This window comes from Sarcophilus harrisii, chromosome 4 (assembly GCF_902635505.1).
Source record: "Sarcophilus harrisii chromosome 4, mSarHar1.11, whole genome shotgun sequence".
NCBI lineage: Eukaryota > Metazoa > Chordata > Mammalia > Dasyuromorphia > Dasyuridae > Sarcophilus > Sarcophilus harrisii.
In genome coordinates, this window is record NC_045429.1 from 285,741,683 (window position 1) to 285,803,426 (window position 61,744).

General features: G+C 40.8%; 3 protein-coding genes across 3 annotated transcripts; 1 reads left to right on the top strand and 2 right to left on the bottom strand.

Moving 5' to 3' along the window:
• Nucleotides 1–16,798: 16,798 nt before the first annotated feature.
• On the bottom strand, nucleotides 16,799–23,417 carry LOC111720611 (MDIS1-interacting receptor like kinase 2-like). The gene is given in 8 exon segments (XM_031968630.1): nucleotides 16,799–16,885; nucleotides 17,186–17,298; nucleotides 18,622–18,690; nucleotides 19,178–19,524; nucleotides 20,467–20,560; nucleotides 20,563–20,761; nucleotides 20,763–20,858; nucleotides 23,406–23,417. Coding segments are annotated over 8 exon segments (1,017 nt in total).
• On the top strand, nucleotides 23,288–24,407 carry LOC105750439 (surfactant-associated protein 2-like). Its single transcript, XM_012548872.3, has 3 exons — nucleotides 23,288–23,662; nucleotides 23,904–23,992; nucleotides 24,156–24,407. The coding sequence occupies exons 1-3, from the start codon at nucleotides 23,572–23,574 to the stop codon at nucleotides 24,234–24,236; spliced, it is 261 nt and encodes an 86-aa protein (XP_012404326.3). The 5' UTR covers nucleotides 23,288–23,571; the 3' UTR covers nucleotides 24,237–24,407.
• Nucleotides 24,408–34,779: 10,372 nt separating this feature from the next.
• On the bottom strand, nucleotides 34,780–56,635 carry VARS2 (valyl-tRNA synthetase 2, mitochondrial). Its single transcript, XM_012548889.3, is given in 44 exon segments — nucleotides 34,780–35,032; nucleotides 35,134–35,262; nucleotides 35,807–35,982; nucleotides 36,164–36,275; nucleotides 37,317–37,523; nucleotides 38,466–38,618; nucleotides 38,713–38,840; nucleotides 38,935–39,013; nucleotides 39,843–39,911; nucleotides 40,075–40,179; nucleotides 40,371–40,496; nucleotides 40,643–40,713; nucleotides 40,929–41,034; nucleotides 41,157–41,226; nucleotides 41,316–41,392; nucleotides 41,723–41,804; nucleotides 42,001–42,104; nucleotides 42,262–42,389; nucleotides 42,793–42,883; nucleotides 43,325–43,413; nucleotides 44,106–44,217; nucleotides 44,421–44,540; nucleotides 44,735–44,816; nucleotides 44,980–45,077; nucleotides 45,172–45,238; nucleotides 45,404–45,525; nucleotides 46,709–46,809; nucleotides 46,925–47,006; nucleotides 47,092–47,347; nucleotides 49,728–49,748; nucleotides 49,968–50,169; nucleotides 50,788–50,866; nucleotides 51,002–51,049; nucleotides 51,514–51,644; nucleotides 51,861–51,993; nucleotides 52,795–52,878; nucleotides 53,081–53,149; nucleotides 53,291–53,402; nucleotides 53,663–53,751; nucleotides 53,913–54,009; nucleotides 54,271–54,402; nucleotides 54,513–54,617; nucleotides 54,721–54,863; nucleotides 56,394–56,635. Coding segments are annotated over 43 exon segments (4,677 nt in total). The 5' UTR covers nucleotides 56,394–56,635; the 3' UTR covers nucleotides 34,780–34,942.
• Nucleotides 56,636–61,744: the final 5,109 nt, after the last annotated feature.

Genomic DNA, 61,744 nt, shown 5'->3' on the forward strand with positions numbered 1-61,744 from the left:
CATGGATAGTACTGCTTGCCATATGGGGGAGGGAGTGGAGGGAGGAAGGGGAAAAGTGGGAACAGAAGTGAGTGCAAGGGGATAATGTTGTAAAAAAAATTACCCAAGCATGGGCTCTGTCAATAAAAAGTTATAATTAATAAAAAAAAATCAAGGTTGTAAAGACTAACACGCTTATACCTACCCTCTTTAAGATTGTGCCTGTTGAATGTGAATTCTGAACTTAGATTAATCCTACACCACCTCTATCTGTCCCCCAAAGTTGTAGCTCTAGTCTTGACCTCTATGCTGATTTCAGACCCAAATCTCTACCTATATGTACTACCAGCATCTGAAACTTAACATATACAAAACTAAGCTTATTTTTTCCTCTAATTTCTCTTTTGAAGTTTTGGAGTAATTTTTTGAATTTTCCATCTTCTTTCCAATTAATCAAGTGGTATTAGTTTTACTGCCAAAATATCTCTAGTGTTTATATAAGCTCCCTGTCTACTGAATTACTGAAGTATGAATCCTCAGTCAACAATTACTGTGTTTACTATATATCAGGCATTGTGCTAAATTTTGAGGGTATAAAGAAAGACAAAAAGTAATCCCTAACCTCAAAAATAATACATTTTAATAGGAAAGACAACATATGAATTACTAGGTAATATAAGATATATATAGAATAGATGGAAAGTCATCTAAAAGGGAAATGCATTAGCTGGGATGGCATTAGTATTCCTTATCCATTAGGAGAGTCTCTCTCTATCATGCCTATCCCCCAAATACCCACTTCCATAATGATGTTGGTTACAAATGTGCCACACACTGGTAGGATCATAATGCCTGATTAATAAATTTTAATTCTCTATCCCATTCTCTCCCTCCTGGAGAAGTCTTCCGTAGAAGGTAGTCTTCCGTAGAAGGTAGATTTTGAGCTGAGACTTGAAGTAATAGAGGCACACTAAGAGCTCAAGGTGAGGAGGCAGAACATTAATGCTAGCTAGATAACCATTACACAGACAAAAAGATAAGAGATGGATCATCATGTTGAAAGAATGACAAGTGGTCCAGCATAGGTGGGTTATATAAGGGGTAAAGGATCAGAAGATTTGGAAAGGTAGGAAGGGGCCAGATTATGCAGAACTTTACCAGAGATTTTAAAATTAGACTCCAGAGGTAACAGAGAGTCAATCTGAGCTTATCTAGCTGAGGGTATGACCAGATCTATCTTTAGAAAAATAACCTTAGCAGCTGAATGAAGGATAAATTAGAGTGGAGAGAGACTAGTGAAAAAGCTATTGCAGAAGTCCAGGGAAGAGGTTATCAGGTGATGAACTTGAATTGTGACTCTCTGAGTAAAGAGCAGGAGATATAAAGAAGGTTTAAGGGAGAGATGAGTTTTGTTTGGGCATGCTGAGTTTGAGGTACTTATGGAACAATCAATTTAAGAAGTCCAAAAGGCAGTTAGTGACATGGACCTCAATAGAGATGAGGGCTAGATATATAAATGCATAGATCTGTATAGATGTATAGATCTGGGAATCCTCAGTATAGAAATGATAATTAAACCCTAGAGAAGCGATAAGATCACTAAGTGACAAAAAAAGGAGAAGAGGAGAGGGCCCAGAACAGAACCACCATCTACACTATTATAATAATAATCTCCAGTCTGGGAATTTTTATACAACTACCATTTCCATTGAATTTCCATTCAACTACCAAAATAATCTTAATGTCTCCCTATTGCCTTCTAAATAAAGTTCAAGTTCTTAACTTTGGCATTTAAAGCTTTTCATGAGAATCTGAAATCGTTTCCTACCTCCTTACATACGATTTCCTTCTAGAATATTAGTATTTACAACTTACTTTAAAGTCCTTTGTTCACCTAGCCCTTAGATTTGATATGCCTACCATCTCCACTTTTTCTTAAGTTTTTAAGTCCTAACCCATATACTACCTGCTCCAAGAAACCTCCTCAAGGCCCAGTCAGTGATGATCTTTTCTTTTGGATTTCATATAAACATTTTTGTACTTCACATATTTATTTTATTTTGCATTATAATGATTAGTATATTTTTCTTACTCCTCTCCTTCCCTTATTATACTATAAAGTCCAAGAGAGCAAGAACCAAGTATCATAGAAACTTTGTGCCCAGGATAACTCTGTATACAATAGGTATTTAGTAATACTTGCTGAATGAGAATGCAATCACTATCAAAATCATGAACATGCAATCAAAAAATCATAGAATCTAACTAGAAACAAATATCAAGAAATTATATGGTCTAGGCCCCCCACCTCCAGGCACAAGTAACTAAATCACTTAGCTTAGGTCTTATTTTTCTGCCTGAAGCTTTTTCTGATTCCCCCCTCACCCCAGTTGCCTTCCCCTCTCAAAATAGCTAATGACTCTTTTCTATATACCTATCTATCATACAATATCATGTTCCTCTCCTTGATAGAGGGTAAACTCCTCAAAGGCAAAGACTTTGACTTTTGTCTTTGTTTATCCAATTCAGGTGCAGTACATGGCATATAGTAGCTGCTTAATAAATGCTTGTAGATTTATTGATTCATTGATTGTTAAGAGAGGTGACCATCTATCCTCTTCATAAGATTTGCCATTAATGGTAATTTAATTTCCCCAGGAGTCAAATTGTGAAATATGAATGGTGTGAACAGTATTTACTAGGATAATGGCATGAGAATTTGATTAAATAAGTATTTATCAAATGCTTCCTATGTAAAAGGCAACATGTTAGAGTCAATCTCAGAGGGAAAATGACCTAAATTCAAGTCCTGTCTCAGATACATGTGGTGTCAACCAGGTGACTCAATAGATTAGGCACGTCCTAGCTGTGTGACCCTGGGCAAGTCATTTAGCCCCTCCCTGACTCAATTTCTTCATCTATAAAATGAGTTGATAATAGCATCTGCTTCATAAGATTGTTGTAACGATCAAATGAGAGAATATTTGTAAAGCATTCTAAGCCTTAAAGGACTATATTTGATGCTAGTTATGATGATAATGGTGATGAAAAGTTGATTCTAAAAAAGTAATTTACTTCAAAAGTGCTTAATTTAACAATATGCCCAGGCAATCTCCAAATCCCTAAATTGCAGAACAGACTAGCACTGGCTGAAAGAGTTCCTCAGAATTCCTTACATAAGGAAATCACAGCTCCCAACAAATGTGGGAATCACCTCTGATGAAATAAAAGTAGAATATGGTTCAACCAATTCTCAAGGATAAATGTAAATGTGATGACTGGAGGTGGAGGAGGATTGAGAAAGGAACAGGAAGATTAAATCTATAAAAGGATAGAGGAAAGTTAGTATTCTAGGCACCAGTTAGATATAGAATATATGTTTGTAGAATGTAAACTAATTATGAATCACCAATATCACTTAGATTTTTGAGTTTTCCATTTGCCTCATTTACTTGTTTAAAAAGGTTAACATTGCAACAGTAAAATCCCATGATCTTCTATAAATCATCTTTTGGTACCTCTGTCAAAGTCAGGATTAATATTCAATAGAATTTCTATTGTTTTTATGTACTTTATTTTATTTCTTTTCGTTTCCTCCCTCCTTTCCTCCCTTTTGCTTCCTTCCTCTCCCTTCTCTCCCTTTTCTTTTCTTCTTCCTTCCCTCCTTTCCTCCCTCTTTTCTTCCTTCCTCCCCCTGCTCTCTCTTTTCTTCTTCCTTCCTTTCTTCCCCTCTTTTCTTCTTTCCTTTCTTCCCTCTTTTCTTCTTTCCTTTCTTCCCTCTTTTCTTTTTTCCCCTCTCTCTTTTTCTTTTCCTTTTTCTTTCTCTCTTTTTTCTTTGATTTTTTTTTCAATCTAGGGAGATTCCAAATTAGGAAAATTTGCAATTTTTAGCCTCAAGTAACTATCTGGGATCTCTGAGAGAGTAAATAATTTGCCAAAAGTTCACACAGCCAATTTGTATCTAAAATAGGATTTGAACCTAAGTCACCCTGATTGTAAGGTAGGCTCTTTATTATGTACTTTTCAAATCAACAATTCTTATCTCAGTTCTCAGGAGTTCCCAGGCATTCAGTACAACAGACCTTGCCCTAGCCAGAACCCTCACTACTCCATCCCTACCAGCTCTAAACTCCCTTTTTGTCTATCCAGTTCTCTACATGCCTTCACTTCATTCTTGACCTCACTTCAATTTCCATTTCCCTTTGATATCCATGCATCCAAACCCCTAAATTTCACCTCACACTCTTCATTTACTTCCTTTAGGGATCAAAGCATTCAGGGCCATCCAGGCCTTTGCTCTTCTTCTCAACCCTTACCTTAATTCTTGTTTCCCAAAAGGATTCCAGCATCTATGTCTTCAGTCCTGGAATTTCTCTTTTCTTAATCCCAGTCTATTTTCTGTTCCCTGAACAACGCAATCATAAAGTTTCAAAGCCTTCCTTTCACTTCATTTCTTATCAATATTCTTTCCTGCTTCCCACTATTCCTAGTCCATTAGGAGAGTATTCCTCCCTTCCCTACCCCCAAACCACCATAATGATGTTGAAGCTATAATCCACAAATGGGCCACACACAGACTTCACCATAGATTCTGATCAATAAATTTTGATTCTCTACCCCATCCTCTTTTGCACTGTTCACCTGTGAGTGTGTGTATATATATTTGTATATGTGTGTGTCAGGAAGAGAGAAGATGGAGGAGAAATAGATATTAATTAACAAGCTTTTGAATATATATATATATAATAGATGGCATTAATTTGAGATAACTGAAGGTGTGTACAAAATAATTTACAGATGTTATCTTATTTGGTCCCCATAATAACTCTGTAAACTAGATGAGGAAATGGGGACTTGCACATCTAGGGTCAGATGTGGGATTCCATTTTAAGACTCTCAATTCCAATTTTGGTGTTCTTTTCGTCATACCACACTGCCTATCTACAACAAACATTACTCATTCTCTCTTCCCCCGCCTCCCCCACCTCCTCCTAGATACAGGTTTCTTATTCTTAGCCTTCCTAAGAGAAATTCACCAGTATGGCAGAATGTTAGACTGAGACAAGGAGCTAAAATTCCCTGTCTGTTAGAAAGTAAAAAAAGAAAAGTGAGCTACATATACAGAGAAACCGAATCTGAAAATGGCATCCTTCTTCTCATATATTATACTTTGAAGGATTTATGATCGCATTGATGACAAATCATAATCCATCCATTACCTGAGTTCAAATCCAGGCTCACACACTTTCTAGCAATGTGATCCTGAATATGTCCCTTAAACCTCGATCTACCTCGATTTCCTCAACTGTAAAATGAGTAATACCGACCTCCCAGGATTGTTATGAAGATCAAATGAGATAATATTTGTAAAGTGCCTGGCACATAGTAGGTTCTTAATAAATGCTTGTTTTCCTACCCCACCCCCATCTCTCTCTCTTTCTCTCTTTCTCTCTCTCTCACTGAGGCAATTGGGGTTAAGTGACTTGCCTGGAGTCACAGAGCTAGAAAATGTTGTGTCTGAGATCAGATTTGAACTCTGGTCCTCCTGACTTCAGGGCTGGTGCTCTATCTACTGTGCCACCTAGTTGCCCCTCTGATGACATTTTTTAAACACCTTTCTCACCACAATTCTTGTTTGTGTTGCAACTTACTCCTTTCCACCATATGCTCTCTATTATTCTTTTGGTGGCCCTCCACTTTAATTCCCTGAAGGTTTTAGTAATCCAAGAATTGAAACCATACAGGATCACTAAAAGAATATTATTGTTTTTTTTTTTTTTTTTTAAGATGGATGTTTGTCTTGGAAAGACACTCAGAGCCATTAAAAGAGATGCATAAATTTCTAAAGTTCTCATCTTGTTTCAGATCCAGTTTGCTGCCCATACACATTATTTCTCACACACACACACACACACACACACAATTAAAGAATTTCTATTTTCCAAGAAGAATTTTTGCAGTCAGAAGAAAATCTTTTTAGAAGAAGAAGAAGTCAACAACTCTATGGCCTGGCCATCCAACTATACAGAATCTTTTTGGAAAATTCTTTATCCATATAGTTTTGTGTACAATTAGATAAAACTCTTTTGATTATTTATGGATCTTATTGAAGGGGCTCTGCAAGGAATGAGATAAATAAACTATTGTCAACAGCATAAAGGAATTTCTTAAGGATCCCAACCTCTTCCCTTTTCTTTTTGGATCATGCCTTAACCCTTCATAATAGCAGCAAACACTATTTGCATACCTCCGAATCAAGTATAACTCTGTTTGCTCACTCTATAATTTTTATTAATCATTATTATTAATGATCAAAGGGTTATTAAAAATATTGTCTCATTTGCTACCTTTCTCAAAGGATCTTTTGAATGATTTCAGCATATTCATAATATATATCTTATTTAATCAAATACTTTTTTTTTTACTATAATCAAAAAGAATGAGTACTGTGGGAGTATTCTTGTATTCAGTTACTTATATGACTTCAATAACATGGTCTTCTATAGAATGTTTTTTTTTTTGATATATCATTTGTTTCTTAAACCTTCTTCAAAGATGCTCTTAATGCTAATACATGCAGGTTTTTATGATAAAAAATTTTTTTGAGATAGAAAAGTCTGTATTTTGTAGCTGTTAATTTGTATTTTAGCTATTAATATTCATTTGTAACTATTAATTTGTAATTTGTAGTTATTAATATTCACTTGCAGCTATTAATATCCATTAAGTCCCTTTTAAAAACACTAATAATAATCCCAGAGATTATTCTAATTAAAAGATGGATTAGTGCCTCTTCCTGATCTGAGAAGAAATGTCCCCATTGGTACCTTTCAGAGGCTAGTGATCATTTAAGCATCTGACAGGGTTGTGGATAGCAACATACATTTAAATTTCGAATGCTCACTACCTGTTCTGCATCAATAAAGTGGCACAGCTAGACAATATGCTCTCTAGGATCACTTCCAAATAATACTATGATTCTACAATGCAATAAATTAAATTAAATTAATGTTTCTTTAAAAATAACTTTGCAACATTATAAGGGGACACTAAGTTCTAGATGAATAATGTAAGGGGGCAACAGTAAGGTTCCAACAGACTTGTTTGTCAAGTTTTAATGATACTATAGGAAAATTATATTGACTAGATTCATTTTATGTAAGGTCAGCCTGGAAAAGCATAATTATTCCCATGGTTCATATGAAGAACCTGAGGCATATTAAGTGACTTGCCCAATGTTAAAGCTGGGTTCTATAACCTTCGAATTAGAAGGACCCAGGTCTTAAGGTCAGAAAGATGTGGGGTTTGCATCCCACCTCAGACACTTATGACCTGTGGGAACTTCTTTTCTTTTTTTTTTTTTTTTTACATTCTATTTTTTAAAAAATTTAATAGCCTTTTATTTACAGGTTATATGTATGGGTAACTTTACAGCATTAACAATTGCCAAACCTCTTGTTCCAATTTTTCACCTCTTACGCCCCACCCCCTCCCCCAGATGGCAGGATGACCAGTAGATGTTAAATATATTAAAATATAAATTAGATACACAATAAGTATACATGACCAAAACGTTATTTTGCTGTACAAAAAGAATCAGACTCTGAAATATTGTACAATTAGCTTGTGAAGGAAATCAAAAATGCAGGTGGGCAAAAATATAGGGATTGGGAGTTCAATGTAATGGTTTTTAGTCATCTCCCAAAATTCTTTCTCTGGGCATAGCTGGTTCAGTTCATTACTGCTCCATTGGAAATGATTTGGTTGATCTCATTGCTGAGGATGGCCAGGTCCATCAGAACTGGTCAGCATATAGTACCTGTGGGAACTTCTTGTGGGAACTGAAATTTCATATACAGTCCTGGTTCTCCTACTCTTCCTCTTCCTCACAATTCCTTCTTTTTATCTCCATGGTGGAAGACATCTTCCACTGGTCTATGCTATGCACCTCTTCCTTCCCAAATAAATTGAAATAATACTTTACATTCACAGGGGATTTCCTTCTTTCCAAAACTCTTCCATCCCATTATCTCATTTGAGCATTGCAATCACTCTTTGACAGAGACAGCATAGAGATTAACATCATTAGAGTCATATAGCAAACTGGTTTCTGAACTGGGATTAGCATGATTTGCAAGACTAATTTTCTGCCCCCAGTAAGTATGGAAGGGTTAATACCTGGATCCATAGGGAGAATAGAAATTTGAGGGGAAGAGAGGAAAGAAGATGGATTAGAAGTTGGTTGTCTGGGTCTCCTGAATGAAAAGAACTGGTGAGGAAGCAGAGAAAGTACGATATTCTAAGAAAGGATCACTACCCTCTATCATTAATTAGTCAATAATTTCTATTTTTGTTGAGACTCTAGGAAATGCTCACCTACTGGTCCCAGCTGAGTCCCCATGAGCAATTAAACTAAGGGTGTTTTCTTAATGATGTACATAACCCTCAGGGCCCATCCCTGCATCTTCTTAGAATTCCTTACCTACAATCCAAGAAGCCAGAAGGAGGAGGAGGCAGCTGAAGGCAAGGAAGAGTTGGTGGGCCATCTGGACCATGTTGAACTCAAGTTAATATGTGGGTCCCTAGGGCCAAGAGCTCTGCTCTTTATATAAGGCCTCTTTCAGGCCTAAAATCTTAAACAAACGCTCCTGCTCCACCTCCAAGAGGGAGCACAGAGAGGGAGGGGGCAACTGATAAGAGGAAACCACACCTGTAGTTACATCATGCAACCAGAAGAAATCTAGGTCCCTGGTGGTGTCTGCAGGGACAGAGCCTGGGCCTTGGAGGGTGCCATGAGTTAGGTAGGAGGGAGAATTAGGAGAACTGAGTAGTAAGAGAGAACAAAATGGAGAAACCGAATGTCTAGTTTCTGGATAGAGATTAATATTCTACTCCTTTTCCAATGACCATGTTCACCTACTTCCCCCCACTCTATTCCCACTCAGAACTGCTCCACACCCTTTGTTCATACATGGTCTTTATTTCTGTCCTGGGTGGAGTTGCTCAGATGTATCAGTGCTAGGAGCTTATAGAGAAAGGTGAGGAAACCACCTTTGTACAGGCATTTAGAAAGAGACAGTTAAAGTCAGAGACATTTTGAGGAAAGACACTCAGAAACAGATCAAAAATATAGAAACAGTCACAAACTGACACTTGGTGACAGAGACAATTAAAAGAAAATAACCTAACTTGAAGACTATCCAGAGTGACAGTGATGTAAATTGTAAATTTAGGGGGGAACTCTGAAACTGTGTCCATTTTAATCTGTGGAAGAAGGGTGCTTTGGGGTCTCAAACCCTCCTCTAGAAAGGGTACACCCTTCTATCCATAAGGACAACACTCAGATAATTAATCTCATTCAATTTTAAATTGAATTGAAAATCAGGCTCTCAGAGTCATCCAGAGTTGCCCCTTCTCCCCTGGGTCGGGCCAAAGATCAAAGCAGCCACAGTATATCTAAATTGTATGCCCAGACATCTTTGCAGAAGTCCTAACAGGATTTTGCCCATTGGTGAAGATATTTTCTTCTCAGTGTCAACCCACCCTTGTAATAGTCCTGACAGGACCTCGCCCACTAAGAAATCTGTCTTCTAAGCAAAACTATTCTGCCAGGATTCTTTGCCCACTAAGAAAACTTTCTTCTTAGTGTAAATAAATCCCCTTTTGCCACACAGCCTTTGGGTTTGTGAATTCTTTCGAAAGGGATCTGCAACATTGACCAAATGGATCTCTTACCTTCAATTCTCACTCTTCATCAACAGGACCATTTAGAGATACAACTAACCACAGCTGCATTTGGGATCAGTTCAGTTGGAAGGAGCTGCTGCAGAAGACTGATGGACATGTCTGGTACAACCATGCTGGGAAAGAGAGTGGCCATTCCCCTGAGATTCCAGCCCTCCCCTCAGAAGTACTTAAGGGATCTTAATTCTGGAAGAGGAGAATTAAGGGATGGTTGTGCCTGATGAACGTTATAAAGAGAAGATATTTAGGGGAGAAAGTAATCCCTACATATTGGTGCTACCAGACTCTGGGCATAAGAGGTCAAAAACAGAAGGAAATGTCTCATGTGTGCCAATGGGGAGGCAGGGGGGTGAGGGGGAGAGGAGTTTGTGACGAGGAGGAATATTTTTTTGTGATAATAACTTCTGAACTTCTGCAACAACAAAACAATGGAAACAATGGAAACTGAATATTCTAAAACTCTAATAACCAAATTTGACTCCTATGAAATCCTATGAGAAGGCACCCTTCTTTGCAGAAGCCAGGGACTAAGGGCTGTACTAATGTAAGACTTTTTCATCATTGGTTAATTTTGCCAAACTCTATTTTGGTTTTGGTTTTGGTTTTTGAATTCTTGGTAATAGAAGGTGGCTCTGAAGGGACTCATTGGGAAATGTAGGTGAGTGATTGGGATAGAGATTAGAGCTGTGATTTCACTGATGTGAGAAAGTCCAGGGTGAGGAAATCCCCTCTACCAATATATTGAAGTACTTGTCTTCCATTATAGTCTTAAAGAGCTGCCTAGAATAGTGAGATGTTATCCCAAGATCACCCAGAGGTATGTGTCAGGGATGGGATTTAAATCCAAGTCTTCCTGACTTTAAGGTCATCTCTGTATCTCTAAGCCATACTGTCTCTAAGAAGAAAAGATAACAATAATAAAATCATTACTTAAAAAGAGAGAATTTTTGGTAGCAAAAACCTGGAAATAAAGTGAGTACCTTTGGAGAATGGCTGAACAAACTGAGGTAAATTAACGCCATGGAACAATGAATGAAGAAATGACCCATAGCAGCCAGGTGGCATAGTGTATTGAGCTCTCATCTTGGAGAGGGGAAGACTTAATGTGTTCAAATGTGACCTCAGATACCTACCAGCTGTGTGGCCCTGGGCAAATCATTTAACCCTGTTTACCTCAGTTTCCTCATCCATAAAATAAGCTAGAGAAGGAAATGGCAAACCACTTCACTGTCTTTGCCAAGGAAACCCCAAATGGGGTCATGAGGAATTGGACATGACTGAAATGACTCCACAACAAAACCATAAGAAATGAAGAAATGAATATAGAGAATTCCAGGAAACTTCTCAAGATTCAATTAAACTAATGCAGGGCAGAATCAGCAGAAGCAAAGAAGCAATCAACAAGAATCACAAAAATGGGAGAGACTCTTAATTTCAGAAGACTAACAGAAAGCATGACTCCTTACTCTTGGCAGAGAAGTAGTAAGCTATAGGTATGAAATGAGGCATAGGCTGTTCGACCTAGTCAATAATTTGATTCTTCTTGCTCATTTTGGCCTTTGTTATAAGGAAGAGCTCTAAAGGTAGGGGGACAGGGCCTAATGGAGGTAATAATGATATTTTAAAAATCAATAAAACATTTTTTAAGACAGTGACATGAAGAAAGAGGAAATATAATCCAGAAACATGTAGAAAGAAACATGCAGAAAGACATAGGGTCTGAATCTTTTCAGATCTCCTCACTCTCAAAACTCAATTTTCCCTTTCTTTTCTCACTGTGCTCTACACCAAAGTCCCAGGATCCCTCAGTATGTCACCTATTCCCATTACTTTCCCCAGGTGGCAATATCATCATGGCTTCTCCCAGGAAGAAGGAAAGGGCTACCTGAGGGGAATAAAGTGTGAACTTGGGTTTCTGAGAAGATGGAGGTTGAAGTTTGAGGTGAAGAGAAACAGAAACAGAAAGAAAGGAACTTTATGTCAAACTTATAGCTCAAAGGGAGAGAAAAACAAAGAACCAGGCACCAGGTGATGTCATATGAGAGGAGAAGTTTGTGAAATCTATCTTAGCTAGACTGGTGTCCCTCACTGGCCTGTATTCTTTGGGAGTTTGTGCTAGTGCCCCAACATCTTGTTTGTTATTGTAGATAAAGGAACTGCCTTGAGGGTTTTAACTCATGAGTTGTGAGCTAGAGAAAGGCAACCAGTTGCCTTCCTATCTGGAAGTACTTGATCCCCTCTTAGAGGGGATGGCCTGAGTATATGCAAGCAGTAGCTGCAACTGCCTTGCTGGTAGCAGAAAGTTGAAAATTGACTTTTGGGGGAGCATTGATAGTAAGTGCCCACATCAAGTTAGGATCTTCCTAAACCAAAGGGCAGGCTGTTGGCTGACTGATTCAAGAATTTTAAAATATGAATCATTATTGCTGGAAAAAGATGACTTGGTTTTAAGCACTGAGAACTGTAATCAAATCAGGCAGAACCTGAACATAGTTGTCTGAATGTAATAGACTTCCAAATCCAAGTTAGATCAGATTTGAGTGATATTCCTTTTGAAACAGGAGAATGATTGTTTATAGATGGGTCTTCATGAGTGGTTGAAGGAAAGAGAAGGAAAGGTTATGACAGGGGTGAACCCTGAAATTATGTCCCCTTTAATCTGTAAAAGAAGGGAGATATGAGGTCTTGGGCTCTCCCCTGGGAAAAGCATGTCTTTCCAGACAAACCCTTCCCAAGTTAAGTGACTTCATTCAATTGGAGATCTTGGTCAAATATCCCCCATTGAAACTGAGATCTTTTGGGGGTCGCCCGCATTCCCTTCATGGGGTTCCCAGACTCTGGGAAAAGCCTTCTATTCAACTGGAGATCACTGCATGATATGATTCTTAAACAGTTTGGGTATATTAGGATTTATACAGTGGCAAAACAATTCATAGAAAGATGTGTGATGTGCCAGAAGGTTAACAAAAAGTTCCTGAGGAAACAAATGAAGGGGGGAAGAGAAATCTCACTAAGACCTTTCCAAAGTACTCAGGTGGATTTCACTAAAATGACACTAATTGGGAAACTTAAACATTTACTGATAATTGTAAATCACTTAATTGGATGGATGGAAGCCTATGCTCTGAGCTCAGCTATGGCAGCTGGGGTCAGCAAAATCCTCCTTGAAAAGATCATTCCTCAGTCTGGGTTAGTGAAAAGAATTGACTCAGACAATGGAACCCATTTTACTGGTAGGGTATTACCGAATGTCATGATGTGTTTAGGAATTAAATGAGAATTCCATACCCCTTGGCATCCCCCTTTCTCAGGAAGAGTAGACCAAATGAATGAAATTTTGAAACAGATCATTAAACTAAGCATTGAAATGCCTCTCAGAGTCAGAACAGCTCCTAGGCAGGATATTGGATCACTGTCCTTTGAAATGTCCTTTCAGACAAAGGATAGGTTTCCAAGAGATTATATACTGGCAGTATCTATTTGTCTTTCAGAACTTCAATTAAAAGGACTCCTTGCTCAGACTCCACCTCTTGAATTCATTGTACATCCATTTAAACCAGGTGACTAGGTACTGATGAAATCTTGGAAAGGAGAAAGGTAGCTTCCTAATCGGGATGGACCATTCCAGATTTTGCTAACCACTGAGACTGCTGTAAGAACTGCTGAATATTGTTGGTGGAATTGTGAATACATCCAGCCATTCTGGAGAGCAATGCTCAAAAAGTTATCAAACTGTGTATACCCTTTGATCCAGCAGTGTTACTACTGGGCTTATATCCCAAAGAGATTATAAAGAAGGGAAAGGGACCTGTATGTGCACGAATGTTTGTGGCAGGTCTCTTTGTAGTGGCCAGAAACTGGAAACTGAATGGATGCCCATCAATTGGGGAATGACTGAATAAATTGTGGTATATGAATATTATGGAATATTATTGTTCGGTAAGAAATGACCAACAGGATGATTTCAGAAAGGCCTGGAGAGACTTCCATGTACTCATGCTGAGTGAAATGAGCAGGACCAGGAGATCATTATATACTTCAACAACAATACTATATGATGATCAATTCTGATGACGTGGCCCCATTCAACAATGAAGATGAACCAAATCAGTTCCAATGGAGCAGGAATGAATTAAATCAGCTACACCCAGCAAAAGAACTCTGGGAGATAACTATGAATCATTACATAGAATTACTAATCCCTCTATTATTTTCCACCTGCATTTTTGATTTCCTTCACAGGCTAATAGTACACTATTTCAAAGTCTGGTTCTTTTTGTACAGCAAAATAACTATGGACATATATACATATATTGTATTTAATTTATACTTTAACATATTTAACATGTAATGGTCACCCTGCCATCTGGGGGAGAGGGTGGGGGGAAAGAGGGAAAAAATTGGAACAAAAGGTTTTGCAATTGTCAATGCTGTAAAATTACCCATGCATATAACTTGTAAATAAAAAGCTATATATATATAAAAAAAAAGGAACTGCTGAATAAGGTTGAACTCATTACATCAAAGTTAAGGGACCTGTTTCTTCTGAACCAGAAGAATTGGAGAAAATGGAGAAACCAAACAAATTGTAACTGGGGGGCGGGGGGGGAGAGGGAGAGTTCCTACAGGAAATCCTCTACAAGTAACTTAAGAACTTTCTAGAATGAATCTCTTACTGTTATTAATGTAGGATTGTAGTCAATACTTATTTGAGATATATTATCCTTGAGAACTAAATTCATCTGAACCTTTGATTGATGAGACTTGCTATTTGAGATAAAATCTCTTGGGACCGTAGCTGAAATTATTTAGAGTTTTGAATTCAGATATGATTGTCTAAAAAAGTCATCAAGTCAGTAATCCATCATATGAGAGAAATGTGCCACTATCTACTCAGAAGAATGTGATCTTGAATTGCTCTGACAGATGGAGGTTAATATCTGGGCAAAAGTTGGAAAGACAACCTTGGCCTCTGCTTAAGTGGGATCTTTCTGACTCAGTTTCCCAGGAGAGATCCTTTCAATAAAAACCCACTTGATTATTCCTGAGTGGCTATAAGGTGGAATTGTTACTGCATAAATGTATGTCAACTATAAAACAAAGCTAAGGATGCTTTATCCTATCATGTATGTGCTCTCAGAAGGAGGCCTAAAGGACCAGTTTTTAATTATTAATTATGTCCCAGCTTTTTCCTTTTCTGGCAAGCTTCTTTAATCAGAATAAGTGATCAATAGATAAGTAAAATCTTGCAGTTTTCAATCTGAAAAATATGGTCATTATATCCTAAATAAGTAAGTAAATGAATATTTGTCCTACTCAATCTATCTGTTTTGATAGATGCATAAATCTGTATGAAATAAGGTTCTTAAAGGTTTACCCTATAAAATGAGTCAACTCTTTGCCCCTTTCCGGCTTGAAGTAGTTATTATTCCTGTGGAAGACTGAGATCTCCATCCCTTGTCCCCAAGAATTCTATCACCCCAAAGAACAGAAAAAAGGGGGATGGTGGGTTCAAGCTGAGGGTCTACTCAGAACCATGTATATAATTATTGTTTTATCTTCTTGTTTGCGGACAAGTTTATTGTACAAGTTTTTAGTTTAAAGAGAAATGTCCCCTTGACTAGGAGATGGGTTCAAGTCTGCAAATTCTTTTGAGACACTTCATGACACCAAACTTTTGGGGTCTCTTTTCCCAAACTCAACAAAGCGATGGAAGTAAAGAATAGAAAAGTTGCATATAGGTCTTAGGAGCTGGGCACATCGATTTTTCTTCTTGTTTAATGTGACCAGCCTCTAAGCCTGGGTAAGGCAGGGCTGGGTGGGAAGAGGGTGAGAGGGTGAACAACTCATAAGAATGACTAACAAGAGATTAATGAGACTCTTAAGAGGCAGGTCAGGACTATATTCACGGAGGAATCCCAACATCCTGTCTCCCAGCCAGCCCTTGGGAGACAGGGAAACTGTGGTGGAAAAGTGGACATAATCTCAGCCCTACAAGCCCTGAATTTTACCTAATTTTACCTAGTTTGCTCACCTCAGCCCCCATTCTCTCTAGGGACCTAGGCTTCTGATCCTTTGCCTAGAGCTTAATAAATATTTGTTGAATGAATAAATGAGTGGTCACCTGGCTGATGACTGTCTGTCCTATCTGGCCTTCTATTGCTTTCGCTTTCTTTTTTTTCCTTTTAATTTTTTTTCCCCGAATATTAGGCTGGTAGTTCCGAAAACCTACTCACATAGACTTCCATTGCTTTCAAGGATCCCTTGAAGCACACAACCCTTTTATTACACAGGAATAAGGTGGCCAAAAAAAAAAAAAAAAAAAGGCTGCTCTTGAGGGGAGCTAGGGTTGAACTCAGGTAGGATAGAAACACAGCAGACAGAAGAAAACTTTCAAAATTTATGCTTTATTTAATGGAGCTGAAAGAGTTCCACAAGCAAGTCTAGAGTAGGGAAGAGAGGTTGATCTCTGCTGATCTATAGTTTCTCCAGGTTCTCAGCCAATCTCAGCCAACCTCTGCCCTCCCTTCCCACCTAAAGTGGTCTAATCAGTCATTTCAGTAGAGAATTTATTACCAGCCTGCAAAAGGAAAGAAGGGGAAGTGGAGCAGAGGAGGACAGGCTGAGACCAGCCAAAGAGGATCCCCTAGTGAGTGAATTGTGAAACAGGTGGTTTATGCCCCAAGTCCCTGAGTGACACTATGCTAAGTGACTGGGTCTTTGAGGGAGGAGGATGCTTTCTCATACCCCAGAAACTGGATGGAAGTAAAAGTGTTTATTAGTGGGCAAGGTAAGAGGTAGTTGAGGAGGTTCTCATGCTCCCAGATTAAAAAGAAACAGGTATCTGAAGTAATATAAAGCCAGGGGCAACCGAGCTCAACTCTTCCCTCAAAGAGCCAGAGACATGTCCAGACACCTAATGGTCACCAATGAAGTGAAAATTGTAGGGTCCACAGTGGTTCTCCTTGAAGGAGTAAAAACATGGGGAGGTTCTGGGCAGAGACAAATGGTGGGGAATTCAGATTCTCTTTCAAGTCTCAGGGCAATGGATTCAAAGGTCCTGGTACCAACACCCCTATTTAGTGTTGTAGCACTGGTTTGCTCTCTCTGGATTGCAGCAGTGTGACACAAAGTCTACATCCTGCCGGAAGTGAAGAAAAACCTGGAAAAGGAGGGAGTATAAAGGGTTAACCCAGGAGTCTGGCCCTCTCCCTGATAGCCTCCAGCTATCTTTGTGGAAGTTGTACTCCAACCATTCAGAATCTGGTCTCCAAATCCCAAATTGTCCCCCAAGGGTCATTTTCTTCAGAGATCTAATTGTCCATCATCTAGTTCTTCCCTCTCTCCTTTTCCCTATGGGATTCAGGCATTCAATCTACAACTGAGCCCTTAGCTTTCACCTCCCTCCTCCCTTCTCCCTCCTCCCTTTAGTGATCAAGTATCTGGCCCACTTGGCTCTCACCTTGCAAAAGACAAATAACAAAAGGATGACAACTCCCACAGCTACTAGAGTGATCAGCACAATGGCCCAGTCTGGGAAAGGATTCTTCTGGGGTTTGAGGGTGGTGCTCTGGGCTGGGGATCGGAAAGACAAGTAATTGGTTACTCCAAAAATCAGAGCATTTGCCCAGGAGTCAGGAGATTTGAGTTCTTAACCCTAGCTCTGTCACTTGGACAATCTCTGGGCCTCAGTTTTCTCACCCATAAAATGAGGAAGAGATCCTTTTCGATTCTAAAACTAATTTTATGATAATCTATCATTACCCTGTAAGTACTTCTGTGTAGGTTATTTTCTCTTCAAATAAGTTCAACCCATATTTACTGAGCATCTACTACAAATGAAGTAGGGCTTGTCTTTCTGTTTTTGAAGTTAATTTTATCCAAAAGAGCCAGAAGTGACGACTCTCCCACTACTATCTCCTCCAGGATCCTTGACACAAAGAAGGACCAGGATGATATCCTCTTCTCCACTCACCTGTTCAATCAGAGAGAATGACCTCCCCATCTCTCCCAACTACAAATAAAGGCAAGGGTGAGTGAGGAAGGAGACTAAGAGGAAGGACATGATCCCTCTTCTGTATTCTAAGGCTGTCAAGTGGATGGTGGATTAGATTTGTTCTGTGTGACTGCAGAGAAGAGAAGTAGGACCAAGAGTTGTAAATTACAGGAAAACAAACTTCAGTTCAATGCAGCAGTTAGAGCTACCCCAAAGTGGAATGGACTTAATGAGAACTCATCTTTTAGCTAGATGCTAGGCGTTTTTAGCTAGGGCCTGAATTGAATTATTCTCTCTTGAGTTTCTTCCAGTTTTGATTATATTATGCTGCCTAGCATTTCACGGTCTATCAAGGACTTTAGATGCATCAAATTATTTCATTTGATCTTCACAACGACCTTTTGAGGATATCCCATTTTACAGATGAGAAAACAAACAAAAAGTGGAAAAGAGTCCCAGACCTAAGTAAGTGTCTGGGGCAGGACTTGAACTCAGGTTTTGTTGACTCAAAATCTAGCACTATGTCCACTGGACTCCCTGGTTACCTCAAGGTAGCAATAATATGTGTGGTAAGAAGATGGAAAAGGACAGGAGAGAAATTTGACACTTTTTCAGCCAAAAGAGGAATAGCACACAAGGCAAATAGTAACAATTTTGGAATATGGGCAGCCCCTAACTGACTAGCCAGCCTGATTGAGTGCTTGAGGGGAGGGGAGAAGAGGAATAAAATCAGATGACATGGGATTGACTTTAGGACAGAATCCAGGTGGGATTCTGCTAGAGATGGTTCTAGAGCTTAAGAGAGAAGTAAACATTGGGTACCAACACCACCCTCTTTGAAAATGACCCTGATGATGAGGGTCATTGAATGAGGATAGTTAAGGAGATACCAGCGGTTCTACCTGTCGTAGAAGAAGCACTTCCAGAGACTCCTGGAACAGATGCAGAAGTTGTGGTAGTTCCTGAGGATCCTGAGAAGAAAAGGACAGATCTTAGAAAAGTAAGGATAAGAGTTAGTAGAGGAACAGGTCTAAAGATAGTGAAGACTCCCAGAGAAAGATTTTCAGAGATAGTGGAGAAATTCCCAAAGAGTGAAGATACCCTCAGGAAAGCCCACAGGGAAAGTTAGGGAAACTTCCAGAAACAGTAGTGAGACCTCCAAAGAGACTGGGGAGACTTCCAGAGGCAGTGGGGAGATTTCCAGAGACAGTAAGGAAACCTCCAGTGATGCTGGAGAGACTTCCAGAGACAGTAGGGATACTTCAGAGACAATAGAGATGTTAGGGAGACTTCTAGAGACAGGAAGGAGATCTAGGGAGATATTGGGGAGACTTCCAGAGGCAGTAGGGAGATCTCCAAAGATACTGGGGAGATTTGTAGATACAGTAGGGAGACCTCCAGAGATACTAGAGGGACTTCCAGAGACAGTGGGGAGATTTGTAGAGACAGTAGGGATACCTCCAGAGATGCCAGGGAGATGTCCAGGGACAGTAAGTATACCTCCAGAGATACTGGGAAGAGTTCCAGAGGCAGTGGGGAGACTTCCAGAGATACTGGGGAGACTTCCAGAGGCAGTGGGGAGACTTCCAGAGATACTGGGGAGACTTCCAGAGATACTGGGGAGATTTCCAGAAGCAGTAGGGAGACCTCCAGAGATACTGGGGAGACTTCCAGAGAGATTTCCAGAGATACTAGGGAGACTTCCAGAGATACTGGGGAGATTTCCAGAAGCAGTAGGGAGACCTCCAGAGATACTGGGGAGATTTCCAGAGATACTGGGGAGACTTCCAGAGATACTGGGGAGACTTCCAGAGATACTGGGGAGATTTCCAGAGATACTGGGGAGACTTCCAGAGATACTGGGGAGATTTCCAGAGATACTGGGGAGACTTCCAGAGATACTGGGGAGATTTCCAGAGATACTGGGGAGACTTCCAGAGATACTGGGGAGATTTCCAGAGATACTGGGGAGACTTCCAGAGATACTGGGGAGATTTCCAGAGATACTGGGGAGACTTCCAGAGATACTGGGGAGATTTCCAGAGATACTGGGGAGACTTCCAGAGATACTGGGGAGATTTCCAGAGATACTGGGGAGACTTCCAGAGATACTGGGGAGATTTCCAGAGATACTGGGGAGACTTCCAGAGATACTGGGGAGATTTCAGTGGGAGACTTCCAGAGATACTGGGGAGATTTCCAGAGATACTGGGGAGACTTCCAGAGATACTGGGGAGATTTCCAGAGATACTGGGGAGATTTCCAGAAGCAGTAGGGAGACCTCCAGAGATACTGGGGAGATTTCCAGAGATACTGGGGAGATTTCCAGAAGCAGTAGGGAGACCTCCAGAAATACTGGGGAGACCTCCAGAGGCAGTGGGGATACTCCCAGAGATACTGGGGAGATTTCCAGAAATACTGGGGAGACTTCCAGAGGCAATCGGGAGACTTCCAGAGTTAGAAGGGACACCTCCAGAGATACCAGGGAGACTTCCAGAGGCAGTGGGAAGACCTGCAGAGATACTGGGAAGAGCTCCAGATATACTGCGGAGACCTTCAGAGGTACTAGGGAGACCTCCGGAGATACTAGGGAAACCTCTGGAGATACGGGAGAGACCTTCAGAGATAGTCCTAGAGGTATTTGGTTGGATTGGTTGAGCTGTTGGAAAGAACAAAATACAAGAATTCAGTGCTTTTTCATGACTCAGGAATCCATTCCCCTCTCCTCAGAAAATGAGGCCCCTCACCGTAACTCACCATTTCCAGACAAGGCCAACAAGCCAGCAAGCAAGGCAAAAGCAACCTCCATGATTCTGAATTCAGAGCTCTCTGATGGCAACCTCTGGCTCCATCTGGACCCTTTATAAAGTTTTGAGTTTCATTAAGGATTCCAGGGGAATTCAGGTGTGCCAGGGACTCCATCAACACTAGGATCTCCATTCCCAGGGAGATGTCACCATTCTGTCCCCACAAGATTAAACTATCCCAGCAAGTTCCTAGGAAACACAGGTCGGGCAAGAGGGTGAGTAAGAGTTTTCTAGACTTCCCTTTTCCTAGCCCTCCAGTTTCTCATAGAATTCAAGTGTCCATTCCCAGACCCACTTCCCTGGGTAACCCAGACATGCTGTTCTCTGTGACTCTGGGACACAGTAGCAGTTGGAGACCATAGACTATAAGCTCTCTAGTACCTAGCACATAATAGGCATTTCATACGTGCTTGTGAGTTAATTGATTGACTATCGATCTAAATGCCCAAGAGAAGCAAGACAAGTGAATTAAGGCCTGATAAAGGTGAACTCCTGATGCTGAAGAGATGATGGGTCTTCAGGGAAGACTTTGAAGACTGGTACAATGTTGAGTAGCCCAAACTAAGGGTTTATCTCTCCTGCCTGTAGCCAGAGCTCAGAAAGATAGGTAGGTCAAGGGACTAGTGTAATAAGAATAATGATGAGGTGGGAAAACAGAAACAAGATGGGAGATATTAGGCTTGTGTGTGGAAGCTGAGCCCTAAGCTGAGAGTATAGGTCCTGACTAACCCAGAATCCCATCCTGAAAAGAAGGAATTTCATCCTTTGGGAGAGAGGCAAAAGAGTGATATTATCCTATTCCATTCTAATGTGTTTCAATCTTGTTTCTCAGTCATGTCTGGCTCTGTAACCTCTTTTGAGATTTTCTTGGCAAAGATACTGGAGTGCTTCACCATTTCCTTCTCCAGCTCATTTTACAGATGAGGAAACTGAGGCAGATAGGGTTAAGTGTCATGGCCAAGGTCATGCTAGTGTCTGAGGCTGGACTTGAAATCAGAGAGAGCCATGTTCCCAACTCCAGATACTCCCTATCTATGGTGCAACCTTTATATGTCTTATACATGATGTCTTCTTTTTGGTGAATCATCTGGTGAGATGCCCTTTGGTGTTTCTCTAACTTAATTTCTGACTACTTATATTCATTTAGAAACATGATCTAAAGCCAAAGGAGCTCCAAGGCTGTCTATTCCAACTCCCTCATTTTTACAGATGAGGAAACTAAGGTACAGCAAGGTTAAAGTGTCATGGATGACATGGGATTTAAACCCTGAACTAGAAACCTAATGGGGCCATTAGGTAATGGTATCAGGCGCCATGCTAGGTGATGGAGATTAAAAAAAAACAAAGAATTAAACAATCCCTACTCTTAAGGAACTTATAGTTCCTTGAAAGCAATTTCAAGTAAAAGAACATAAAAGATTAAGATTGTTAATTTACAAATGATGAGCATTATTTTTTTCTTAACTCTTTTGAAACTCATCTCCAGGGAATAGAGAGCAGAAAAATTTGTCAGTTCTGCTTTGGGCCGTAAGAGATAAAGAAATTTAAGAAATTCAGAAATCAGATGAGGACTGGTGGCAGCAAAGGGAGAAGGAGCTAGCATCTCTGAGCATGGGGGCTTAAATCTTACTGGAAAGTAATTGTTTCCTCCTTGGCATTCCAAATGGGAGGAATAGAAAACCTCCAGGACAATAACCTCTTATGCAAGTGTGTATTGTTATTTTTAACTGTCCTGATAATAAACTTTAATTTCAAATAAAAAAGAAAAAAAGTAAGGAAGTCAGGAAGATATGAGTTCAAAGCGTTTTAGATACTCGTTTGGCATTTGTGTGGTGCTGGGGACATCACTTCTCTGCTTGCCTTAGTTTCCTCATCTGTAAAGTGTGGATAATAGGATAATAACAACATCTGCATCCCAGGGTTGTTGTGCGGATCAAATAAATAGAGCAAAAGTAAAGTTTAAAGCACTTAGTATAGTACTTGGCACATAGATACTTCTATAAATGTTAGTTATTATATAGGAGAGGGGTTCTCCAGATGTTCTATCACTCATAATCTCTAGGTTATGCCTTTATGATACTTGCTATGTCTTTTTGTCCTTTTTTTGACTCTTTTTTTTTTCATCTGTGTCTATACTAGTGTGTTCTTTTTTCTTTCTATAGCTACCTGCTTGTCCAGTGTATAAATAGGTTTTGTTTTGTTGTTTTGTTCTGGGTTTTGGAAGCCAGATGTTTGGAGAAAGGATGAAAGGTGATGGGGAAACCACTTTATTTATTTGTTTGTTTAATGTGTGCATATCCTTAAGAAATCAGAGTGTATGAGTGCCTGGTATGTCTATCTGCTGAGTTGAACATGCCAAGTTTGAATGTAAAAAGGGGCTGGAGCACAGGTAGGGGAGCAGCAGAAGGAAAATGTTTAGTGAATGCCCAAGGCTGAATAAGTACATCTATGTATGGATTTCTGTTTTGTGTTAGAACACTTAGAAGTGAATTCTCCTGGTGGTCCAGGAGCCACCAAGGGTAGGGAAATTAGAGCCTCAGGAAATTGGTCTACCCCACCCCTTCCTTTTTGGGCTCACATTCCTAAAACCATTAGTGTTGTGAATAATGGGATTAATTGAGGTTAATACATAATCCCTAAGAAGGAACAAGAGGTTATGGTTGGGGTGGAGCCCAGGAACAGCCCATAAGAACACTTCAGCCTTCCTCTCCTCCATGTCTACACTTCCATTCCCACCCTTGTTCAATTAGTCCTCAGTTCTTTCCAGCTGTCTTGCAACTGATGAAATCTGACTTCCTTCCAACCTCCTTTTCATACTCAAGTCTCAAACATCAAATCTCCTATCCTTTTGCTCTCCTTCAGAACTCAAATGCTCTCACCTTACAGTCCATCATAGCTCTATTAGGAAAAACTAGAAAATCCAGTTAAATAGTCTTCCCCCTTCCATTCTGGGGCATAGAAGGGCAGGCATAGGTAGGATAAGGAATAGGGGAGAGAGAAGAAACAAGAAGAAGAAAGAAAGGGTTGACTTAAAATTCAGGGAACATGCTCCCTTCCAGTCATCGGTTTGCCATGATGGAACCTTGGATGCTTCTTTTCCTCCTTTTAATTCTGCCCAGCAAGCCACAAGGGACAGGTAAGAGTGGAGAGGTGGTCCCCAATGGGAAAAAGAATCGGGGGGAGGGACCCCTGAGGTCCTAAAAGGAGTGAGAGGAACAGATACCTTAGCTTCACTTAGGAGCGGGAGGATGGTCCTTGAAAGGGGCTGAAAAGTTGGACATTTGGATCCCTGAGGAAAGCAGGACCTGGAAATTGAGGCAAACCAAAGTCTATGGGATGAGATACCTAGATCATGAACTATGCTCATGGTCCCTTAGGGCCGAGGATCATCATGCACCTGAAGTTGCAGGATTCTTTTCCTGGGAACCTCTCAGTAGCCTCCCACTTCCAGGAGTTTCTTGAGAAGGTATGGTCTAGAAAGTGAGGTAAGGAGCAAGAATTTGGTGGGAGAAATGGATTTGGGGTACAAAACGGGTTTAAGGTATGTTTATCCATCTGTCTCTTAGGATCAGGAATGGGGGACACCCTCCTCCTCCCTCTGTCTCCCACCACCTTTCCCTTTCTTCCAGGCCTGTCATTTCCTGAAACTCCCGTTAGGGACCAATATCACCCTCCTAAGCCCAGGATCACCTCATCGTGTCACCTGCTAAAGCAGGTGGTAGCAGTGCCATGCAGGAGTGATACCCACACATCAAAACTTCTCTCTTTGGATATCCACACACCCAAACAATGGAGTTGGAGGCTAATACTTGACTTAGCCTCACAGATCCTAGCCCTGCTGGGCACCTTAATAAAGATGTGGATATTGATTTGAGTCTTTATGTTGTTGGGCAATGGGAAGAGAAGGGAAAAAGGCAGATAGGATGGAAAACTGGAGTGGACCAGAAAACCCCTAATTCTCCTAATGTTCTAAAATGTTCCCAGCCTCTTAGAATCAGGAGACCTGAGCTCCTCTTGTGCCACTCACTTAGTGGTATCACTGTGTGATAACTGGGGAAGGGAATTTTCTTTTCCTATTCTTATTTCCTCATATGAGGATCTAGCATTCTATATAGCTAGTTTCAGAACCACTCAACTTGTGAGCTGACACAGAGACAAGTCAAATCTCAGACATAATGAGCACCTGGCCGGGGGTGTGGGGAATTGGAAGCGGGGGACAATGATCATTTGATTCCGTATGTGTGGTTCAGAAATGGCGAGGGGTCACCATTTAATAAAAAAAAATGCTGGTGAGATCTCTAGAAGCAAAGCAAAGTTTATTATATGTTTTTTGAGAGAAGGGCTTCCCACCTTTCCAGCAGACAATGGAAGGGAGGAAGCACCTTGAGGGGCAGGGTCAACACTTTTAATCCCTAACTCAAATACCCCCTCCCACCACTGACCCTCATCCTCATTAGCTGAGGATCTTACATTCTAAACATGGGAACTACCCAAGAAATTAAACTTGACTAATAAATACATAGTTGCCCATATTTGACTGAAATGGGGAGAAAATGATGTCATGGGAAGATAGCAGGAAGAAGACTTAAGTATGTCCTTGAATCAATGCTCAAAAGTCCTTCAGGCCTACTCCAATTCTGAAGTAGATGAAGCCTTACTCGATTTTCACAACTAAAGATCTTACCTCATCTCGTTCATGTAGGTTCCTAGAATTCTCCTAACCATGTTGTTCTCCATTGTTATCTCCCAAAATCTAAGGGATTTCCTCTCTCCTCTATTCTCATAGTACCTAGTTTAGGAAATGGACAGGAACTGAACCTTAAGGACTAGAGAAGACAATCTGTAGTTTACCTCTTTGATCTAGGATCAAGCAGAACCCATGTGTGTAGTTGTCAGGGGATGGGGTAGGACTGATATCCTGCCTCATCCCATAAATTATTGTGACTATCCATATCCTTACCTAAGGCAGTTCACTTCCTCTCTTCAGAATATCCCCAAGGTGCCTATGTCTTATGAGTTAAACCTCCCTGTTTTTCCACCTGCCCCTTTACAGAAAAATCAAAAAGCTGTAAAAGTAGAGGAAGTAAGAATTTGTAAAAAACACATCAGCTTGGGAAAAAATTGTATTCTCATTTCCTCATTCCAGGGCTTCCAAGGTACAGCTGAGTGCTGAGTAAATTCAAAATAATGATATTAACATCCTTTCAGTCATCTTCTAAGATAGGGGTCACCCAAAAAGGAACAGAGCCAAGTCTCAGGGAGAAGAGTGGCATTTGAGGGTAAAAGAACTCAAGATTCTGGAAAAGCAAGCCTAGAGTTATATAAGCATCTTCATTGGAAGAGAAAGATAATTGGGGAAGAAAGGGGAAGAGAGAGTTAACCATAACTAGCTCCTTAGGTTTGAGCAGGATGTATAGGAAAAAGTTTGAAGGGAGAAGATAAGGGTTCAAATTTTCGCTCTACTATTTCCTACCTATGTGAACTTGAATGAGTCCCTCAATTTCTCTTCTTAGGAACATGGGAAGCCCTTTTATTCAGCTTCTCCCCCATTTTGATTCCCATTTCCCCCCAAAATACAAGTTTCCACCTGTGTTAATTTAATAAATCTATAGAGATGGAAGCTGTTTCCTGGAATGATTTCAGGGGCCCTAGAAAGGTCTCTTATCTTCTAAAATGTTTTTCCTGCCTATTGAAATTCTACAATTAGACATTTATTCTTAAAATGCAAATATATAGAGGCAATATAGTAAGTCACACTCATAACTTGGAGTGAACACATTTATCAAATCACTTAAACATAGCTGGAAACAGATACCCTGAATGGGAGTCTGGAGATCTAAATGGCAAATTTCCAGGCATCTTTGACTTCATTTATATGAATTTTCCCTCCAGTGATGCCGAGTATAGCTCACCCATGCCTGGCCATTGTGAGGCTCTTCTAATCCTCTCATAAATTCACCACAGGGTGTACCTTCTTCTAGTGCCCTTGTGGTGGATACCAACAAAGTAAATGGGCAGTTAATTAGTTTTCCTGGCTTTTACTTCATAACCAATCCATCCTTTTTTTTTCTTTTTTTCTATTTATATTTTCTTCTGATGACATACTTTCACAACTTCTGCCTAATTCCTCATATTTCCAGGAAGGTCAGCAGCCCATTCATTTTACCATGTACCTGTTAGAATGATGCTTAGCTTTAATTTTTTGATTATTATCATTGCATATCTTATAGCCATACAATATCACTGAAAGTTTTTTTTAAAACCACATAAGGAATTTCAGGAGCAGTTAAGTTCTCTCAGATTTTGGGAGGAACGCTTGGGAAACTCCCTCAGAGAAGCTCTCCCCTGAGAGACCTGCCCCAGGGAATCAAGATCAAGTGGTTTCATTCTGTTATCTGGGTGGGACTAGTTGAGTCCAGCCTGAGCTGGAGATGGAGATTTCCATCCAACTCTATTGAGTTGGAGATTAGTCCAGGGACACTCATTCAACTCGAAGATTCTCTTTTCTGATTCCAGCTCAAAATGCTCCCAGTCCCCACCAAGAGCTGCCCATATAACAAGCTTCCTTCAGCTCGATTCCTTGCAGAGGCCAAAAGCAGGAATCATGGAAACTCTTCTCTCCTTGACATAGCTACTACCCTCTGCCCACTGAAAAGGCATTCTCTTTTCAGGGTTACTCCCTCTTTATCTCTCTCACCTATTTCCTTAACAGGACCCTATTTACCTCTTTGTCGGGATTTCTCTGCTAGATCTTTACTTCTCTGTCAGGACTTCGCCACTAAAGAAGTCAGCCTGTAAAAGCTGACTTCTCAGTTCTAATAATAAACTTCTTTTGCCAGCTTAACTTTTTGGGTTTGTATATTCATCTACGAAGGACCTGGGCCGACCAGAAGGGGATTCGCACAACTCCCTGCCTTGTACTGGATCTCATCATTTTTGGTTCCCTGACTGGGAATTGAGGGGAGCCAAATCCCATCAAAATGAGATGTTCCATGAAGGGCCTTGTAAACCTTTAAAGCAATTATGGTTATCAACAGAGGGGGTTCCTGGTGAAGAACTTTCCAAATAATTTACATATTAAAGGATTGATCCTAGGATCATGGACATGTCCAGAGTAACACAACCAGAGACAAAGGCAAAATTTGAACCCAGGTCTTCCTGATTCTAAGAACAACTGTCTTCCTATCACATTGCCTTTCTATTGGCATAATACTGTTGAGGTGTCAGAAATGAGGGTTGAAAGATCCCCTGGTCGGTGTCACATTTCTTTGTGAAAGAATCTGCAATTCTAATTGAGCGAGGTTTGTGGCCAAAAATATGGGTTTATTACACTGAGAAATAACTCATCCGTCTCTTCCAAAAGGAATTTAATACAGGTTTGGGGTACTACATTGGGTTTTTTTGTTGCCTGGATCTAGGCACCAAACTCCAGATGAATTTGAGGGACTAATTTTCAATTCAATAAAGGGTGGTGATTATGCCCCAGGCCACAATTTCAATTGGATTGCAGATTACTATCTGGGGGTTTCCCCTATGAACAGGAGGGTGGGGTTCCTCCCAGAGGTCAGGAGGGGTTTGAGATTTCTAATTCAGGACCACCCTTCCCCCAAAGATCACAGTTTATAGCAATACTGTTGTTTGAGTGATCTAAGGTTAAAGGTATAAATTGGGAGTCATTTAAAAGCAAAGGTAAGCCAGTCAATTCTTCTACTGGTCACTTCTGGATCCACTTAATTGTCCATCCAACTTGGTTCTTTGATGGTAGCATCCCTTTGCCTTCTACAGGGCTATCCCTTTAGCCTATTGGAGCATCTGCCTGCCTCAAATTTCTTCCTACTTGGAAAACTGGGACACTAATACATTATTGGTGGAGTTGTGAACTGATCCAACTATTCTGGAGAGCAATTTGGAACTATGCTCAAAGGGCTATAAAACTGTATATATAAAAGGATTCAGCAGTGCCATTACTAGGTCTGTACTCCAAAGAAAAGGAGCCACACGTGCAAAAATGTTTGTAGCAGCTCTTTGTGGTAGCAAAGCATTGGAAAATGAGTAGATCGTCAATTAGAAAATGGCTGAATAAGTTATGGTATTTGAAAGTAATAGAATATATTGTTTTATTTAAAAAAATGAACAGACTGATTTTAGAAAGATCTGGAAAGATTTACATGAACTGATATCACTGATAGCTTGTACACAGCAACAAGATTGTGTGATGATCAACTATGATAGACTTGGTTCTTCTCAGCGGTTCAGTAATCCAATAACTTTGTGATCCCAATAAAGTTTGGATGGAAAATGTCTTTGCATCCAGAAAAGTATAAAGACTGAATGTAGATCAATATATACTATTTTCATCTTTTTAATTTTTCTTGTGATTTTTCCCTTTTGTTCTGATTTTTCTCTCCCAACATAAGTCATATGGAAATTTAAAACCAAAAAGAAAAAAAAGTAGCTTTATGTGTAACTGGGGAAAATAAAAATCATAAATTAAAAAAAAGTTTTTTCCCACTCCAATTTATTACTACCACCACTACTTCCCACCTTCTATAGGAAGCTTTTCTCAAAATTTCTTAATTTCAGTGCTTTCCTTTACTTATTTCCTATTTATCCTATTTATGTAAAGTGTGTTCATGCATATTTGTTCACTGTCTTTCCCTATTAGATTATGAGCTCCTTATGAATAATCCTCAAGAACTGTTTTTGTTTTTAGCATAATGCATGACACATAGGTGCTATTTATTAAAATGCTTAGCAACTGACTACTGGATTTTTTATTTGAGTCTTAAGATTAAGGTATAATTAACATATCTGTTTAGGGTGTATATATTGTTGGACCAATTCTACAGGTTGCTCTAACTATATAGTATAGTTGTACAACAGCCATTCTTCACCTACTTGGCTTTTATAGTGTAGACAGTTAAACTAAAAATATTAAGAGGGATTTATGTGTCAGCCAAAAGCAATGAAGCTAAAATTAGAAGAGAAACTGGAATTTGCATCAAGTTTCTTTGATAAAGGTTCTTATAAGGAATTGAGTCAAATTTATATTAAGAATCATTTTTCAATTGATAAATGATAAAAGGCTATAAACAGGCAGCTTTCAGAGAGAGAAACCCAAGCTATCAAAAGCATTTGAAAAAAAATTCTAATAACAAAAGGAATGTAAATTAAAAAACCTTGAGATTCTACCCCATACCCATTGGATTGGGTAACAATACCCATAAAAGCCATTAAACTCTGCATACCCTTTCACCTAGAGAAATCACTATTACATTGGGTTTTAAACTACTAGGATCAAAGGGAAAAAAAGATCCATATATATAAAAATATTTATACATCATCTCTTTTTGTGATAGCAAAGAAATGAGACATAAATTGGAGAATGAACAAGTTATGTTCTATGAAAGTGAAAAAATACTATACGAAGAAATGAGGGAATGACTTCAGAAAAATCAGAGAAGACATATTAACTGAGGCAAAGTAAATGAGCAGAATGAGAACAATTTGTACAAAAACAATAATATTATAAAGAATCATCTTTGATTGGAAATCGAGAGGATGCCCATCAATTAGAGAATGGCTGAACAAATTGTGGTATATGAATGTAAGAAGTACTGTTGTTCTATAAGAAATGATTAGCAGGCAATTTCAGAAAAATCTGGACTTATATGAACTGATGCTGAGTGAAATGAGTAGAACCAATAGAACAATATATTCAATAACAGCAACTTTGCTCTTCTCAGCAACATAATGATCCAAAACAATTATAAAAAATTCGTGATGGAAAATGCTTCCATGTGCAGAGAAAGAATTATAAAGTCTGAATACAAATTAAAGCATATTATTTTCACTTTTTAATTTTTTTCCTTTTGTTCTGATTCTTCTTTCATAACATAACTAATGTATAAATGTGTTTAATATGATTATACACTTATAAACTATATCAGATTGATTGCCATCTTAAGGAAGGATGAGAGGAGGAAGAGATAAAAAATGGAAATCAAAATCTTATAAAAATAAATATCAAAACTAATAAAAATAATCAGCTCTGAAAGGCTTAAGAACTCTCCTCAACACCGTGACCAAAAAACTCATAATGAAATGTGATATCCACTGTCAAATAGGATGTTTCCTTCCTTCATTTCAATTTTTTTTTTTTTGAGAAGGGGGAAGAATGCCAATTTAGGAATCTAATTTGCACAAATAAATGTATTTGAAATAAACTTTGTTTTTCTTGTCATCTCATTGAATGGGATAAGGGAAAGGAAAAAAATTCAGAACTTAAAATAACTTTTTTTTTTTATTAAACATCTCATTTAAGAGTTGGAGCTAGATAAGTCAGAATAAGGTATCTGCAGCAAGTAGTATTTGGAGAACAGAAACTGTGGGAACAATGCTAGATATGGCACCAAGAAGACTTAAATTCAAATTCCTACTCTGCTATTTGCTACCTATGTGACCTAGGAAAGATAATAACCTCTCTGGGTCTTAGTTTCTTCCTCTGAAAAATGAAGAGGTGGAATAAGATGACCTCTAAGGATTCTTCCAGCTCTAAACTTATTTCATAATTCACCTATTTGAGTGGACAGATTGACAAGGCTATCTCGCCCTATTTTATTTTTTAAAACAATAATAGCTTTTTATTTCTCAAAATACATGCAAAGATAATTTTCAACTTTCACCCTTCCAAAACCTTGTGTTACAAATTTTTCTCCCTCCTTGCCCTCCTGTGGACAGCAAATAATCCAATATAAGTTAAACATGTCTCACCCTATTTTATACTTCAGTTGATAATAATAATCAGAAAGCCATTGAACAAGGTCATTATTGTTACATCTTTTGTATATTTTTGATATTTGCATGGAAGATATCTTATTGTAGGAGAAATTTTAAGGCAATGCTTTACTCTACCTAACCAAATGCATTTTTATTTATTTTTAGGCAATAAATAAGCACAGTGGAATCTTGTATTCTCCATTATCATTTGCTTAACTGTTTGACTGTATTTATTCCATATTTGTTTGCAAAAAACCTTTTTGTTTGCCAAATGCCAATAGTAAGGGGTCCCTGAAAATAGCTTAAATTCAGATTGCTAGAAATGTTAAGAACCTTAGAGCATATTCAGTTCAATCCTGTCATTTTATGGATAAGAAATTCAGTTCACTTTCTGGAGTCAACTCTCCTTAAAAATTAAAACATTTTGACTCCTAGAGAAAGCAGTATAAAAAGAAAAAAGATCTGAATTTGAAAAAACCCGAGTTCAAATCCCAGGATCCATTACTTACCACCTGTGTGATATTGAATAAATCACCGAGTCCCAGTTTCCTAATCTATAAAATGAAAAGATTGGACTGGCCTGGACTTTTCCAGATATAAAACCTACATTCCTATGAAAATGAGGTACATAAGAGTTCAAGGAACTTGCCAACCACCACACAACTAATAACTAGCAAAGCTGGAACTTGAATCTAGGTCTCCTGATTCCCAAGTACAGTATTTTATCTATTTTATCATGCAAGGGATGGATGAATGAATCTCAGAGAACTAGAATGCACCTAGATCCTGGACCATATTTGAAAGTGACAGCAGGGTTCTTTGAAATGATTTAATTCCCTCAATATTCTAACTTCCAAGGTATGTTAAAGATACAACCTAGGAGGCGAATAAGTGAGGTGATGTTCCAGAAAGGTGAGACAAAAGAATGGGATTGCAAGAGTGGGGCAATGTTGTCCGTTGCATAAATAATCATCACTAATGTGTACACAGTGGTTTAAGATTTGCAAAGTGCTTTTACTTATAGTATCTCACTTGATCCTCACAACACTGCTGCGAAATAGGTATCACTGTCCCTCATTTTACCAATGAGGCATATGGGTCACACAATGCATACAAGTTTGACACAAGATTTGAATTGAGGTCTTTCTGATTCCTAAATACAAGAAAGCTGCTTCAATGTAAATAATATGCTGTTGATTTTGGTGGGTGTTGTGACCAGCACAACACAAATGGGCTAGTTGTGGTTGAAAATAAGCAGACAGGTTGCTGATAATTCAACATAGTCATTTGTTAAGAGAAATCATGCCATTTATATATCTTAAAACTATGTTATTATGAAAGGCACTGGTTTCTGCTCTCTATGATCGAATTCTCTGAAACTTGTTATTAGTTTCTAGGGACTCAATCTTATGTCAAGTTCACAATGCCCCAATAAATGTGCCAGGATTTTATGTTTTCTCATGATTCCAAGCTTAAATGAACCCTTGATTAATTTTAGAAGGAGGGGAACATTCCAGTTACAAAGTTTCTAGCTTCCTGAGAGTTTTCTACAAGTGGGCATTTGGGCATGTCTGTCTCCATGTTGGTGTCCACAGCAATGGGACCCAGGCAATAGGGGAGCCCTTGTTCATCACCCTCACCAACTCTTTTTCAGTTCTGCCCCCTCCCAAGATCCTTGTACTTCATTCACCTGCAAATGGTATAAAAACAGCCAAGTGATCCTTTAATCTCAGATTCCTTCTGGGACTCAAACATTTGACCTCCTCAATGCTGGATTTGGAAAAAATATTCCAATCCAGTTTTGAAAAGCAGTTAGTCTGATCATACTGAGCTGTTATCATCACATGCCTCAACAGACCTCTATTCAGTCATCAATAGCTTGGATTCATGCCTCAGCTGTTAGCATACTACCATACCCTCACGTTCTTCCCATCACAGCGATTCTGGACCTTTTCATACCAGTGTCCAAAGTCCATTGCCCATCTCCAGCTGTCCAGCCTCTTCAACCTCATACCTGCAACGATCACTTCGGATCAGCCTACTACTTCAACTAAGCTGAGATGTCTGCTCCAAAATTTCTTGTATCTTCAAACTTTTTCTTTTCTTACTTCTCCCATCTTCTGTCACAAAGTCCTAGCTTCTGCCAGATGACAAAGCATCCCTGGCCACTCTTTCTGCTTGTGCTCTCCTACCCCCAAATCATTAATCATGATTGGGAAATCAGAATGCTCTTTATATATTATGGCCACTTCTAAACTCTTTCTTTACCACCATTAATTTGTCTTTAAAAGGCAATCTGACTTCTTCTGGAGTTCATATTTCTCAATTTTATTACCCAATACAGGTCCTGGTATCAGTTATGTTCAACCCATAGGACATTCTCTGTCATTTTAGTGCCTGGTTCACAGGCTTTCTGTTCTCCCTCCACCCCCAATAAGTGTTCTCATCCTAGGAGACTTGTCTATATACTAATGCTATCTCAAATACTCTAACTTCATCCCACCTCAGTTATCCACAGATAGTCATACCTTCACTCAGTGTTCCAAGTTCATAAAGTTTATCATTCCTTTATCTGATCAAAATCTTTTGATTCCAGCCTAACTCTGTTTCTAATCAACTCACGGTTTCATTCACCACAGTGATTATTTCAAACCTTTTGATTTCGCCCTAAGCTTCCCTTGATATCCCCTCCACACACTGTCAGCTGAGAACAACACTTCACTTAAAAAAAAATTGAGGTCATTCACCTAGCACTTCTTCCTTTCTGAAATCACTTAAGCATCTTCCATTACCTTCCTTCATTCCTTGCACATGAGTCCTTTTTCTCTTTGCCAAAGCAAATCCCATAACTCCATCATCTTCTTTTTCTCTAGCAGAATGCCCCACTAACATTCCAAAACTCTCATTTCCAATTCCATTAAAGAGAGACTGAAGCTTTCTTTGCTTCCTACAAACACACTACTAGTCTTCACCCTCACTTTATCCATCCATCCCTACTAGCCACTGTCCTGCATTTCTTCTATACTTCAATGTGGTGGGGGCAGAGGGAAGCACTTGTCTTTCCAGGCTCTATGCCCCTCTCCTGGAGCTAAATTTTCTTTAATCTGATTCTCACTGTAATCCCTAGATCTGGAAAAATCTCTCCCCACTTTCCTTAGGAATTTGTTTGAAGAACTACCACCGAATCTGCCACTAGATGGAAGACTGGTGAAAAGGCCTGGAAAAAACTAACACAAGTTCAAATCCTCTGACCTTATGAGAGAAGACAAAGCCTGAGATACGAAAGCTTAACATTAGTGGACTCCAATCCTCATCCTCACCAGAAACCTCAGGACCAAAAACAGTCCCAAGATTGGGTAAAATTTTTTTCAAAGGAACTGAAGCACCAAGAGGACACCATCTGGAAAGAACAATAAATAAGGCACCAAGACAGAAACCTTGACTTAAAAAAAAATTTTTTATTATCTCAATCCTGAAAATGTTAAAAAAAAAAAAAAAAAAAAGAAAAAAAAAAAGACTGTGGAGGGAAGATATGGCAATTATGAATGTCCCACAGGATTCTTGTAGGATTTAGTCACTCTGATCCATCAATACCCAGAGACAGGTCTGACAGAGAAAAGAGACATATAGGTGGAATTCATGGCTTTGTAGGAATTGTATCCATTAGCTTTTGGAGGTAAGATGTTGCCTGGTCCAACTTTGATAGCTCCATGAGGAGGGAAGAGACCTTTATGAAAAGAGAAAAGGTGATAATCTAGATAACTGGCCTTTCTACCCACCTATCCCCAAGGATCACAGGTATTTTGCCTCCCTCTTCTGAGAATTCACCTTATGCTCTCTATTCATCATTTGACTCTCTTCAACTGGGGTCCAAGCAGTAAGGCTATCAAGTTGTTTCTGTAGTTTCTGTCTTCTGGTAAGCAGGACAGGAAGATGGAGATAAGGGTCCACCAGGCCCTGGTGAGAGAACAAGGTTAGATTCTCAGACCTACCTACTCTACCAGAATATCCTCCTTTTCCCCAATCATAACATCTTCCATTCTTCACTTCTTTCTTCTTAACCCACCCATTTTCTTTTTTTTTCTTGCTATATTTTTGTTTATTTATTTATTTAAAAATAACTTTTTATTGGCAGAACCCATGCCAGGGTAATTTTTTTACAACATTATCCCTTGCACTCACTTCTGTTCTGATTTTTCCCCTCCCTCCCTCCACCCCCCTCCCCCAGATGGCAAGCAGTCCTATACATGTTAAATAGGTTACAGTAGATCTTGGATACAATATGTGTGCAGAACCGAACAATTCTCTTGTTGCTCAGGGAGAATTGGATTTAGAAGGTATAAATACCAGGGAAGAAGAACAAAAATGCAAGCAGTTTACATTCATTTCCTAGTGTTCTTTCTTTGTAACCCAACCATTTTCTAACATTTTTTCCTTCTAGTTCCTTACTCACCTTACTGTCACTGCTCTAAAACATATTCCTTCCCTTACCCAAACTCACCTGCAGCTCCATGTAGACCTGGGTGGTATTGCTGAGTGAGGCCTGGGCCCAGCCTTGGGGAGATGCCTTATTGTAAGGTAGGAAGTTCACAGCTCCACAATGGGCCAGAGTGCCCAGTGGCTCCAGGAAATCTTCATAGAGGTACTGTTCTTTGGGCTCTGAACATTGCAACAACACTGGGCAAGATGATGGGGAAAGAGTAGATTCAAAAGCAATAACATTAGGCATTTGTCTCTCCCTTTATCAAAGCCACTAAATCTTTCAGCAACCCATGTGTGACTAGATCTCTAGTTCTCATCTTTCACACAACAATCCTTTCTCCCCTCAAGGACCTAGGTATTAAGGGACAGTTCTCACCTCGGGGTCGGACTCTGCTGAGTTGGTACATGGCTCTGAGCCCCCTTAGTGTTTTTACAGCCTCTTGAACCCGAGCAAATCGCTGTTCCAATTCTGGTTGGTACCAAGGATTCTGTAAGAGTTGGGCCAATCACAGATCACATGTCTATGAGCTCCAGGGAGAGTCTGTTAAAAAATGAATTTGTTTCCCTATTTCCCTACTTGAGAGTAGGTAACTATGTCTCACCTGGTTGTCTCTCTGATCTAGATCTCACAACCCATTACATTAAAAAAAATTTTTTTAAGTTGAGTTCAAGAAATTAAATGAAAAACTGATGGATTTGTAACTGGTAACTGAGGAGAACTAAGATGTTTTTCTCTAACTTAAAAAAAAAATTTTTTTTTTTGGGGGGGGGGGGGGGGGGGGGGGAAGGGGGGGAAAAGTTTGAACAGCCCAAGGAAGTGTCTGAGACTAAATTTGAACTCAGGTCTTCCCGACTTCAGGGCTGGTGCTCTATCCACAGCGCCACCTAGCTGCCCGTTTCCCTAACTTTTGTGTCAAATACTACAAGGATAACTGCTTTCCAACCAATCATGCTTATCGGGCAATCACACAGAATCCTAGGCTGGGTTAACTATGTGTGGTTATCCTTGTGTTTGTTAAGGAATTCCCAGGCGTAATCTGGTGACTTTGGATAGAGGGTCACCCTACAGCAGTAAATGAACATCTAAAAGATTCAACTCTGGAAAACTCCACAATAACAAAGCACAATATTGTCTGATAATATAACATTCCCTCGAAACTTAAAAGAAGGCTGTTATTACTCTAGTAATAAACTAGCCTTGACAAAATGCTTTAAATGTGTATGACATACTACCAACATTTCCACAAAATCCAGTATCCCCCAAGATCCCCCACTCCAGTCAGACCCTCCCCAATACACAGAATCATAGAATATTGTGCCTCTGAAAGGAATCTCCTTTCTTGCATCTAGTCTAATGCTGTCAATTGACAGATGAGGAAATTGAGGCCAATTAATTATCTTACAGAAAGTTAGGGAGAGAAGGGATCTTAAAAATTATTTAGTCCATCCTCATCATTTTATAGACAATAAATTAGTAGCTCAGACCTTAGGCCTGTTGGCTGCACCACACTAAGACAGATATAGCTCACCAGATTTTGGGCACAGGGGTAGGGGGCAACACAGATGCTTGGAGCTGAGGCGCAATTTGGTCCATGAGGCAATCGCTGCCAAAGCTCTTCAGTCAGGAAGGGCATGAATGGGGCAAGGAGACGAAGTCCAACATCTGCACAGGAGTATAAAGTCTGCAGTAATCCAGGGGATTGGGGTGACCTTGACAACACAGGTTTCACTGACTCCTGGAAATTAAGGGCTAATGTCAGCTATAGAGGACCCCAGAGTCAACTTCTCTCCTCTGGCTAGGCTATCCAATTATTTCACACGGTTCCTCATTCTAATTTCCTGGTTTGGGAAAGAAAAGAACTCAAAACAATGATCCTAGTTCCCTTCCCTTCTCTAGAGCCATTCCCTGGGATCTTAAGTCAGAGAAGAATCACTGTATGACCTGAATACTCTGCTAAGGGTCACTTCCCCTTACCTCCAGTAAAGCATAGCCTATTTTACAACCAACATCATGTATATAATAACTAATAACCATTAGTTCTTAAAACCTTGCTGATTGCTTGTTATAAGCTGGACAATAGAGCTGGAAGGAACTTACCTTAAAGATCATCTAGTCTAGCTGAGGCCCAGAAAAATTACATTACTTTACACAGATCATAAAAATGCATTTAGAATATTTTCCTTTGTAGATGAACTGCACAATTCCCTATGCTGTTTTTGCCTGAAATTACGTTTTTGAAGGATCAGTTAAAATTAGGTAGCATATGTAGTTAGAGATCAGTTGTTCTAGTGGCTCACACTGGGCCCCAGAGCACACTAGATTGGCTTCCTGATTCTCTCACTGTCCCCAGGGAAGAATACTTATAAAGATGAAAGGTTCAGATATTTCTCCTGCTTTTCTGCCTTAATTTTTTCAAAAATCCATCTGTTTGACTGTTTTTCTCTTTTCTCTCTCCCAGGCAATGGGGGTAGAAGGCAAGACAGGAGATGGAAGGGAAGGCTCCCAAGAATCAATCCATAGGGAAAAGGAAACAGTATTAACTGATGCTTTCTCCTCTATCATCAATGTACAATAGTTCCACCATGGAAAACCATGAGATTCATGGTGAACTTAGGAATATGACAAGTACAAAGGAAAATGCTACCCAGTCCCTGTGCTCTTGCCCCCCTGGGCTTACCAAGTAGACATCACAAAGTTTATGGAGCCAAAAGTGGTGCAAAGTATGGGTGATATGAGAGAGCTCTTGTGTTAGGAAGCCTCGCTCACATTCCCCAACAGTGAAGGCCAGGTTGCTGAGGATCCAGGTATCCATGGCAGATGAGGGAGACAGCTATGGGACAAAAGAAGGGTTCAACAACTTTAGCCAACCAGACTACCGATCCCTCCACCATCCACTTTTTCTCTTCCCCCAATACAATACCCACTTCTTCAATGGGGTGGGGTATAAATCTGTCTCCTAAGGCATTAAGGATGAATCGCATGGCATTCCAGATCTTGTTGCAAAAATGGCGGGAGCTCAGGACCTCAGAAACAGATAGGTTTATGTCATTCCCTGTACGGTAGAGAGGGGTTCAGAGGGTTGACTTCATCAATTTCCTTTGTCTTGCCTTCAGAATTTACCCCCAATCTGTCTATCCTGGTCTTACCTTGTGTTCCATGAGAACAGAGTGTGAACCTCAGGGCATCTGTACCACATTCAGGGATTCCTTGAGGGAAATCCTTTCTCTAAAAGCAGAGAAAAGAAAAGAGAAAAGATGGCTAAGGGCTGGCAGGCCAAGAGAAGAGGTTTAAGATGCCTGTGTGGGAGTGACACCTGGGGCTATATTACTTTTTTTTTTTTTTTTTTTTTAATTTAATAGCCTTTTATTTACAGGATATATACATGGGTAACTTTACAGCATTAACAATTGCCAAACCTCTTGTTCCAATTTTTCACCTCTTACCCCCCCACCCCCACCCCCTCCCCTAGATGGCAGGATGACCAGTAGATGTTAAATATATTAAAATAAATTAGATACACAATAAGTATACCTGACCAAAACGTTATTTTGCTGTACAAAAAGAATCAGACTCTGAATTATTGTACAATTAGCTTGTGAAGGAAATCAAAAATGCATGTGTGCATAAATATAGGGATTGGGAATTCAATGTAATGGTTTTTAGTCATCTCCCAGAGTTCTTTTTCTGGGCATAGCTAGTTCAGTTCATTACTGCTCCATTAGAAATGATTTGGTTGATCTCGTTGCTGAGGATGGCCTGGTCCATCAGAACTGGTCATCATATAGTATTGTTGTTGAAGTATATAATGATCTCCTGGTCCTGCTCATTTCACTCAGCATCAGTTCATGTAAGTCTCTCCAGGCCTTTCTGAAATTATCCTGTTGGTCATTTCTTACAGAACAGTAATATTCCATAATTTTCATATACCACAATTTATTCAACCATTCTCCAACTGATGGACATCCATTCAGTTTCCAGTTTCTAGCCACTACAAAAAGGGCTGTGGGGCTATATTACTTGGGGAACAATGAACAGCAAACACTTGGGTTTCTACCTGTCCTGAAGCAGCAATCTGTAGCTCCCTGGGATCCAGGTTTCCATCTTTCAGCTTTTCCTGTAGCACCTAAGGGAAGAATAAAAAAATGGCCTCTATCTAATGATCTAACTTTTGCTCCACAAAATCTTTTTCCTAGCCCTAATTCCCCACCACAAGCCCCTCCACTTTTACTCAAAACCCATTCCAGTTCCTCCAACTTATTTGCCCACCCATGGTTCAGCCTTCTGACCTGTAGCTCTGCTCCTCTGATAACATCTCTGGGATCAAGTACGTTTCCCAGAGATTTGCTCATCTTGCGGCCTTTCCCATCCCGAACCATGGAGTGAAGAAGCACCTAGGCAGGAGAAGTGAGGCATGTGGAAGGAGTTAATTGGAAACAGAGTCAGGGTTCTGGGAAGTAGATACCTTGAGATCTTCCTTCTTTAGGTTTCAGAGAAGATGAACAGACCCATGGGAGGAATAGAGAAACACTGCCTCTCTTCAGCTAGGGAGTCTGGAAAGGAAGACAAGAACTGGAAATGTTACCTGGGGAAACGGAAGTTGTCCAGTGAGCTGGGTCCCTAGCATAACCATTCGGCCTACCCAGAACATCAGAAGGTCACTGCCTGTCTCCAACAGGGACAAGGGGTAGAACCGATTTAAGTCTGGAGTCTGAAATGCAAAATAGAACCAAGGGCTAATACCACAGGCCCTAACATTCTCTTCCATGCCCCAAATCTCTGTTCCTCCATGCACCCTCAGTTTCATGACATCTTTCTCTACTGTCATCAATTTCACATCTCTTCAACCCATCTTACCTTTTGAGGCCAGCCCAGAGCAGAAAAGGGAAAAAGTGCAGAGGAAAACCAGGTGTCTAAAACATCAGGGTCTGAAGAATGGAGTAAAAACAGGAATAACTGGGATCTAGTTTTCTGAGGACTGCAGTCCTTTATTCACCTTTCCATTTTTTCAGATCTGAGACCCAGGGAGGCCCTATACCTGGCCCCCTATCCCAGTTTCCAAATCAACTTTCCCCATCTTCCTTAATCCAGCATCTACTCACAGGTACCCAGGAATCAGCCTCCTCCCAGCCCCATTACTTACCCCTCTCCAAAGTTAGCTCCTTCTCTGGTCTCCCTATGAGTTCTGCAGCTACCTTTCTGGCCTCAGCCTCTGATCGACCTACTACCCAACATTCTTCAATGTCTCCCTATAAAAGAGCAACTTGGGATGGATGGTGACAAGACTTGTAAGGTAATTTGAAACAGTAATTTCCCAGTTTTCTACCCTCTCCATTGCCCTGAGAAAACCAAACCACCCTTCCCCCTTTACCTCCTTTCCAAAAACCCTATATGCTGGAATTTGATGTCCCCACCACAGCTGCCGGGAAACACACCAATCACTGTGGATGAGACCCCCATCCCCCCAAAAAAGTTACTTTACAGTATGATTAAATCTCTCTTCTCTAATCTCACCAGTGTTCCTACTTGCCTGATATTAGAAAACCAATGTTGCCAATTCTTCTGATGAAAGGGAGGGTTGAGACATAGGGCCCCCGATTCCACAGCCTACAAAGAAAGGGGGACTTCAGGCAATGACCCCTTTTCTTGTGTGCCAGAGGGTAAACTAGTCTCAAATGAGATAATTCTAAAGCTCAGGTCTCTTCTGCTAGCATCCCAAGTTAGTGAGGGATGGAGGATATAACTGTATAAACCTGACTTAACTGGGCCCTGCTCAGATCATCATATCTATCCTCATGCCTCCATACCAGATACTATACTCCTCACCCAGTTCCTATAAATTAGAAGCCTCTTCAGGAAAGGGGACTCCCAGGTTTCCTCATTCTCAGTTCTAAGAAGCCCCATCTCCCTTATATAGTGTCCCCATTTGGGTCTCACCTGGGCAGCTTGTTCCCCCATTTTCTGGCATCGCACAAACCACTGGTTTTTGAGAAGATATTCTACCACATCTCCAGAACGACTACAGGGGGAAGAGTGAGGCCCCATTCATTTTCTTTCATCGCCATTCTTCCTATATCTTATACCCCACATCCTCCTCAGAGTGATATGACCCTACCCTCCTTTTACTTTCATAAAAGTTTATTGCTTTCTTCTATATTCTCACCCCCACTACCTTTTAGAGATCTGGATCTAGAGATCTAGAAGAAGAGAATTACCTGCAGATAGGGAGTACCATAGGATGGTCCTGAATGCCACGAAAACATCCTTGTTCCTTAAGCCTAGACACAATCTTTTCACGAGCCACAAATCGATGAAGACCCTGTAAGGAAAAGTTCTGTAAGATGCTGTAAGGAAAAAAAGAAAGAAGCCTGAGGGATGGGGGAGTGGAGGGGATGGAAGAAGGGGAGGAGGAAAGGGGCCAAGAAAAGACAGCAAGATCTAGAAAAAAGGGGAGGAAATTAAAAGTGTGATACTACCTGCAGCCAATCCCCACAGGGGGTAACCATGGTTCCATCCTCTCCAATGACATTCACAGGGATCAGCTTGTGTCGTGCCCCAATATCAGCATCAACAAGGCTGTGGGCAGGGGTCACCTTCACTGCACCTAAAGGAACCAACAGTGAGGAGAAAATCAAACTCTCCATTTTCTATGCCTCATCTGAAATTCCACAAGTCTCCCTCCCTCTCCTTATCTCTGCATAAGGAAAAGTACAAACCAAGTCAGAAGCTCAGATCCTGACTCGGCCACTTACCAGCCACACACTGATATTTAGCATGCATTAGCCTTTTTTTTTTTTATCTAGAAAATGAACATATATCTAGTCTATCTCACAAGGCAGCCATGCTTATCTATAGGTAATGTTTATGCAAATGTAAGGTATAGTGCTACTATTCCTTATTATACTCCCAGACTTCCTTTGTGAATTTCCTCATTCTTCCTTAATTTCCTTCTCTCCCCTTCCCTAATCTTCCTTTAGCGTTCTTACTCTTTCATAGTCTCCACGAACCTGTGCCCAGGTCAGGCTGGACTGTAGGGTCAGTGATGAGGGGAAGGAGCTTCCCACTTAGTGGATGACGGAGCTGACACCCATGGAGGTGCTAACAAGGGAAAGAAATAATTAGGTATTCAACACATTTAAGTGCTTTTTATGAATCAGGTATAGTTACATTTATTGGAAGGGAGAGAGAATGAGGGTATTAGAGAGAAGAAGAAAGGGAACAACTAGAAGGAATAGAGTTAAGAAACAAAACCAAAATATCAGGATCATAGTATTAATTTGTAATTTTAACCTCTTTATTCATTACTGAATAAGAATATTCATTACTGAAAAAGAAAAGAAATTGAATCATATGATCTCTTACTTCTTTTTAAGAGAGTGTACAATTTTGCAATTCCAAAAATTGGGGCCGAGCCAGCAAGAAAATAAAGAATGGTCTTGAGCCAAAGAAATGGAGCCAAGGAAAAAGTGACAACAATCTTAGAGGATATCAGAGTAAACTAAGAAAGGAAAGGAGAGTGAGGAAGTCAAATGGTATTACTATGTATCGAGGATCATCGGGATGAACAGCCACAGCTACATCACCAGGTAAAGTCTCCGGCCGTGTAGTCCCCACTACAATCTCTGTATCTAGGGAAACATACAACCAATCCCAAATCAATTCCCCATTTCCCAGAAGATCCTGGCATAATTGGGGATGGGTGCCCATTCTGAACAACAGCTTCTTCAAAAGTAATTATGCAAAATAGGGATTAGCATCCACAGGAGAAGGGGTTTGCCCCTAGTTTGAGTGGAAGAAACAGATGGGAGACAAGATTGGAAATCACTTAGAACCAAAATAAATCATGAAATTCCTAGCAGGTAAAATGGAGGAGGCAGGATATTCTAGAGGTGTTTCACTCTCCTTACCACAAGTCAACCCATCCCTTGGAGTCCAGTACAAATGCATTTTCCAAGGTGTTGGCCATGACTACTCTAGTGGTCATTATTGCTTATTGCTCTTCTTACCTCCTGAAGCACTTACAGTTCAAACTACAGAGTTCGATATTGAATTATTTTGTTTCACAGGGACCAGACATGTCTCCCCATCTTGAAGGTAGGGGCTAAAAGGCATTTTTTGTGGCCAATACCAGATTAGCAGCCAAAAAAAAAAGCTTACTAATTAATTAATTTGAAGAAACTAATTGTGGAAAGAATAGGTTATTACTCCCTATGCTAGGAAGTGGGAGATTCTAAAAGGAACATGACATTCACAGTTAGAAAAGAATGAGGAAAGACTAGGCCACACTAAGTCAAGCAAAAGAACAACTGATGGAACTTACCAGGATCCCCATCTACTGGAAAGGCAACAGAAAAGAGGAGGCCAAAGGAGACAGGGTGGGGACAGCCTGGAGGGCAGAATTCTGTTCGGCCAGGCAGGGGCCGACCCTCTACCTGGGCATATCAGGAAAGACTGGTGTCACTGTTCTGTGTTCATAGCCTCAAAGGACTCTTAGTTTATATTCCTTCTTTTGTATCCTCTGTCTGATCTACCTCTAATCCCATCAAAAGTCCAACTACCCCTTTCCCCCTAGTTTGACATTAGGAATTGAAAATTGTGTCCATCTCCAATCTCCTCATCCCAACCACACACTTACCTCAATATCCGAGATGGCCGACCTCAAAGCACATGACCAGTTGACAATCTGCTGGTCCCGGTATAATAGGCCAGCCTCATACAGACGGACAAAGGCTTCTGTCACTGCTACTGAAGAACCCTGAAAGAAGGTCTATGTTCCTTCTACTACTACTACAACCAGTAGTAACTTCCCCTCTATAGTGTTCTCACGCCACCATTTCTCTCACCCCCCTCAGGAACTTAGGATATATTCCAGGCTTCTTAGGTCCAAGTTTTCATTCTCTCACCACCTAATCCGCCATTCCCTTTGGAGTCAAAGCATCTGGCACTCACAGCATCCATAGTAAAACATTCTCGATCCCAGTCCAAAGAGGCCCCCAAGGCTCGTAGCTGCTCACAGATCTCACCACCTTTCCTGTTCCCATGGGAAAAAAAAGTATAAGTACTCCCTCTGTATAACAGTCAGGGAAGAAAATTGGGGAGGACCAGGACAGGGAAGCAAGATGCTTACAGCTCAGGAGAGAATGGAATATGGGGAAAAGGGAGGAAAGGGCTGGGGATTAAAGAGCTATGCTTACTCTTCCTTCCACTTCCATACTTTCTTTAGAAAATCTTCTCGGCTCAGTTCATGTCTCCTTATTCCCTGTTCCTTCCATAGTTGTTTCTCTACCACAGCCTGGAATAAGGAAAGAGGAAAAATGGAAAGGTTAAGTGACTTCAAAGAGGAAATCTCCTTTAACTTGATAGAGAAAAGAGGATCAGAAAAATACCTGAGTAGCAATGCCAGCATGATCTGAACCTGGGATCCACAGTACCTGGTCCCCTCGCATCCGATGCCTGTGTTAGAACCCAGAATTTCATATACCTGCTTAACTTCACTCCAACATCCCCATGACTCCTCAATACCTGTATGGCCAATCCCACCCTATTATTCCAAACTCACCTCCCCATTACCCCAACCCCATTTTCCAGGAGCCAAACACACTCCCCTTTCTCTCTTACCAGCGCACAAGAGCATCCTGTATGGCCACAGTAAGAGCATGGCCAAGGTGCAAGGAACCAGTGACATTGGGGGGTGGAATGCAAATGGAGAAGATCTCCCCTGTAGCCTGAGGCAGCTGGGACTAGGAAGGTCGGCAAAAGACAAAGTCAGAAAGGAGCTGAGAATAGAGGTTGAGGCAGGGAGTTTACCCAGGACAAGAGAGCCCTCTAGCTTCTAGAGTTATAGTGCTATAGGGAAAATGGCTCTCAATGTCAGCAAAGAAATTCTGAAGGGATAATCAGAATCTTCCAATTTCATTTCTTTTCTCAGCCTAAAACCAAATTTTTTTGCCCTAAAACAGTTCCTCTTTCTGACTCCCCTATTTCTGATTCAAAATTATTACCATCCAACCTGTCTCCCAAGGATAAAACCTTGTAGTTCTCCCATGTCTAAGCAAATCCCATCCACTCCACCTCCACATAATCTCTCCCGTTTGCCTACTTCTCTATTCTCACTGCCATAAGCTTCATACATACTTTCATTATTGCAACGGTATCTTATTAATTACTCCCACTTCTACTCTCTCCACCCCGTCTGGAAAGGAGCATGGCATAGAAAAGGAAACAAGATCTTGTTCAAATTCTGGCTCTTGTCCTTCTGTGTGACCTGAGATAAAACCTCCAACCTCTCTGGACCTCAGTTCCTCATTTGTACCAGGAATGTCCTTCCTTCTCCCTTAGCTAGTTGATTTTTTACTTTACCTTTGAAACCCAATTCAAATACCATTTTCTATAAGAAATCTTCTCTGATCCCCCCTTATCTGTGGTTCTCTTTCTTAAGCTATGGGTCACAACTCCATATGGAGTCTTGTAACTGAATGTGAAGGTCTTGAAATTACTATTTATTTTTAGTAAATGTTTGATTTGTATATCTACTTTATATATACCTATGTACCTAGGATCATGTAGAAATTTCTTGATAGAAAAGGGGTTGTTAAGAAGCCTAAAGTACTTATTGTGTAACACTGTGTATCACACCTGTGCTAATGTTCCGTCCTTTATCTGAAGAAACCATCCAGATAAGTAAAAAGAGGACTGGAACTAAAGCCAAAGGATCCAGGTTTGAATGTCAATTCTTGCACTTCCTTCTTGTATGCTCTTTACTACACTATGCTTTAGATCCCAATTTATAAAACAAAAGGGTTGAACTATATGGTTCTAACTCTAAATCTCTTAATCTACAATCCTAGACTATAAGCACTATAAGGTCAGGGATCTTGTTCATCTAAAACCCAACACAAATTGCTATAGATATTAGTTACTGACCTGATATTCTGGCTTGAAGAATCCCTCTTGAACCCACCAAAGGTACCAGGCAGCCTCAACATATTGTGGACTGTATGTAGGAGGCATGGGCCCTGTGACATCTAGAACAGATGGAAGAGAAAATTCTATTTTCTCTAAACTTGTTGAAATATTACTTTACTATTCAGCCAAAATACTGGGGAAGGAGTAGAAAAGATTTTCATAGCTTTCCATTACCTTTTTTTTCACCAGGTTTTGTAGGGATTTCATATAACACTGTCTCTTTAGCAATCCAGCTTTTACTAGGCTTTACTGATAGCTGAAAAAGAAATCAGGTAAGATTTGGGGAAACTAATTACCATTCAACCATCCCCTATTGTACCCATAGCCTCTTTTCCCCTTACCTTGCTATTCACTGCCATCTCTTTGTCCAAAGCCCTCTGCTTTTCTCGAAGCCGCTTCTGTTTCTGTTCACGATTCCTTTGGGGCACAGAGGGTCCATGAGGATAAGGTTGAGTGGAGAAAGGATGAGACCAGGGGACGCTTGGGTAGGGTTTCAGACTCCAAATCCTGTTCCGAAGAGGGGCCAAGGACAAGTGGGACATTGAGGCTGGATGGGCAAGAGGCCCTCTCTTCCTAGAAGAAAAAACATTCACCAGTCTCAAAAATCCCCTTCATCTATTTTCTCAGCAACAAGTCACTCATTTCTTTAATCCTGGCTATTTTATTTATTCACCAAGTCCTTCTTTACAGTTTCTCCTCAAGTCTATGATTTCCATACTTTTTGAAGTGTTGCATAATGAGGGGGAAAAAAAGCCTCAGACCTAAAGGTTCAGGTTCATGGTCCTGGCTTTCCCATTGACCTTGATCAAGTCATCTTTAAATACTTAATAAATGCTTACTGTTTGAATGACTTTCTAGGTGGTTCTTCACTTGCAAAATGGGGATAAAAATACCAATCTTGTCTATCTTGACAGGGCAGCAATGAGGATTAAAGATAAGGAATATACCATGATTCTGAGGACAGGATTCCTGCCTCATTGTACTTGGATCTCTTCTAGTTCCAAAGTGCCCCAAAGAATCTTTCCTTGGACTTGAACTATAATGCTTGTTTTGTAAACTTGTAACACTCCTTTCTTTTCTTTTTTTTTTAAACTAGACAGATTTCATTTCTAAAACTTCTAAAACCACTTCAATCACTTTCTCTTACTAGTACAGTGCTAAAGAATTCAATCACTGCACTCTGCATAGGAACAGAGACAACCAGTGATTTCACTGACAATGGGAATTTTGCAGATGAGTCTATGGCCAACTTTTTATCAGGCTGCCCTATAGCTGATACTTATATAGCATTCAAAAGATTTTTGGAGACTATGCAAGTTTTATTTTCTTTTAACTAACCCACTAAAGCAAATAATGTTTGTTCTTTGTTTTCTAAGACAGTGACATTACAGGATACAGTGAATGAGCTTGCATCTTGCTGTCCGATCAAGCTCTAAGACTTAGTGACCAGGGGTCCTCAAACTTTCTAAACAGGGGGCCAGTTCACTGTCCCTCAGACTGTTGGAGGGCTGGACTATAGTAAAAACAAAAACTTTTGTTTTGTGGGCCTTTAAATAAAGAAACTTCATAGTCCTGGGTGAGAGGGATAATTGTCCTCAGCTGCCAAAGTTTGAGGACCCCTGATAAGCACTCCACAGTGCCTCTTTCAGCTGGCCTCATGCCCACTGGAACAAATTGTTCTCATCCACTCATTTCAACCAGGGGAGTCTTCTTGGTTTTAGCCAGATGTAGCCACTTCAAATGCTACAACTTCTTGGAACCACAGGTGAGGATTAGGTGGAAAGTGGACATTAAGAGAGGATAAGCATCACTAAAGTGCTAGTGTGAATACCCCTATATAAAGGCAAATACTAAAGCTATCAGGAAGGAAGATTTGGAGTCAGAGGACAGATTACCTTCTCTTTATTTTGTACGTGCTTACTCGTTATGTCCTATGCTAGACTAAGCTTCTTAAGAACAAAGGCTGCTTCATTTTCCTTTGAATCCCCAGTGCCTAGCACATAGTAAGCATCTCATAAATGCTCTATCTAAAAACAAAAGCGGTCTCTTCGACCTTGGATTTTGAGTCCCCGCAAAAGTAACCAGAAGATGGCATATATAGTAGCAAAACTGGAAATGGAACCCAGGGGCACTGGGTCCAAATGCTGAATTTCTCCCCACTACACCCTATTGCCTCTGGGTTTGAATCCTGGAAAACTCCTTGGTAAAGTTAAATTAACTAGATGAACCCTTGCCCCTCTAAAAACATGACCTCATGTCCCTTCCCTTTAAAGACAAAGAAACCGAGTCAGGGAACTTCAAGTTCGATTGCTCAGGGTTATCCGCATAGAACGCGGTGTCTGGAATCTTTGGGATCAGAGTTTAACAGCCTCAGATATTTAAACGTATGGCCTTGGGCAATTTCACGACCGGTGTAAACCAGTTTTGCACTCGGCCCTCAGGGTTCAGAGAACGTAGTGCTCCACAAGAGCAAAGCGCTTTGCAGCCCTAGAAGCGCCGCGCCAGTTACGAAGCGGCTTGCACCGCCTCACACGGAAAGTGTGTCACAAGCAGAACGGGCATCCCGGGCTCCCGCGGCCGCGCTCTTTATACCCCGCCGCATTGGCGCCGGGACGCCCGCTCCCCCGCCCGCCTGCCCCACAGACGCACTGAGTAGCCCGAAGCCTCCGCTCACGCTTTTCTGCCGACTCCGAACAGCCCAGGCCCGCCTCCCCAGAAGTCCACAGTACACGAGGTGACCGCGAGACCCCGCAGAGGCCAGGTGCCAATCTGCCCTTTCAACAACACCCGGGTCAGACGCTAGGCGGAAGATGTCGCCATCGGAACGCTACCGTAGCGCGCAGGAAAGAGCACAGAAAGCGCGCGTGCGCAAACCGAGGGCAAACCGCCTCTCCCCACCCCCATCCTTAGAATGACGCACGCGCCTCCCAGAGCCTCGCCCATTCGCAAAAAAGAAACACGAAAAGGAAAAGCGCGCCCCCTCTGGGGAGGAGGGGCGCTTCCAGAATTTTATTGATTGTGAATAGTTTCGATGTCATTAGAAAAAAGAACTAGCGCATGGCGCCGAAATCCCCGCGAGGCCAGGCCTTCCGAGCGCCCCTTCCCCGGGCAGCCAGGGGCATGGGTTCCGGGCCGGCCGCCACGGAGTTACTGCCCCGAGCCGCGCGGCTCCTACGCAGGCCGGCTGCATCCTCCAGGCCGCTTCCTCCGGGCCCGCGCGGCGGCGCCCCCGGCCCAAGTCGTGGCTCAGGAGCTGTGCTTCTGCCTCTTCCAAAACCGCTTGACGTCACTGTGCCCCGCCGGCGTCACCACCATAAGCCGTTTGGCTGTGTTCTCAAAGACCAGCACCCCGAGCTCCCGGGCGTGCGACAGCAGCAGCTCAAAGTCCACCTGGGACAGGAACTGGTTGTAGAGGACACCTGGGATTCCGGGAGCAGGGCCACAGAAGAGGAGGGAGGGAGGAGGAGGAGGAGGAGACACAAGATGAAACGCGGCGAGCCACAATGCCCAGAGTATTGGCTGCCCCCGGCCAGTTACGCGATGCTCGGCACGCAATTAGTGCTCAATAAATAAAGCAATCAAGAAAACATCTGACTACAAAAAGAGACCAACAAATGGGGTGCAAGTCAGATAGACAGCCTGCAAGTAGGGAACCTGAATTCTAGCCCTGGCTCTGGATGATCTTAAGCAAATCTTCTCCCCTCTTTGGGCCAATTTCCAATCAAATGAAAACTCCCTTACAATTCTTAACCTTTCTACTCTTCTATGTAATGAATGATCTAATCTGTGGATTATCTATATGTCTTCTCCCAACTGGTGCAAATAATAAGTATTTTTAAACTGACTTGATTTGTGCAAACTTTCTAGCTTTGAATATAAGCACCAAAGAATTGCCCCCAGTTGCTTGGCCAGACAATTCTCTTTCATCCCAAGATAAAGGAGAGGGAAATAAATCAGTTGGATAAAATTAGAGTCTAACAAAGCAAAAGGTTTATATCTAAAGATCAGTTGCCAAATGATTGCTACCAGTCACTCACCCTCCGAGAATCGAAGCCGGTCTCTCTCCAACTCCCAGAGTCGGATCTGATCTGTAATGGTGGGAGGCAGTACAGGGGTCTGTAAGGAATTGAAGTAGCTATGAGAACCTTCAGCTAGGACAGAACATTGTCTTTTGTCTTTTTGTCAAGAAATCTCTTCTCCCATTCCTTTACTCTCCTCCCACTATTCCAAATGCCTCCTCTAACTCAGGACCTGTTTCAGCATCACTGGATGTGCTCTTGTCTTCATGAAGTGGATGATCTGAAAAAAGACATGAAAATAGTTTTAAGGCTATAACATGAGGTTAAGAAAATTCTGGCTATCTTGAAATCTATAACCCACTTCTACTTGAACAATATTTTTTTCCCCATCCACCATAGGCAACTTAATATTCATGCCTATTATTACCCCTCCCTACAATCCTCTCTCTTTCCATACAGCTATTGCTGCTGTTACTTTTATTGATCATATTTTTCATTTCTTCTCTGACATCTACATTCTCCAATATTTGCATTTAATTCTATCTTCTTCCCCCACCTCTATCCCCATTATCAGTCCCATCTGAGAGTTATGGATTCCATCATTAACCTTCCCTGCTACCCTCCTGAACCACTTGCCAATGTTTCCATATCCACCATACCCAAATGAAACATAACTGTTGACAGAGATCACTCTATCTCCCTATCCTCACCCCCAGCACCTTTTTATCCATCTGCTGACAATACCTGCTGGGCTGTGATACCATTAGCAATGGCCTGCTGCACACTCTCTCGAGTGACCTGGGCTACTACCATATTGGGGAATCGATAGAGCATCTCGGAGAAGAGGGCAATGAGTGCAATCTGAAGTTCTGACTCTGTCTCCAAAGAAAAAACAATAGATGACCACAAAAGATTCAGTTCTCCTCCAATACCACCACCCCTTATCTCCTTCCTTCTTCTAATACTTTCCCTAAATATCTGACCACAAAAGATTCAGTTCTCCTCCAATACCACCACCCCTTATCTCCTTCCTTCTTCTAATACTTTCCCTAAATATCTAACTATTCTCATTTTTATCCCTCCAACCTCACCAGTATAGGCATAGAGCCGGTAGTTGGTTTCCACAACAATGAAGCCTGGTTGATGAGCAGTACCTCCAGCACCAGTAACACCTGATGACAAGTTGATGGCCAATCGGGTTGGATAGTAGCGCCGAGACTTTCTCTAGGAAGCATGGAAAAAGGATGGCCATTTGATGGTGTTTAACTTCTTCCATCCTGGGAACCAAATACCCAGCTTTGCAATCTTTGAAGGAGGCTAGAATTCTAGCCTCCAAACAGTCCCTTGCTCTTCACTGTTTAAAAACCCATTTCTCTTTAATTGAGGCAACTGGGCAGAATAATGGAGAGCTAGAACTGGAGTCAGGAAACAAAATTTTATTGTATCTTGTTTAGTTCCCTTGACTACCACCCCCATTACCACCTAGTTATAAATAGCTATTATAAAGGAGCAATAGCAGAAAATGAAATTGCAAAAGGAAACCTGGAAGTCATATTCAAACAATCCCAAAGATCAAAGGAACAAAATTTTAACAAAACTTTATAGCCTGGCAATATATACTGAATCTAAGTGCTACTGTCAGGGTTCTGGTCCTATGATGTAAATACTAGACAAATTTCAGAAGTTCACAATTTCAGACTAACAGAACATCTGTAGAGGAGCAGCCATTCCAGTTCTGCCATCATGGTCTTTCCAAGTGAGTACTCAAAGAACTGGAATGGCTGCTCCTATTTTATAATTTCACAATTCTGTAAATTAGTTATCAATTTACAAAGACACAAATCAAATCCAGCCTCAGACACTTTTGCAAGTCTGGGCAAATGACTTAACCTATGTCTGCCTCAATCCAATGTAAAATGAAGACAATAATAACATCTATCTCCCAGGGTTATTATGAGGACCAAATGAGACAATTAGTACAGTGTACAGAGTAGGCATTTAATAAATGTATATGAGAACTCATACCTTCCTTTGGAATACCAGCCCAAACTCTCGTAGATGTTGCAAAAAGTTAAGAAGGGAATCACTCATGCCCTCCACAGAATAATCCTAGGACAAAGAGGTGGTAAGGGTTGGCTAAGATGTCCAAATGTTTTTCTTTCCACCCTCTTCTGCTTAATTCCCCAAATCACTTATCTTTCTATATCTTAGCTATTCTGCTTCCACAACCCCGAATATCTCCTTCCCCATTGTTCCTCCCACCACATTCCATTCCAAGTGCCACCTCCCACCCTCCCACCTCCCTGCTAACCTTGCCAAGAGTGGAGAAGCTAAGCTGGAAGAGGAAGGACAGGATCTCAACCAGATCCATGCCTCGGCTCTTAGGAAGGAAAAACAGAAACACAAGGGAAGAGGTCATAAGAACATAGGAGAGATGACAAAGCAGGGAACAAAAACAAAAGTACTGCTGGGGACCCCATATCAGCAGCAGATGCCCAATTTGAAAAAGAAACTTTCTTACCTGGGCAGTCTGCAAATACTGAAGCATAAAATACCAAAGCTGGGCAGGTGTGTCTAGCAATAAGAACTGGAAGCCAGCAGACGTAATGCAGGGTGGCTCTCCAGGCTCAGAACTAGGCATTACCAAGGCCATTGGGGAAGAAAAGAAGGGGGGTGGGGGGGAAAGCATTAATTTCAGTGGATTTAAGAAAGAGCATTAAGATCAGTGGATCTTCCCTCACAGCTTCCTCAGACACTTCTAACTTTCTTTGGACTTTTTCCTCACCTTTCCCCAGTTTTTCCTTGAGAAACCCTCTGCTCTCCAACCTCACATCAGCAAGGACTCATACGGGAAGAAAGGAAGTTGGGAAACCCCACAAGTCCCTGGCCTCACCTCTTCATGAGTCCAGCCTGGCTGAGTAGCTGGGCCAGGTCCTGGCTGACAGCTGCGCTCGGGGAGCCAACCATGAAATGCAGGATCACCTGAGTGATGGGGAAGTCTGAGTCTCATCCAGGTGAATCAGAGGATAGATGAGCTTTTATTGAAGGCTACTGAAGGCATTTAAGGGGAACATACAGACCTTGAGATAACCAAGTTTGGGGAAATCTCTGGGAACACAAAGACTATCTCCTTGGGATCTTACCTCCCATCTTTCTTCTGCATACTTGTCCAATGATGGAACATCTCGAGCATGTTTGTCTGGACCAAGTTGACTTGTATCATCTGACCAAGCCTTCCCCCTATGGCCAGATGGGTCTAGAGTAAAAATATACTTCCTCTCCCTCTCCCCTTTATACCACCAATATTTTCCCTCTTCCTTATCAGCATGACATAAGCATGACATTTTTCAACCCAGAATAAACTATATCTCAGATTAATATATCCCATGAAGCAAGAGATCTATAAAAACTATGAAGTCACAAGAAGTACTTTGGGGAGTCTTTCTTCCACCCACATTCCCATGGATAGTATCTTGTACCAAAGAAAGGAAAATGACATACCCTCCCAGGAGAGCAACACGAAGATTCTGTCGGAAAACAGGATTGAGGATGAAGCCCTGGAGGCCACCAGGGAGTAACTGGGTGTGCCAGATACGGAGACCACTCAACAATCCTGTGCTTTCCTCCTGGGCTCTTAAAAAAACAGCAGTGGAAGTAACATAGGAGACATGAATTTTGGGGGGATCTGAGAAGAGGGAAGACAGAAGACCCTAGAAGAATGTGGAGAGGGCAGAGAGACATACTTGCTAAATTCCTTCTTGACCCACAGGGCTACTGCTGCTTGGGGCAATGGCTGCTCTAGAAACAACATCCGCATCACCCAGTTCTTGGCCAAGGATGGGAGTTCCCTATGGGAGGTAGGATAAAGATATGAGGAATTACCACAAGAAAAATGAACTGTTTTTCTACTAATAAGGGTCTCTACATTGGAAACTCTTTCAACTCTCTTACCTAAAGACAGCCAGGCAGGTGGCTGGGTGACCATAAAGTCGGTCTAGTACTACAGGACTCAAACCCCTCAAAAACTCCTGCAGGTTACGGCACTGTAGTTGTCCCCGGTTCAGTCCAGTTCGAGGTAGAGTCCCCTCCATCATCTGACAAGAGAGAAGTATGTGATTAATCTTTGCAACACCATAAATATCAACAATCAATATATCATCTTTCTCAACCCAGCATTCAAACATCATCATCTCCCATATTATTCTCCTTTCCACATCATTCCATATTTCTGCTAAAACTAACTTTCATCCACTCATCTTCCTCAGTAGTCTCTGTCTTCTTTGAGTCTCACCTAGAAAGTTGCCAGATATCCTATATTTCTGTAGACTACTATTTCTGACTGTTCTGGGAAAAAGAATTGAGAATACACGATAGGATATAATGTAACATGAAGAGCAGTAGATAGACAATGGATTTGAATTCAGACCTAAATAAATGTGTGCCCTTGGGCAAACCACTTCAATATCTTCATCTATAAATGGGGACAAGGATACCTGCATTACACACTTCTCAGAAATGTCTTCATGAACATGCGAAATATTTTAAAAACAATATATACATGTGTTTGTTGTTGAGTCAGTTACAATGCCATGTAGGATTTTCCTTTTCCATGTGTAAGATGAGCATTTTATAGATGAAGAAACTAGGCAAATAGAACCCTATGTGTCTTGCCCAGGGTCTCATACCTGGGAAGTATCTGAGACCACATTTGCACTCAGACCCATGTTCTATCCACTGCACCAACAACCTGCCCCCTATACTTATAAGAAACTCTTAGAATCAAATACTCTGTAATCCAGATTAATCATTTCTTCTCCTTATTGTTCCATTGCTACTTTTATGGCAGAATTCTGCCCCCTACTCCTATCTGTACTATATTTCCCAAACTAGAATCCTTTTTTACCTTCTCATTTCTTAGACCCAAAGACTTAATCCAACTTAATGAGGAAGAAACGTTGGCTCAGAAAAGTGACTTTCCCCAAAAATCACACAGCCAGCGAGTGGCGGGTAAAACATTGTCACACAGGACTCCTGACTCCCAGCAAAATTCTCTTCTAAGCTGTTCACCGTCCTGCGGTCTTGCTTAAAAAGTCATGAAGAAAGAGCTGCATTTGAAGCCTGAAAGCTCGGAACTCACATCCTAGTTCTGTTACTATCTGCAAGCCCTTCAACAAGTCGTCCCACCTCCTTTCCTCGTGGGTAAAATGAGAAGATGGAGCCAATGCTCTTGATCCATAGGTTGGACCAGAATCCCGGTTACGCCACTTACCCGCCACCCGGGCGACTTTAAGATAAACCATCTCTGAAGTTGTTAAAACGTCATCATTTCTCGGATCCCCTCTAGTTTATCTTGCATGTCTCTTGTCTGCGCAGCACACACTGCACGCATCACAGACACGCCCACTACAAGCATCACGGACATCACTATGCACATCACACACGCTCTACGCATTTTGCGCATCTACACACAACGTGCGCAACGTACTTTACACCGCGCACTACGCGCCACCCGCCGTGTAAGCACCGCACAGCGCCCCGCCCCCCCCCCGACACACCAGCCACGCGCGCCAGTGCACGCACGCCTGGCTCGTTCCCTCTCTCGCCGTTCTCCTGCACACACTCACCCCCGCCTCGGCCTCGTGCCCGGCTCCGCGTCCCCGCCGCCGCCTCCGAGCTCAGGCGCGGAGAGACCGGAGGCGCTCGGGGAGGGAAGAGCGAAGAGAGTTGCGGCTCCCGAGGGCGCTCGCGAGAGAATATTTGAGGCTGAGAGGAGGGCCGGGAGGCAGGGACACCGAGCCGCAGAACAATCGTAGTCCAGACCTTACTGGCTCCTGGGCTGGAAACGTAGAGAGGGCTCCTCAGACCACAAATCCCAGCAGGCCGCGCGGCAGGATTGGGAGGGACCTAGCGCGACCGTGATTGGGACGGCCGGCTAGGAACGGGAGGGAGGTGACTTTGGTTCCGTTTTTTCTTTGTCCCAATCGTTTAGCGCCATCCCAGACAGTGCCTTTCCCGCTACTTCAGTTCTGATTTTTAGGAAGTTTTTTCCTGACATCAAAATTAAAACTCCTTTTCTACGACTTTTACCGTGTTCCAAGCATTTTGGGGGCAAACATAACAATCCTTGACATCTATCACGTCCTCCCCCTCCCTTGTTTTTTCTCAAAATTTGGCCAATGATTAAGAAGTAAACATTTCCAATGAGCAAAGAGTAAGATAAATAAACAAACAAATAAATAAATAAAAAATCTCCCCTCCCCCCCCAGCTCAACTTTTCTATATAAAATACCCTCCTGTTATCCCCTTAGAGTCAGGGGTCCTCAAACTTTTTAAATAGGGGGCCAGTTCGCTGTCCCTCAGACTGCTGGAGGGCCTGACTATAGTTAAAAACAAAAACTTTGTTTTGTGGGCCTTTAAATAAACTTTATAGCCCTGGGTGATGGGGATAACCGTCCTCAGCTGCTGCATCTGGGCCCTTGGGCCGTAGTTTGAGGACCCCTGCCTTAGACTAACCAGTCCTCTTTTTGCTGCTTCTTCCTGTGCTACTTTATACAACAACATCTATGGAACCTGCTCTCCTACTGCCCCTTCCTCTAAGGGATGTTGTGTGGATGAAATGAGATAACATCCTAAAGCAGTTAACCCAGTGCCTGGTACATGACTTCCTTCTTTTCTTCCTTTTCGGGTATTCTATGCCAAAATCTAGCCAGTGTGTTTTCTATATCCTCCATAATGGCATCATGATAACATTTATCAGAAGTCTTCCTGGAATTAAGACACGTTACTCTGGTCTGCCAGTCTAGAAATCTGTCAAGTAAGCTAACATTTACATATAACACGTTAAGGTTTACAAAACACTTTACATTTTTTTTATTTTCACTATTCTGTGAAGTAGATATTATTATTATTATAGCCATTTTGCAGATGAAGATACCGAGGTAGAGATTAAGTGACTTGCCCAGTAGCACACAGCTAATAAATGTCGAGGCAGAATTTGAACTCAGATCTTCCTTTCCTGTAAGTCTAAAGCTATCCACTACACCACACAAACTGTCCTATCGAAAAAGCAAATAAAACAACTTTGGCATAATTTAAAGCATAATATAGTGAGATATGGAAGACTTTGTTAATACCACCTCTGACACTTTATAGAGGGTAAATTATTTAATCTCACTGAACCTCAGTTTTCTCATATATAAAATGAGGGTGTTAGATTCTATGAACTCTACAATCCCTTCCAGCTCTAAATCTACAATCCGATGATTTCTAAGGACTGGTATTCTTTTTCTACATGCTCACAATTCATGAGTTTAATAAATTCTCTCAAGGAATTTAGAATTACATTACTCCAAGAAGCTAAAGAAAGAAAGAAAATTTCTCTATACAACAAAATATTCATAGCGGCACCACTTGTAGTAATAAAGAATTAGAGACAAAATAGACTCATGACCAGGGAATAGCCAGACACAATGTGAGATATAAATGTGATGGAAAATACTCAAAAATAATAAGAAAAATTCAGAGATAAATGAATAATAGGCTCGTACGAATGGATGTCAACTGAAGTAAGCAGAACCAAATAGACTTGAGCTCAGACTACAGAGAGATCCTCTAGAAAGCTAGCCCAGACATTACAACCTTTCCCCCTAACTTTTTAGCTTGAAGAGCATATCATTTGATGCTCATTTATATGAGCAAAGTCAAATTAAAGTAGGTCTGTCTTCCTTATTATTTGTTAACAAGACAATATGAGGAACAGCTAGGTAGTAAAGTGAATAGAGACATAGGGTGAAGAGAACCCCAATTCAAATCCCACATCACATGCTTGATACTTACTAACTGGGTTACCCTGGGCAAATCACTTAACCCCATTGCTTGGATAAAACAAAATAAAACAGTATATTATGTTCTATAAGTAATAAATCTATTGCTTCTTTGATCTTCTAATTCAGAATGTAGCTTTTATATAAGGAGGATTCAGTCCTTAGAATATATATGGGTGGTGAGTTTGCTTCTGGAAATGATTCAATATGTTTTTTTTTGTTTTGTTTTGTTTTGTTTTGTTTTTTAAGACTATTTTTATTTTTATTTTTTTTAATTAAATAACTTTTTATTGACAGAACCCATGCCAGGGTAATTTTTTTACAACATTATCCCTTGCACTCAAGGGATTTTTCCCCTCCTTCCCTCCACCTTCTCCCCAAGATGGCAAGCAGTCCTATACATGTTAAATAGATTACAGTAGATCTTGGATACAATATATGTGTGCAGAACCGAACAGTTTTCTTGTTGCTCAGGGAGAATTGGATTTAGAAGGTATAAATAACCTGGGAAGAATAACAAAAATGCAAGCAGTTTACATTCATTTCCTAGTGTCCTTTCTTTGGGTGTAGCTGCTTCTGTCCATCCTTGATCAATTGAAACTAAGTTAGATCTTGTCTTTGTTGAAGAAATCCACTTCTGTCAAAATTATCCTCATATAGTATCGCTGTTGAGGTATATAATGATTTCCTTGTTCTTCTCATTTCACTCAGCATCAGTTCATGTAAGTCTCGCCAATCCTCTCTGTATTCGTTCTGCTGGTCATTTCTTACAGAACAATAATATTCCATAACATTCATATACCACAATTTACTCAACCATTCTCCAAGTGATGGGCATCCATTCATTGGAAATGATTCAATATGAAATAGACTCTTCCTCTAATTCTGTTTTGGGATAAATGCTAATTCTATTCTGATAACTACATGGAGAGGAAATGGATTTAGGACTGGTTGCTAATCAGGAACTTGCATATTCGTGGCTAGAGAGTTGAGACTAGTGTCAGGAGTTCAAATTAGGCCTCAAAAACTTACCAGCTGTGTGACTCTGGGCAAGTTAATTAACCACATTTACTTCAGCTATTCATCTATAAAACAAAGTGGAGAAGGAAATGGCAATACCATTCCATCATCTTTGCTAAGAAAATTCCAAATAGGCTCAAGAAGAGTCACACTCAACTGAACACCACCCCCAAAACATGCCCAAAATAAGCTGCTTTCTCTTTCCTGCCTGGCTATGTTCCAATGAGGAGACAAGGACTGTTATAAGCCTCCAAGAAGGGATAAGGGAAGAGAAAAAAAAGAGATAACAGCCTTCTCACTCTACCCAAGTTGACATGAAATCATGAGCATGGTTATTTTTGTCCCTGTTGTGTCTATTCTCTTTTGCTCTTAGGAAGAGTATTGGAGATGGAATGAGCTTGTGAGATTCCTAAGGTCTGAGGAGTAGAAGTCCAGTGTTATTTTGTAATCAACATTTTATGGTTGAGTCTACCCTCTCTGGGGACTGAGATAATATAGGGGAGAATAATGCTACAATTTTAGAGAGAGATGTTTTGTACTTTAAATTTTTGCAATATCTTGTCAGCAAATATTTCTTTGTAAAAGCTACTTGATTGGTTAAATCAGAAATCATAGCTCATGGACCAAATGTATCCTCTTCTTGTTTTTGAACTGTGTTTGAGCTAAGAATGTTTACATTTTTGAATGACGTTTTATTATATCAAAATACACAATACTCAGGGGGGGAGGAAGTATCCTACAAAAACCAGCTACAGGTCAGCTTAGGTTCCTCATTGTAGTTTGTCCATGTGTTAAAATGATACTGGGATGCTAATCATGGGTATTTGGGAATAATTTAATAGAATTTGGGCTTAATCCTGTTTTACATAAAATGCCCCAGTTCCTTAGAAATATCTTGAGAACCTTGAGGGAAAGATGCAGGTAGCCTTTTTTCTGGGAGAACCAATTCAGTGTGATTGTTTTGTTTTCTTTTGTTTGTTGTATATGTGTCAATTGAGGTTGTGTCTTGCTCACATCACTAGGAAGGTTTAAGTGTCAGTGATTAGGTTCTCCTGACTTCAGAGCCAGTGTTCTATCCACTATGACACTTTATTAAGTACTTGCTATGTGCCCAGCATTGTACTAAATTCTGAGGATACAAAAAATTTTTTTTTAAAAAAATAGGTCAAAGAGTTCACAGGCTAATTAGGAAGACAACATATAAGCAGCTAGGTACAACAAGCTATTGTAAATAGTTTGATAAACTAGAGTAAATCAATAGAGAAAAAAAAAATAGAAAAAATAAAAGGGTCCTAGAAGTAGAAAGGTAACAGCTACTTGAATCTTGATTGGTAGTAGATATGGATTAAATGAATCCACAAAAAAGAAAGGTTACTGTATGATGTCAGGAGAGGGAAGGAGACAGAGACAGCGAGACACAGAGGAAATGCTTGAAGGAGGTGATATTTAAGTGGATTTTAAAGGATGGTTAGAAACTCAGCAGGTGACATTTCAAGCACAGGGAATATATGAGTAAAACAGGAGATAATTTTTTAAAAGTGCTTTGAAAATCTAAAAATATGCATGTAAATATTGGGTATTACTTTGAGTAGGCCAAAAAAGATCAAGGAAAGATTTGGCTTTGTTTCTCAGTCCTGGGAAAAGCTATGTATGTTTTCAGGCAAATGCCAGGCTCAGTAGAACAGAATGAGTATTTTGTATCATCACAAATAATCAGGATAATTACTTGAGCAATTTCTTTTTTTCTTTTTTTGCTGAGGCAATTGGGGTTAAGTGACTTGCCCAGGGTCACACAGCTAGGAAGTGTTGTGTTTGAGAGCATATTTGAACTTAGGCTGTCCTGACTTCAGGACTGGTGCTCTATCCACTGTACCACCTAGCTGCCTCTTGAACAATTTCTTAGAGAAAATAAAAAGGAATAGGGACAAGTGATAGAAAGAGCACTTTACTGGGAGCTGGGAGATATGAGTCTTTGTCTTAGTCTTACACAGGCTTTAAATCCTGATTCTCAGTGTCCTCACCTACTAAACAACGTAAGATGGAAAAAAAAAAAAAGGTCTCTACTGTTATGGGCCAGAACTCTGAACTTGAAATACAAGGTACTAAGTAGAATTGATGAGACAATGGCTATC

Coding starts and splice junctions, on each gene's coding strand:
- LOC105750439 (XM_012548872.3), top strand. CDS start 23,572: ATGCTCCCTTCCAGTCATCGGTTTGCCATGATGGAACCTTGGATGCTT. Junction 23,663..23,903: donor CAGCAAGCCACAAGGGACAG/GTAAGAGTGGAG, acceptor ATGGTCCCTTAG/GGCCGAGGATCATCATGCAC. Junction 23,993..24,155: donor TCCAGGAGTTTCTTGAGAAG/GTATGGTCTAGA, acceptor CCTTTCTTCCAG/GCCTGTCATTTCCTGAAACT.